This window comes from Anopheles coluzzii, chromosome 2 (genome assembly GCF_943734685.1).
Source record: "Anopheles coluzzii chromosome 2, AcolN3, whole genome shotgun sequence".
In the NCBI taxonomy this organism is placed as follows: Eukaryota; Metazoa; Arthropoda; class Insecta; order Diptera; family Culicidae; genus Anopheles; species Anopheles coluzzii.
The window spans coordinates 39,078,427-39,149,472 of NC_064670.1; the positions used below are offsets into that span (position 1 = coordinate 39,078,427).

Sequence of the window (71,046 nt, forward strand, 5' to 3'; positions counted from 1 at the left end):
GCTATGTTTCGGTGTTTCTTTTTTTTCTGTACCGCTATGCAATTCCTCCTGCAGTCCCTCGGTTTCACTGTAGCACGTATGTTGTAGCAAACCAACGACCTAAATCAACTAGACGACGGCAAACGCAAAAAGAGTATCAGAGAGGGAGCAACGGAAGGAATGCATGCGGGTAGATTGTTTGTTGTGATGACTGTTACATTTTTATGTGTTTCTTTCCCTAAATCAATTCCACCTTTTGCCATGAGTTCGATTATGTTTTTTTGGTTAGTGTTTGCTCCAGTAAAGGTTACTGGATCCTTTGCACTCTGTGAGCATTTCGCACGGAACAGAACGAGAGTTTTGTTCGATAAGGTCAGTCTTTAGAAAATTCTATTAAAATTAAATCGATCATGCTTTAACAAAGATAAAATCTGTTCGAACAACGTGAAAAACTTGCTGCTTCAGTACTACGTGTACTACGTTTTGCACGCAGTGTGTTTGCTTATCTATTTAAACAGAATTTCATGTCTCACACGCCAATCACGCCCCTTTATTCGTCAAAGTGTTGTCGTTATTTTTTTTTCGTTTTACGAAAGTTAAAAATAATGTTTGCTTTTGATAGGTGCCGTGCATGGGGCGCGCGACACGCAAACGGATCATTATCCGGTAACGATATCACACGATAACACGGTTCAACGGTAGTTTCCCATTCATGTGAAGTTCCCAAAAACCCTCCAAAGTTTCACAAATTTTCCTAAGCTTTTTTCCAAGGGGATTTCTTGCAGCAATTTTTTGCGTCACATTACTCAGTTATTCAACGTTTCAAACAAAGCTAAACAAAGCATGTGCTTATAACAAGCATCTTAAGCACCGTAATCATTCTATGTCAAATCATAAAGCATGGGGAAGTGCTTGGCTAGCAAAAAAGGCAATTTACCAAAATTACAATCCACTTTTAATGTGCCCGATGGACAACGTTAATAATAAAGGCCTGTTGCTCATTTTTGGTCATAATTAAAACTGGTTGTTTTTGTGTGACGGTCCGGGGCCTCACTTCATTAACCGTGTGTCCAGGGAAGGGGATGGCGTTAGCATCCGGGGGGGGGGGGGGGGGGGGGGTGGCAAACGAGGGGGAAAAAGCGACACAGGAAATTCCATTCACAGCGCACAAATCAGTCACTGAGTCACTGAAAATATGTTTTGCACATAATCCAGGGCCGGTGGCAGAACGAACAAACGCTTTCGGAGTGACTGGCTGAGCAGCACAAGGTCCATTCCAGCGTGCGCTACTAACAACAATGATACAAGCAAGCGAGCAATGAGAAGAAATCAACAACAACAACAGAAGAAGAAAAAAAACAACCATTCCCAAATAACATTCCAACCCCTTATCTCGCTCGTTATGGCGGCTTATCGAATACTTAATCAAAGATACAACTGTGGCCGGCAAAACTGTGTGCTTGCATATCGCCCGCACCGGCCGTGTTGCGTCTGTGCTGCCGTGGCCCACATTCACACCGAAACCGGATAACCGGTTGAGGCGCTTTTTGCTTCCCGGTGTACGCCCGCTTGGCCGTCCGCCTACCTACGCACCCCGCACCCCACGGAAAGGAGTTTATTATGTACAAAGAGATTTTTATTGTTATTGTTATTATTTCCTAGAATTTATGATGCCGCCTCTTTGGTCCTACATTCAAACAATAGGGCATTATTTCTGTCCCCATTTCTGCCGCGCCTCGCGCCGGAGCTTAACAGACGGCGAAGGTGTACCAGTATTGGGGGGCCAAGGGCAGGGGAAGCTCGAAGGATTTCGGATTAAGATGGTATCCGGCCGGCACTGGCGGGGTGGGTCAGGCAGCTGAAGGGATGAATGATTCAAGGTAATGAACCCCGGAGCCTGGTACCGGAAAAGAAACCCATCGCCCGGGTGCTCCACTGATATCGCTTCCTCCCCTCCCCACCCCTCCCCTTCTTCTACCCTTTGGTTAATGCTATCAATCATTTGCGGGAGAACAATGGTTGGTGAAGCAAATAAATTGCCTGTTCAAACAGTCAAAACACGCCATGCGGGATGAGGAAGAGGGGGGAGGGGAGGGGTCTAGGGAGAATTGGTACAGAAGAAACACAATCCAAGCCGACCGAACAACAGCACGACAAATAGTTGTTCGTTGGTTGTTGGAAGCATTTCATGAGGGAATGATAAAAATACCTCACAATTGAACGGTTGAAAAAAACTGCTTACAAACGCACAATTCCTAGAATCTACGCGGTGATGCGGCTCTTAGTTTGCTCGTTTGTCGTCGTTCTGTGCTGCTGTCACTGTTCAGCAGCACCGTACTGTCAAATAAATAGAACCTCAAGCAAGAAGGTACAATATTTTAACGACTTCGCCCTCCCGGAAACATGGCAACGGTGCTAGATTGCTTTCCCCCTTTTCAAGGCCTCCCTCTCCCAAAGCTACTATTTGCACACGAGGGCAAGTGGCGCGAACAGGGTCGGCAGTGTTAATCGAAAACTGTCAACGGTTGAGCGCGCTTGGCAAAAACAAGCCGCTTGGCAAAAATCAAAATATTTTCCAATTATCAGAGCGCTTCCATGCAACTGCCCCAACCCGCGGCAAACGGAAGCTTCAGCTCATCCCCATCCCCATGGTCCCGATGGTGCGGCAAAATGTTTTAATCATTAATTTGGCTACTCCGAGATGGGGCGTAAATGAGGCAAGGCGTGTTGTTGGGCGTTCTTTCAAGGATGGATGGCAAAATTAAGGCTCATCCCGTGCCATCTCTTCAGCTCAAGAGCAAAGGCAAAACAGCAGCAAAGGTGACCTTTGGCTGGCACTCGCTCATCCGAATCCGAAAGGGGAGGCACAGCGTGGAGGGAGTGTCCTGGGAAGGAGGATAATTTAGCTCAGGAAGTGTCACTGATAAATCATAAGCGAAAACCGTTCGTCTGACAGAAATGCAAAATTAATGTTTTAATTTTACCCGCCCCCGGTGGCGTTTTCCCGCTCGTGCCGGGCATTCGGGATCGTTGTGTGCGGGAGCGGCCGGAGGGAGGGTGGGGACACAAAACAGCCCGCCCTATTCTGGCACCGTTCGACATCATTATTGATTAATTACACACCTGCTTCTGGCAACGAATCAGCATTGGGGAGGCTGCTAACAACGGACAGCCGGAAGGATCCTTCCCGCGCGTTATCATCGCCGCTATCGTCAATCGCCCTTGGAAAACTTCACTTTCGCACACTTTGATGCAAACATACACACACACACTCACACACACACACATACACAAACACTGGTGGACATGGTCGGCTTGTTTTCGGCTAAAAATTGGCTTCGCTCCTGCACTGGCTCGGCCCGAACCGTCCCAGCGAGTGTGCTGGGGCCGAGCATCCCCTGGTTTGCACTAATTATTCATAACCTATTGAAATTCATCATTAGCATCCGCTCTCTTGGGCTTGCGCGCGGCAGTGACCGTACCCCGGGGGGTCCCCCTCCAACAGCCGGGTTTTTGCCACTGCAAAGAAGACCACGCGCCACCGGGCGCCTCCATCCAACGTTTGCACCCGCTACGGGGCGGCTACAGGGCGGTCATGGCGCCATCGAACGCCAGGCTCCTGCCGTCGCCCAGGCAGTTCATCAGTATGTTCCGACCGTGGTCGTGGTCATCGTCGCCCGGGGCAGCCACTACCGTTCGGTCCTCGAGAGCGAACGACACTTAACGTCACACGCGCAGCTCGTCCATCGTGACGGTCTGGGAGGGATGGCCCACGCTCACGCCACCGACCGTCGCCGCCGACAGGTTCGACTTGACGCAGCTCTTCTTCGTGAGCGTACCGCAGTTGCTGCCGATCAGCTGGAGCGCGTGTGCGGGCAGCATTCCACCGCCGTCGCCCGGCACCGACTTCAGGTGCTTCGGTGGTGGCGGTGCCCGCTGCGGCAGGTCGGCAAACTCGGGCGGCGGCATCTGGTGGTGCTGCAGCGCCGGATGATGGTGCCCGAGTATGGTGGAGGGGTCCGCCTTCGCGTGGATCGTCAGGCTTTCCAGCTCGCCGCAGATGTTGTTGGGCATTTGGCCGTTTTCGTTGCGCTTTTTCGTCTGCAGCGTGCCGTGCCCGCCGGGACCGCCCATGCCCGGGCCGCCGCCGCGCGGCTCATTCAGCCGCGTCTTGTCCCGCTGGTAGTACACGCCGGCAAAGATCAGCACGTTCAGTATGAGCAGACTGCACCCGATCGCGATCGTGACGCTCAGCGCGGTACTGTACGCGGCGAAGCCATCCTCCTGCGAGGAAGACATTCCACCGGCTCCGCCAGCCCCACCGCCTGCAGCGCCACCGTCATCGTCACCTCCCTCGGACGATTCGGCCGTCACAGGGTGGACGGGCCGGGTGCCCGGATAGTGGCGGCTACCGTTCGGCAGGATGCCGTACGAGGAGAAGTTCAGCAGCGAGAAGACCTGCGTGGTGAAGAGCGTATAGTTCGACCCGATCGTGGCCGGATCGCGCTGGGGCGGGTTGAGCGGTTTCACCGTTGGCAGCGCGGCCGGCTGCTCCTCGTCGTCCGACTCCAGCTCGTGGTGCCCGCTGGGGACGTCGTCGTTGCCCGGCTTATGCAAATCCGGCACGAGGTTCAGCCAGAAGGACAGCCGATGCGCCCGGTAGTGGTTTTTCAGCTTAGGCTTCGTGTCTGGTCACATGGAAAATCGTGGAAAAGAAAGAGCGGATTAGAACAGGCTGAAAGCGGCACAGACACAAAGAGGAAATTCCTGAAAATTCACATTCGAACAGCCGGAGCTTTGAGAGCAAAAAATCAAACGCACACGGTACGGCGCCTCGCTTAGGTCGGGAAGTCGGAGCGTTACCGTGCGCCCGAGGGGACTTTGACTGGTAAACGCGATGCCCGACGCAGCCTATCATCAAAGTGGCGCTATCGCTATCTAATCGCATTCGGCTGATTCCTGGTGGCCTCGGTGAAGGATATTTGACACTGATTGGTCTGCCCCCGGAGGCAAAAACGGGAAACAATCTCTGAATCAATATTGAAAGCAGCCGAAGCACATACGATTTCCGATCGTTCCACACATACACACGCAGTGGGAGACATGGAGGAAGAATCAGTTCGCTATAAATCCGCAGCGCACGCACACAAAAACAAGATGAAAAGGCATCCGAGTAATGCGAGTGGTGTTTTATTCACTGGCCATTTTTTCGAATGCATTTTTAAGAGTTCCGCATACTCGGTGCCTTTCTTCGCGATCGCTTTGTTCTTTTCGTTTGGATGACATTTGGTTGTGCACACTCGCACTGGCAAAGAATAAAGCTTCATTTTTGCGCTCACCAGGACAGGTTGAATAGCAAAGCTAGAAAAGCTCCGAATAAAGGAAAGGAGACCTCCTACCGAAATCTACGCAGCAGGGGATGGTTGGAGACTACTCACCAAGATTGAGATATTTTTTGTGCACACTCTCGTACGGCGTCCATTCGATGTTCTTGAAGCGCGTCCGGTCGCGTACGTGATCATTTTCGAGCTGTTCGTTCGGGTTGCTGTGCGGAAAAGAAGGAGCAGTGTTTTTTAAGTGCGAAAAGGGATGTTAGAAAACTCGACACTGAAAGGAATATAAAACCATTGGCGAAATTTTGAAGCGTACCGAAAGCACCACGAACACGGAACCGAACGCGGCACATAACAAGCGGGTAGTTCCGAGTTAGTGGCACAGCCAAGTACGAATCGTTCCCTTCCGGGTGATTGTTGATAGAGGCTGGGAACTGCGAAGAGGGCGTACAACACGGACGTGCCCACATTGACGGGGCCACGCTGGAGAATTGTGTGCCGGATTTGGCAGGTTTTTAGCTGCACGCGGTTAACAGCCCGTGAGACTAGGGACTGGGGAATGCTCCACGGGATGGAGCGAGAATCGAGTAGATGTGAACGCGTGACGACATTAGGATCGTGTCGACAAGTGAACAGAAGGAAGCTTTCAGGCGTGGAGGGAAAACGCACGGTGGAAGATTTGAAGGGATGGAACAGACAAAACCCCAAAAGCAGCGTCGCACGTCGCATGAACCGGTTCCGTACTTACCCGGTGCGGATAAAGTTTGACCAGTAGATCATAACCGCTTCCGAGAGGGCGATTTCGGACTTGGTGTAGTTTCGCGTGAAGTGATTGAATCCTCCGACCAGTGGTGCACCGAACAGATACGGCAAGTCCTCCCCATGGATACAGCCTTGTCGCTATTTGACGCCCGGCAGGGAGGAAAAGAGAATGAAAAAAAAAGAGAGAGAGTCAGTGTGGAATGGACACCGAGAAACAGAGTTGTGATTGAGAGCAATGTGATAACAAACATGAGTTCAGATTATGTTACGAGCGTGAAGCGCAAAGTTATGTGTCCGTGTGGCATGTTAGCTGGTTGTCGCTGGTTTTTGTTGTTGTTGTTGCTTGTGGTTGTTCGTCGTTTATCTTTTATTTCTTTCCTGCTTAGCCCGAGCGTCGGGCGGTGCTGTGTTTCAGGTTCAACTCGAGCAGGGAATATGATTTTTTTGTTGTTGTTTATGCTGCATCCCAGTGCTCCTGGTTCTCTTGGTTGATTTCGCATTCCCGCAGTTGGTGTTTCATGTTTTGTGGTTTTGTTGGCAACTTTGCGAACAAATCCATGCAACACCGTGGAGAGAAATTTGATAGGAGGACGGTACGAGCGTTAACCACACAACAGCAAAAAAGGCGAAAACCCTCAAACAATTGTTCTGGCGCTGGAAGTTGGGATCCTCGCATCCCGCTAACGCATACACAAAGTCTCACCGGGGCAAAAATGGTTCAGCCGGGGCACGAAAATCCAGGTCACGAATGTCAACTGTCGAGTCAACGGGCTCTGTTGGCAGATTTCGTAAGAAGTCAGCGTGCCCGTTTCCACGCAATATTTGCACAGCATTGGAAAAGGATTATGATTTGCTTTCTTTTTTCATTTGGACCGGATGTAACCGGCGCCAGATTATCGTTTTTACGCTTCGCATACGTCACCCCTACCCCGGTTCGGTGTACAGTTCCGGTTTAATCAGCCCGACCGAGTCTTGATGACGTTTCCGAAACCACAGAAACCACACAAACCGCGTGCACAAACATAACCCACCCATCCTGACCGTCTTGGGATGACTTTTAACTTGCGTGGCGTCGGAAAGCTCACCTTCCGAGACTCGAAGGCAAGCCTGTCCCGCCGCTCTCCGAAAAACCACCGGTTTGCGGACCGAAAAAAGGAAAGCAAAACACAAAGTGCCGGGCTAAAGTTGGGCAACAGTAAAACCGTTCACTGGTGTTTGTACCGGAGCAATACCGAGCAGTGGGTCAAATGGCGCACATCTTCCTTGAAGGATACGGCATTCGTGTTCGTGCGGGGACCGGGTAAGGTACAAAGCCCTCCTACCCGTTGGTTGGATAAGCTTTGGAGATTAGAGATGTGTGTGTGTGTGTGGTTTTACCTTCGTCAAGCGTTGAGCGTTGGCGGTGCGAGCGAACGGAACGACAGCATCGCAGCAACGTTCGGCATTGTTTATACGCTCATTAAATTGATTGTAAAACATTGCACAAATATTTCCCGCTCCCGGTGCAAATGCAACCCACACGTACACGAATATTCAGCATTTGTAGAACGGAAGCCAAAAAAAAAAAGCAGCACAATGAAAAGCAAATAATGTTCGTTCTGCGGTTTCGGGTTTCCACCGCAGGGTGGCGATTGTGGGCGAACATAGTTTTGCTGTCCTCGCAGAGGAACCAGGTCAGCAGTTTCACAGGCGCCTTGCTGTATCTGTAGTCTCGCGAAAGCTTTGTACAAAAGGGCTGCACATTCCTTCGCCTCGGTTCGACTGTGGTTCGGTATGGGTGAATTCGATCAATAGGGAAGAGCGGGACCGAGCTTCGCAACACCCTGCGGAAAGCGTTTAAATAACGGAACGGGTCGTGGAAGGGAGAGCCAGCGGACAGCGGCTGAGATTGACAGCGTAAAGTGTTGGCCACAACAGGATATTTAATCTTTGACCCGGTCTCCAAACAAGAAGGAGCGCCGGTACAGTGTTGGTTGTTTTGTGCAGCTACCATCGCCACCAATGGATAGCACATAACCGACCGTGATAAAACCGTCCCATTCAACGTTGATCGTTCGGAGCGGTTGTTTTGTCCTCTTTCTTCGTGCGTCCTTTCCACCTGTTTCGTTCCGTCCAGCCCACCGCCCGAAGGACATCAGCGATCGGACAGCGGACGAGAATACGTTGTAATAATTCATGGAACAACAGCAGCGTGGACGGACCACAGTTTAGCAAACCGTAGAACCAGGCGATGCGATACGGGATTGGAAAATCTAATCCACCGCGAAAGCATTATGGTGATCCCTTTCGCTCAGCAGGCGAAAGAATTTCAATTTCAGCAAATATCTTAGAAGCGCTGGAGGGTGTGGCGGGGAGGAGAGGAGCAAATTTGGATGCGTTTTGTTGTTGCCGTTGTTCGCCGTCCCAGGCGGCATTACGTTACATGTTCCCACCGGCAGTAGCAAACTTGAGCAATTTGCAACCTCAAACAAATTGGCATGGAAAGAATGTTTTTATTGAAAGTGGTAGAAAATGTTGTGAGGAGGGAAAAGTTTTGCTGCAAGCTGCTCAGCAGCGAACCGATATAAGAACCTTCCGAGCCTTACAATCTGCTGGAACACAACTGATAGAACCATCAATAAAGCACTTATGTTTGCAAAACTGCTCTGGCGTCTGTTTCAAAATCGAATAAACGGAATCGCTGAGCAATCATTCGCTGTCTTTTCAAAAGCTTTGTTTTATGTCGATTTTTGATAAACTTTCCGAGCGCTCTTTGATTGCCGATCATCGCTTAAAACTCGGCGTGCCGGTGGTACTGTCAGACATTCTTGCCGGGTGGTGAAAAAGTTGGAGATATTCGCTCAACTTTCTTTCAAACCGATTCAATTCGATAAGATTTAACGGTAGTGAAAAATTCTTTCCCAATGCCCAAGAAGAAAGGCAGAAAAAGCGATAAAAAAGTGCCAAAATGTGTGAGACTCACTGGATGTTTTTGACATTTTATCTGCTGTGGACAGAAAATTAATGGATTTTCCGCCCAACCATTCGATTCGAAAATGGATGTATCCCCGTGTAAACGCTGCCCAGTGGTGCTGCGCACTGTTGGCCATTTGAACTTCGGTGTGACGGCAAAACCCGTTTTGCGTTTTCCAGCTGAAAAGAGTAACGTTTGTGTGCGTGGTGTTGGGTACCGGGAGAGCGAAAAACACAATCTCTCTCGTGCAGAAAAAGGGGGGAACGAAACATAAAACGCTAATGGAGCTGATTACCGGAGCCTTTCTTACCTGCGGAAAGTCGCCAAATTTCGTCTGATAATCGAACACGTACAGAAACGAATTGCGGTGATCAGCGGAATGTAGGTCGGCCGTCTGTACGGCCGGCGCCACGATACGTGCATCGCTCAGCGCTTCTAGCGTCTCGTCTCTGCGCGGAGGGCGGGGTGTGTGTGTGCGTTTGTGGCATGAAATCAAACAGAATGGAAGATGGAAGAAAATAAATGGTCTGAATCGGCAGCGAACCAGGTCGGTGACGTGAGCCCCCCTGTACCTGATGTTGATGGGATGCTGCACCGGCCGCTCCCAGTCGGTGTACTCGTTCACGATCGTGGCCAGGATTTCGTTCAGATGGAAGCTGTACGTGCTTCGGACGTAGTTCTTCAGAATTTTCGCCCTCCGGTCCGCCTCGATACCGTATTGGACGTCTTCGGAGTTGAACGCAAAGTACGCTTCGGCCCGCGTCACACCGACCAGTAGATCGTACCTGGGCAGGGAAGAAACAAAGGCGCAAAGGTTTAATTACCGGTGAGCGATTACGCCGATTGGTGATCCGTGTGGGGTGTTTTTAACCCGGGACCGGAACAAACAGCCAGACCGTGCTCGGTACCTACTTGGACAATTTGTTAATAGCTAGTTTGCGCAACAGTATCGCGTTGATGGTGTTGAGCGTGTTGTGGATATGAGCGGATGGTTTCGTTGCAGCCGGATTGCCACTGTAGTCACTGTAGTGCGTCCCGTCCATCTGCTGTATCTCTCCCGTATCTGGACGTTGGGCATAAAGCGTGATTTAATTACTGGCTTTGTGGAAAGAAAATCCATTCGTTTTCCCAGCAAGCAATCCCACTTGGGCTGGGAAGCTGTGTGAAGCTCGAGCACTGGACACCTACCTATTACAACACCGTCCACGCTGGGTCCGAACGCGTTGCCAAAGTCCGGTGCGCGCACGCTGGTGGATAGAATGTCCTCGAGCGGTTTGTCGCGCAAACACTTCAGGAGCAGCTGGTGAGGTAGATCGGGCGAACAGTTCACGTGGTGCGATACGTAAGCGGCGAACTTGGCCGGCTCGCCCACCAGTGACCACGGTGCGAGCCCCGATCCGGACATCATGATCGCCCGATGGAAGAGCAGTCCTGGTGGGAGGTAGAGAGAAAGAGAAACTCGTGAACACGTGGGCACTGCTGACCTTTCGCTTCATAGCTTAGCGCCCAGTGACAGTTACGATGAGCATCTCTCGGTGCCTTCATTGATGTGGATAAAACGCAAATTGCTTTTCACGGGTAGGATTCTACGGCAAAACCGCCGTGTTACACCGGAAAAGCACCGGTGCCTTTTTGGCGTTGGAGCAATTGGAATCGATTTTCGGCACACGCTCTGCTAAGCATCACCATTGTAATGCACTCAAGAGCACGCCACCGTGCCATTGAATTGAGAAGAGTGAATTTAAATCCCGTGCGAAAATGACGTGGGGCTACGCCCGTGGACGAACGGTGAAAATGGTGAAATCGAAACGCCACTCAACAGGATCTAACACAGGGGGCGCATAATGGAGGGTCTTTAGCTGTCGGTCAAATATTTAGTGAAACGTTTTATTAGCAGTCGACGGTTAGCCGGCCTGGCAGGGGAATGGTTATTACCTAGAAGTTAATCATTCCGCTCTAGTTGGCTCGCGACACATCGCGTCGTGCGCTGTGCAATGAAGGCTTCACTGATTCGTACAGTTAAATTTGAAGCAAACATAAACAATTTTCCACAGCCAGTGCAGCCGAAAATGGAACATTAGCAAACATGCCATGCCAACATACTGCCATCGACATAAATCAGCAGCAGCAGCAGCAGCAACAGCAATCGTATGAATTTGGAAATGGCGTTATTAATGCTCGTGCAGTCCCGTGGAGTTGTTTTCATTTTATTCCTCTATGACCTCAGACCTCCGCGCTCCCCCCAAAAAAGCTCGTTTAACAATGACACGTACAGGGAAAATACTAACAACAAAAAAGGCATGGAATAAATCATAAAAATTGGTCACAATTTTTAATGTATCGCACACGTGACGGGTCTGTCGCAATGGCAGCAGCGGGAAAGCGTTCAGCGGTGACTTGGAGCGAAACAATTTAAAATGCAGCATCTTGGATTTGCGTGTTTATTGATTTGGACGTTCGTCTTGTTTTATTATTAAACGACACGCCGTACCACGAACGACATTCGTATAGGATGGCTGCCGTTTTGGATGGCTGTGTGATGGCGAGAGAAAAATCTCCCACACCTTTGTATTTATCGTACAGTTCTTCCAGACTTTAAGACGCCTTGCCTCGCGCAAAGCTTACGGATTGCGCCCACACGCCCCAAACATAAAAGCTTGGTGCTCTCGCTCCTTGGCACGATGGTGATGATGGATTTATTCATTCCATTAGCGATCGGGCGATGCGAGCGAACGAATGGAAATGTTGGTAAAGTAATTGATGATTATCAAACAAAAATTTATCTTGCCCATAATGGAAACGTGACAAGCGAATAGACGCGTCAGATACGCGTCACGGTGTCTTCCACGGCATCGGCGTCTTGTTTTCGCGCAAACCGTACGGCGCCGTCATCGTCGCTGCCGTCCATGACTGTTCCATTGGATGGTGAATGAGAGGTTAGCTGTTTTCTTATGCTAATTTGAAATGGTTTCATTCACGAGCGGGAACGGTGGGCAGCATTTTAAAGCTGCAGATAGTGGTTTTACGATAATGGTACGGATGGCGTACTTTAAAGTGATTCGTTTAGGGAAGGCGAAATTTAATGAATGTTATTAGTGCCGCACGCTTTTTTTTCGACGCTTTGAAGCAGAGGACGCTGTGACATTGTTTGGGGCCAAACTTTCTCTTTTATGCTAAGCTCACCTTCTGGGACAGCTGCGGAGGCGATCAGAAAGTGAACACAGGCGGCACCGGTTCCGTGGCCTGCGAGTGTTACACTTTTCGGGTCACCACCAAAGGCCTCGATGTTTTCCTGTATCCAGTGCAGGGCGGCAATGATATCCATTAGACCGTAGTTGGCCGGCGCTTTCGAGAACCGGTCTACGTTGGCATTTAAAAATCCTGCTCGATGAGAGAGAGAGAGAGAGAGAGAAAAAGTGCAATATTAGATTGTGTTGCTGTGTTTGCATGCACGCCCCTATTCCTCCCACGTTACTTGCCTAATATTCCTAAACGATAATTGATTGTAACTACTAAAATTTGTCCATAACTGGCTAGAACCGATCCATCGTACGGGTTCCCACTGTTCCATTCGTACGATTCACCGTGCACGAACACCACGACGGCGTATTTGGAGGTGCTGGAGCTTTCCCGCGAGCCAGCTGAAAGGATGAATTAAGCCAAAAACAAATAAGCACTCCATGGCAACTGTGGAAATTCGGTGGAAGAAATCGCACGGTGTAGAAAGGCCTTTCGAAGCGGGTTTCTTTCTTGTTTCTCTAATTGTTTTGCTGTGAGCAGGGTTGAGTAAGGAACAACAACAAAAATGGTGATGAGTGAAGTGAAACTGATTCCATGTTTTGATAATCGGGCCTGTCTGTTTTGACAGCCGAATGAGCGTAAATCGCACTTCAGTGAGGAGGAAAAACATTTTGCGCTAGATTGAATGCGCCCGAGGCGAAATGTTTTGTCGCCTCAAGAACGTCAGCAACAGCTCAAGCATCGTTACCGTTTTTTTTTGCCATTCGCTTGCACCCGTGCGTCTAGCGAAAGAGCATCCTTGTTGTTTTGTTGAAAAACACTTGTCGAAAATGAATTTGGTGTAATCCCCATTGGAGCGTTTTCCACTCTTGGGAACAGTCGTCCCAAAGCAAATTTGATGCTTCGTGAAGGATTGGAGTTTAAGCCGTGATTGAAGTCTTAAATGTTGGTTAGCAAAAAACTGGGAAAAATACCTCCTTTATGCTGCTGCCGTTTGCTGCCTGTCCTAAGTCCATTTTGTACTTTTACTTTTATTTTTCAGTGTAATATGAGATTTAAATGTTGACTGTACGTTTAGTTTATTTGTGAAATTTATCAAAAAAAGGTAATATTGAATGTTTTCAAAAATGTCTTCCCTCTTAAAATCCCGTGTCTGAATGCCTAGTAGCTCTCAGAAGCTACTAAAAGCCTCTCCAATAATCGCATTCTACGGTCTATCGCTATCGGGAGTTGACGGGCTGGATTGGAGAGGCACAAGCCGGAGCACATAAACTGTCCGGGCTATATGATTGCTTCGAACAACGGATCAGCGTCCGCGTGTAAGGCTTCGAAAAGGAGAATCAGTAGTTAAGCCGAAGCGCTTAAAAGTTGGTTGCCATCGATGCCGCGACGTATGTTGCTTGCGCCCACTTCACAAGCATCCGAAGCGCTTGCCGTGATTGTGTGTATGTGTGTTGTGAAATGAGCTTTTCCTTCGGTTTCTGCTCAGTCGCTTCCCTGCCCTATCGTCCGACGTCCGGGACAAAAAAAGGAGCCTTCCAGGCCGCCTTTGCGAACGGGGCTTGCCTAGAAAATAAAATCTATCTGTCAAATGAGCTCCAAAGGTATGTGAGCTGCGCTAAGCTTCTAATTGGATGCTTATGTCATATTGTAATCTTCTCTTTCCGTTTTGCTCCATTGGGAGCGGATTTGCTACACGTTTAATCCATTAGAATCTTCCTTTGTTGTTGACTGTCGGCGTTCACTTTCCGGCTGTTGGATGTTGGTGGGTGTTTTATTTATCTTGTTTTCTTCTTTTTTACTTCTCTGTCTCTCTCTCTCTCACACACAGTCTCGTTGCTCTCCAAAGTCTGTCGGTCTTTTTGGTCGGCCGTTTTTTACGTCCCCAGTCCCTGTTTCTCCCATTCCTATAAGCTACTTGCCTATCATCCGTGTAAGTATGGGAAGGCTCGTGCCTTGGGCGATTCGATACCGTGTCAGTGAAGTTCTCTTTGTTACGTTTCCTCTTTCAATACATCCGACAAATGGCGACTTGTTAAAGTGGGTGGTAATGGTTTGCGATACTGGAGCGCTGGGGATATAGTTTGTATGGTTTCGGTATTGTGTGCCACCGGTTGTGCGTGTTGGCATTGTACATCAGTAGCGGTATAATGGCACATCGACGTGCTGGCAACAAACGCTTACACTTGGCTATACTTAACATGGTTTATGAATTAAGCGGAAGGTGTCTTGTCAGCGGGGGTTTCTATTGAATGTTGCTAACTACAGCAGTACATAAAAAAATAATACATGCTCTTAACAGATATCGCTTAAAACTAAGGATCCAATTATCAGGCAATGAATTCGACCGAAATGGAGGCATTATATGATATAAACAACTATTTTTCTACGGCAATCAACATTGGGCTTTAGATGAAGTTATGTATTGCCTTAGATGTACAGACTTGTTTCGTTTAAACCAGAAAAAATAGCTCGTGTATATTGGTTAAATTAACTTTATTTTTGAAGCTAGTTTTATTGTTAAAAGCAACGTAGTGTTTAATGATGTAAAAACTCCATACAATGAGTTTCTGGATTGTGTGCGAAATGATTAGCTAGTGACAAATTAAAACAGTAAAACAATTTTTTTTTCGATACAGCATGTAGAAACTGCCAGCAATTCGAGATTGTATTGTATTTTATTTTAATTTTAAGCAAATAATTTATCGACTAAAAGAATTTAACAAGGTCAAAGTTCAGTATTAAGCCTTCAGGATTCAGCATTGAGCTTATAAATGACAGTCTCAACCTACGTAAAACATTGTTTTCAAATATGTGTGCCAATCGTGAACGTAAATATGATTGCACTGAGTTTCAATCCACGCTGAATTCCATTTTCTTCAAATACGCCAGGTAAAAATTATAGTGCATAAATCAAGCGTTCAGGGATTTGTTGAATATTTGCACAATAAATTTCAATATGCCTTACATTTTTCATACCTTTTTCAGCGTGACCCCAAGAAATAGAGAGAGAGAGCAAGAGCGATACGGGTGTACTCGCTCGTTTGTCGTTCAATTTTCTTCGTGCGACAAAATATGCTCCAGCGCTAACACAATAACCGCAGGCCGCCTTAGACATGTGAGGGGTACGGTATTCGGTGCTTGTGTTGCTTCGTGGGCCGCCTTATGCTATGCGATGGAGCCGTATCTTTTCTTCTTGCCCCACACTCGCCGAACGTGGTGGTAATGGATGGGAGGGAATTGGGAAGAATTTATGATCGCAACCGTGAAGGACGAAAACCGTTCGACGGATGGACAAATCGATTGGCCGGCAGGAGGTTGTGAGGGAAAAGCTGGGCAAGTGTAAGAGACCGCCAGGGCTAGGCGTAGAGTGTGTGTGTTTGTGTGTGTGTGTGTGCGCACACATACACACACTGTTCAGGGTACTCGTCCAAATTCAATTTATCTCAATTCAAGTACGAATTGCTATCCACTGACGGGTCCAAGCGCTACCACTTGAACACGTATCGAATTTTCTTCCATGGCGACCTTCGCTTCGTTCCATGCGAAGAGTAGCGTGGCGAGGTTGAAAGAGAGACAGCAAATACAAATGTTCCAGCACATGCAGGATCATTTTTAGGGTGTGGAGAAATTCTTACCGGGCTTACCGTACTACACAGCACACGGCCAGGCTTAGTGTTTTGTATTCTGGTCTGGCCGTAGGTGTAATCAGAATTCATCTTTATTAAATAGGTCCATTAATAAGATATCCCACTAGATCGAATTCAATTGGATGGCGGCCATACGGTTAGGTCTCGTGCGAACGGCCAGTTGAGACAATCGTGCAAACGGCATCAGCGTGGGGTTTTGTATTTAATTTCGCACAATTTTAGGGGTAGAAGAAACAGAGCCCAGTCGGGGGCCAAACTCAAGGTTGTTTTCCGTGAACCTAGCAAACTACTACTTGCCGGTACCAACTTTTCCATTTAAGAGGTAGGAAAGCGATTGGAAGTACAAAAAAAAAACACTACTAAAACAAAACAAAAAACATACAACACAATCGACCCACACTTGAATTGCTGCTTCAACTCGTTCGACCCAACCCGGATGCATGTTTCATGAGCCAAATGTGGAAGATCTAAAGCAACCGGGAGCGTTGGACAGGAACGCCCGCTGGCGCTAGTTGGTGCGAGTATTTAGTTCCGAGTTTTATCGATGCGCAACGACCTGCCGTAGTCGCAGGAAGCTATCGAAGGACGAGAAACGGCCGCAAGTGTAGCATGGACCCGGTCAGTACATTCATGGGTATGTAGCCACCTACCCAACATAGTTATACACGTATGTATTTTGCAGCAGAAGCTCTCTCCGGTGTTCAATAGAGCTTCACGGGACGCCTTCTCATAGGTCCACCGGGCTTATTGGTCAGGCCAGCAGTTGGTCAGCAGTTGTTTGATTCCGGTTCAAACGAACGGTGCTCATTTAATATTTATGAAATGCTGTTGTCCCTTTTCGCTTCATTTTTTTTCTTTCGTCCCACTCATGGGTCGGATGCTGGCTAGGGGACTTATTTAGGACACACGGGTGGCGGGTACTGGACCCGAGGACAGGGAAGGGATGCCCAGCAGACTGCTGCATTTGCAATGCGTACCGGATGTCTTTGGGAAATTGTGGGGCCGGACCGGACGTGAGCAGATGATACACCCACATGGCAGCTTGGAAAAAGGTTGATTAATTTTGAATAGTTCAGGAAGGATAATTGCTGGGCGAAAGCCCTCTGTTGTCTTGAGACAATGGTACACAATGACTTCATCAAGTAAAATGCTAAGCTGTGTGAGCTATTTTTGCCAAACAAACTACACGTATCATTTAAAGCAAGTCAGCTTTCATTTTGAGTCACTTTTACTTCTTCAGGGAACATTTTGATTTTATATGTTTACATCAAGTGTAGTTTTACGCTTTAATTGCGTGTTATTCTATTACATTGGCCTTTATCAAAATATGAGTTAAATATGTTTATGTTTAATACATTCCCCTTTATTTATGTTGCTGTTTTTACACTTTTTCATTGGTCCAATATCGAACCCAATACATTGGTTTATTATATTGATTGATACTAACCGAGATAAGATATCTGTGCCTTGTTTGGGCAATAAATATTTGTTTGTACGGTTTGTACCCGACCGTTACGACAGTAACCTCTACATTTAGATAATCCTTCGCACGCAAATGTTTGCCATAAAAACGATTTGTCTCTTCAGCCGGCCTCGGGTACGGGCTACCACGTATCGGAATGAATAATTTTACGCCCGTGTCGAAACTTTCGAACCCTGGAGCGGCTCAACCGTATCAACCGGATGAATCAATCAAAGTCAATCGTATGTGGCCACATTCACGTGAACCTTTCGCAGTTCGCAACCTTCGATTAGCATTTTCGTACGGCTGCGAGAGAAGAATTCCAACCACGTCGTACGGCTCGTGGCAGGAAAATATGTAAACTATGCTTATATTTCGAACATTCATCCACGCCCGAAGAGAGCCACTCTCGGGCACTCATCCATCATTGCAGTTTCCAAATCGAACCCCCTGACCCGAGGCGCTTTAAGCGTGCGTGCGACAAACGGCCGTGTCGGCGGAAATGTGAACCACACTCCCCTTCTCATGCCGTCCGTTGGGGACGTTCGTTGGCACACTGTTTGTGGCGATGTCGTCGTCGTCGTCGTCATCGCCGAGCATGGTACGTTCCGGCCATACCGAGCCGTCGAGCTCAAGTCGGAAGTGTCAAGTCACGCTGCAAACCGGCGACTGGCGCCTGGATGCTTCGGTACGGTACGCTTGTTTGTCTAGTGGTCCCGGGAGCCGTGGACTCGCTCGGTACATTGGCACTGCATAAAGCGTTGGCAAATGAGTTTGTGTTTTGGGTGCGGCACAACCCATCGTGAGGCGGTACCCAAAGGCTTCGCAAACGCACACAAACAACGTTTCGGACACACATGTGTGTACGGTCCCTGTTTCCACCATGCGTGGAAAGGATAAGACGCGTGAGTAAACAATGAAATCATTCCACTCCACGCCACCCGCGGGAGTCTTGCGCCCACGCTGAATTGAGTACTCTCGGCGAGTTCCGAGTACGGGGAAGATTTATTGATCAATCAAACAAATGATTAATTGTTGGTGGAAACTGTCAGTTACGGGCAAATGCGTTTCGGCGTCATGCTTGTCCTCGTCATCGACGAACGACGAGTAAAGTTTTTCGCCCTCCAGCTCTGGTGCAATCGAGTGACGGCCTGACGCTACACACAAACACTTACACACATGCACAACCCTGCTGGGAGCGGAAATTCTCCAACGTTGAGTGGTGGGAAATTTAATTTATGTGAGCTAATAAGATGAGACGTCACATTTTGACCCGTTCGTTTCATTGGGCTGGTGTGTAGCCCTTGCCGAAGGGTGTCGCAAACTCCGCTTCAACGCGTACAGCCAACCGTAGCCGTGGTTGGTACGTGAGGGTATTCCATGGTGCAAGATTTGCAGCACAAGTAGTAGGAATCTTAGGACATTTCAGGGTCGCGTCTGCAATTCCTTGCCCTGGTTTTAGGGCTCGTTCACGGGAATCTTCCCTACATCGAATCACTAAAATACACATATACACTCACGATTCATTCCAGCGGATTATGAAAGGGGGCAAGGGGTGGCACACATAAAAAAGCACCCGAAGTTAACTACACACCCACTGGAAATGGTGTGTATAATTAATGACGGGTTTTATGGGTGTTATGATAGAGCGAAACGCCACCATGCGGCGAGCAGTAATTGGAAAACTCGTGGTACATGAGGGATACCTCATTCGGCTGGGATACATAAAATATGTCGAACATGACCATTGTGTTTTTCTTCGGTTTGTTTATGGTGGAAGGTAATGATACGATTGGATTGAATAAACGAGGTGGAATGGTATGGACTAGCGTTGGTAGAGGGCAGCAAGAGCGTAAACTCTTGTACTGGGTAGAAAGTGGAACATGAAATCGATCATAAACATTCGTGTTTTTTGAATATTAATTAACTAATAGGATAACATAAAAGAAACCTCTCTGCAAATCAGTTAATGTTATTGAAGGTGTTGATTACATTACACGCTAGATTGTGTCATTTCAGCTTTTATGGTAATGTCGTTCGTAACTGATTTTATTTTTAACTTGGATGCAAAATCTATAAAGATAAATGTTTATAATTTGATGGTTACTGCAACATAGTGTACATTGCAACAAGCACATTGGATATGAAACATATAACATAAAAGTTACTGTACCTGAGGGCCGGCATTGACTAATTATTGGTTCAACACATTGCATTGAAAAACGTGTCTACAGATAAAAAAGCCCTTCCAAATTGTTCCTCACAAAGGATTACAGCTTACTATGTAATTTTTTTTGAATAATTGTGGAATTATCATAGCGATTGATTTTTTTTAAATTCAGAATGTTCAAATAACCTGTTTAACAGCTTTCAGGCACATTACTTTAATAAATTGATGATAGATTATTCAATAATGCACGATTATTCCTACAAACAGGTGCGCAATAAAAAAAAATCAAGATTTTGTTTAGATTATGATTCTGATTCGAATAGAAATCACCATAAACGAAGTTCTACTAAAAATGAAACAATATCGATCTTATTATTTCGTTAGACTATGAGTATTGGATTGATCGCAGCATTTGGCGGACGAAAAAAGGTGTAATTCCAAAATTTATATAGTAGAGATATCTCTTCCATATTACGACCGTGAATATGGTTCAAAATAACTTATAGTCTGATATTTGAGTTGGCAGGATAATGAAAAATGTCAAAAAATATTGCCTCTCAGGAAAAACTCCGTGCCAAACCAAGGTTAAAATGACACATAAGTGACAAAAGCTGTGTACTATTTGACGATAGATTATGAAAATCTTGCATGATTATCATTTCACTGGTGATAAAAATAATAGTGTACTAAATTCTTCAACAAATTAAGCAAACTTAAACAGTTACACAAATTCGATGTCACGATTGTGCTAAAACTTTTCTAGGAAAGTATGTTTTCTACACACACGACGAATGTAATATGACGTTTACAACATATCATTACAGACTCAAATATGATATGATGATTATGTGTGGCAGCACAACTGATGTGATAAACGAAAAAAGTTGGTTAACATCATTCGGTAAGTTGAGCCAGAGCTCTTACAGTACGTTCATAGCGATGCATTTATTATTTGGGAAACTTAGTCATTTTATGAATTTGCTATTTAGTGGACCTAAACGCATAAAGCATCAGAAAATGAACCAAAAAACTTGAAATTATCAGGATGAAGTTTAACACACAAATATGTTTAGAAACAGTTTTAAAGTATAAAAGTGTCGTCAGAAGCACGTAATGTAATTACTTAAGACTAGATTTTTGTCAAACATACTGCAGTGATCAAGTGATTAGTATGCTGTCCAGCTCAGACACTCCATGAAAAATCATTTAATTATCCCAGTTCATTGATGTTTTATTTTAATGAAAATAGTCTAAATCAAACAGCTTAAGCTTAGTTTAGTTATGTGTGAATAATTGGAACAGATCGAGTATTAATCGTTGTTATTGATACTTTTGCCCATGAAAAAGAGGTTCAGAGAACTAATTTGTATCAATGACGTGTATTTTCATTCATAGAATGTACATTATGTTCATGGCCTGATGCCAATGTGCGTATGTATGATATGTTACAATAAAAAACATCAAAGTTTCAACTGGTGCGGTTATAACAACTTTTTTTTATTTATAATATTACAACTTAAACGCGCTTGGAAAATTATGAATTATTTAAATCAGATGTAGAAAAATGGAGGAAAAGTTTAAATTAAATATATTTATGTTCATCAATTTACAATATTTTAATGAATTGTGAAGACCATTACGATTGTTGGACAACATGGTGTACAAAGAACATGATATATTCATTTCCATGCTGTAGGATATCGATGTAGGATACGATGAGTATTGCTTACGATTTGAGCTTTTTAATTGTTTTTGTGTTTCTTTTGAGTATTGATTGATTACAAAAAGAGTTTGGTGTGTTACATGTTTTTAGAGAAAAATTTTTGGGAAAAAACAAATTCAGTAACAAAACACTTACACAATTGTGCAAAAGAATGTTTAACATACTTAAGCATGTTCAAAATAGATGCATTTTGGGTGTAACATCGCCAGATATGTTAATATAGTATTTATTTTAATAAAAATAAAGTCTAAAATAAACATCGACACGGCCGTGAACTTGGTAGCTCCAACAATTAGCCAAGCAATAATTGTACGTAAACATTTCATTTCATGTTGGGGTTTACTTCAATCATGTCAGACGCCAAAACGAAGACACACTAGCTTATTTAGGTCAGGAAGGAATAAGGTGCATGTTCAATTAAAATATTCATTTACCATCGCTAGAGTAACAGCTGTTGGTCGTGAGGATTACTATTAAGCATCTTGAATCGGTTTTGTAGAATATATATGTGTTAAAATTAAAAAGAATCTTTTTTAAAGATCAACACTTATCTATATATAATTTATAGTCATTGTTCATTTGAAGCTTTAAATCGCAAAACCAAACAATTTTAGATCAAAACATCTAAGATCAAGCTGGCATTTTATTCCAACCTTTCATCTAAGCGCAATTGAAATATCACCCACTAATTATTCCGCTTTCAATTTATAGGAAAAAAATCACGGATGTTTAACATAACAAACGAAACGGTTGATTAATGCTGAAGGTTTTGTTTGATTTGGAGCACAATTTATTCGCAATCGCGCATAACGTCCTGTAACCGAGGTGCGGTGCAATGCGCTTACCCAAAATCAAACAAACTCAATTGAAACAGCTTTAATTTTCCTAGCGTGCTACCGGGTGAACCAGATCAAAGCATTGATCACGTCCGTGCAGTTCCCCCTGGGTAGAGGCAACCAAAGGTCACAGCACACACATACACTGACGCTCACAGAAACCTTCATTTTCGGACGCCCGGAAAATGTTGTTCATTAGATGAAAAGCAGGTTCACGGGTGGCCGGTTTAGATTTTTCGTGCCTGTCTTTCCTTTCCTTCGTGCTCGATGACGACCTTCTGCACCCTCAACGAAGGTGCTTTCGGGCAGGAATTCGTGAGTTGATTAAGAATCACCGGCATTTTAATGGCGATTGAAGAATGTGGCCAACAAAGACAGACTACCTTTTTTTAGGTTGCTCATGCCCTGAACCAGCCCTCGGTAAGCTGCGTCAGGCTTCGCTTGTTCGAAATAAAATATGGTGGATGTTTTGCTTTTTTTACACATTCTCTCCTACCTCCTCTTCTCAGCAGGGGGAGTGAGGTCTGAGGCGGTTGGCCAGCCGGATTCATACTAGATTATGATTTCATCGAACGACGCCGAAGGACGAGAAACCATAAAAATGGCACATGAAACAGCGTTCCTTGTACTAACCGTTCAACCGGTCCGTGCGGCAGATCGCGACGACCATCGGCAGGTCGGTCGGCTGGCTATCAAAAAGGGATTTTATTTTATTCGTTCTGAACTTTGTGCGAAAGGCTTTGTGGCAATATTTGCTTTCTATCTCGCTCAGAGCAAAGGCCTGTTCCTTTCTTTCTCGTCACTGTCACTACGATTCATTCACGTCTCACTCATCGCATTGCGTGGCACTTCCACGACATTCCAGCCATCCCGTGTGAGGCATGAAAACGGTCAAACAAGCCCCTGATCACGGGGCGATTTGCTGTGGGTGCCGATTTTCAGCGGCCCACTGCTCGCTGTTTGCTAATCCTTCACTTACAAAAGCTAGTAAAACCGGGCAGCCCGCAGTAAATGCGTGCCAGCTCAAGGGCTTCTCGCCCGTCCGTCGGACGAGACAATGAAGGATTTCGTAAAAATACCCTCGAAACCAAAATCCCACTTGGGACTTGGGAGCGGTCCAGTGTGCAGCATTCTTGCCCTTTCTTTGTCCGTTGTCTTATTGCTTTCCAGTTTCTTGGGGCGTGGTGCTGATAGGAAAACGCAACTTCAACAAATGACCAGCAGAGAGCGCGAGAGAGACACAATGGGAGCTTTAGAGTGAGAAACAGAAGAAGAAAAAAAAACATGCGTTACGAACCACCACACAGCCACAGTGGGTGGACAAAATGGACCCTTTTTTATGTCATTTTGATGTTGCAAAATCGATACTTAGCGGGTGGAATGATGCTACTGCTTTCTGTTGTTGCTCCTGGCATGTGCCGCCAGCGGTAGTGGTGACACTGTGTGCTGGATATTAAAATATAATCTCACATTCTTCGCCCAGCATTTGACGCCTTCGCGACAGTCGACAGCAGAGGCTTTTAGGTGAGGTGGTGGTGAAGGGGTTTCAGAGAATGTGGCCCACGAACAGGGGGGAGGGCCAATTTTATTTTCCTCATCCACAGCCACAAAAGTTGCTAGCGTAATCTTCACTTTCCTTCGGGCAAAAAATAGGGACAGAAACGGAAGATGGAGGCAACCCATCCACCCAGCTTCATCGCGTATGTCCTTCGGAAAGGATATTCTAAATCTCATAAAATCTCTTGCGCTTTACGCTCCCGGTTGTTTTGCGGCTCGACGACTTTTTTTGCTCTGTTCGTTTGCGTAACGTTACTCGCGTTTTTTCTTGCAGTTGTTGTTTTCTTCTGTTTGTTTGTTACGGGTCTCGGGTGTGTTTTCTGGGCGATGGTGTCTAGATGTGTGTCGGTTCGTGTGTCTTTGTTTGTTTTCGCGCTTTGTTTCTAGCTGGAACCGCTCTAATGATACTTGCAATGACGGTGGAAAAACAAGCACACATTTGGCAGAGCAGCAAACACAGGACGCGGGACACTGAGCGATGTTTTATGCTTATGAGGGTAGCTAGAGGATTGTTTGTGTGGATGTGTGTGTGTGTGTTGTTTTTCGCTTTCGTTCGAGCCTTTCTACACCATTGTTATCTTCGCACGGGCTCCCCAGCCAGATGAGAATGTATACCTTGCGTTGGTACGTAGATGTTGAGATACAGACAGTCCTCTGATTGATTGCGCAGGTAGGGCAGGAGGCGCCTCAGGTACTCCAGCCTGCCGCGCGGCATGCGCTCCAGGGCAGCCGTTTCGTTATAGATGTCAGGCAGCCGCTGGGGACAGACGGGACTGAACCTAAAGGAAAATACGTTTAAAAAACGAGTCCAAAAATCGACCATTGCCGTGAGAAAAAAAAATTGGGAAAAGGTGTTAACATAAATAAAGGAACCGTCCCATCAAGCGCGGTAACAAAATCCCCACAGCAACCACGCACAGCTCATCTTTTTGCGACAGCTTCAGCGTAAGCCGGTCGCGGAAAGGAACTGCGTGTGACTGTGCTCCCCCCTAGGGGCAGGATGGGCGGGATGGGTTTATTTTTATCGCTGAAAGGGTGCTCGTGCTAACCTGTCTGCCTTTTTTACACCGGACCAGAGCGCCCCGGTCACCGGTGGCATGAACCGCAGATTGCCCACCGGGGGCGAAGCGTACGGCACGCCGCGGAACGCCTCGACCGGATCCAGATGGCGCCCGTCCAGGTGCTCGATCGTGCCGGAAACGGCACCGTACTTGGTGTGCACGATCCGCGAGCTGGTCGACTTCTTGAGCGTTTCGTTCTCGTCCATGCTGTTGCTGCCGGGACCACCGTTACTGGGGCTGTTGCCGCTTCCGCTACTGCTGCTGCTGCTGCTGCTGCTGCCGGATCCGGCAGAATTTATGGGAGCCACCAGCGAAACGGTGAAAACAACCACCGCAATAATCACCGTTGCTGGCAGCATGGTTACTTTATTCGTGTCGTTTCGACTGCTGCTGCTGCTGCTGCTCGTGCTGCTTCAGCTGCCACATTGCTGTGCAAGCTCATACATCACATATTTTGCACTGTGCTCGCTTTTTTGTTATTCCTTTCCTTTTCTGGTTGCGAAACTACACTTTCGTAATCGTATTACACGCCACTATGCACTCACGGTCGCACCGCTTTCTGCCCCTTTTCACAGTGCAACGAATCAGATGGAAGATTTCGGGTACAGCACGGAAAATGATCCTCTTTTTTCCATTTTCAAACACAAACACAAGCACTCTTTTTGTGCTGCTTTTATGGCAGCTTTCTGTATCGATTTTCGTAGAATAGCAGCACTGCAGCTGACTACGGGCACGGCAATTCACTCGGTTTCACAATTTATTTGGTTAAGCTCACCACACAACATTTTCATTTAAAGCCTCAACACCTCATTCTCTGCACTTCATCTTTCTGAATAAAGCTTTTAAAGCGTGGTTTTCCTTCTGTGTGGTTTTCTTCGACAAAACTTTTTATTCACTGCTTTGCTTCTCTCTGCACAATTGCAATTTTCACAAAGCTTCAGCCCGATTTCACCCGAAACATCTCTTTTGTTTCACTCGTTTCATCGGCTCCAGGCACACCGCACACTTGTCGCCCACTTTGTCACAAAGCATCGGGTAAGGACACACCAGCGCAGCGCACCGTCTTTCATCGGAAGAATCGGTGCAGCGAGAAAATGCAATCATTTATCACACACACACATACACACACATATACAGATTGCACACACTTGGCCCGTCGCTCTTCTCGATATCACTTGGCGATGAAGCGGTGCTTTTTATCTTCCCCCGCAGTGTTCTTTGAAGCGCCGTTTCGTCAGGCAGGTTGAATAACTGGCGTAATCCCACCGGCGAGGCGAACGAACCGCCGGGGAGGGATAACTCGACGACAAACGCTCACTCATCCGCAGCCTTGGGCTTGTTGTCGGGATGGAGTAATCCACTTCGCACATACATCCATCGGGCACTCGAGCGGTCGAACGTCGGCCTAACGAACCAGCTAAACAACCGCAAGGGCGTGGGTACACTCGCCTGCTGCCACATACACTGCACCGAGCCCGAACCGAACCGAGGACAGGGATGAAGTGTAGGTTCAATGCCAAACGGGCGCTACAGAACGGAGTGTCCTTGCTGGCACCGTACGGTACACGCGTGTCGAGTGTCGAAGCATTCCTACCCTTCCCATTGGCATCCACAATTCACACGGCGCCCGGGGGTGGGAGATACGCGATGCGAAAAACGACAATAATTTGACATAATTCCAACCGACAAAACGTGGCCCGCGGGAACTGACAGACTGGCGCGGGGGGCAGGCACTATTTCAAATCAATGCCAGTCACCGAACAGTGACAGGGCCGTGCCCGTGCAAACACGTATCCATTCATTGGTGAACGTAATCGATGCAGCATGCACAGGAGCTTCTGGGTTTGGTGCTGAGTGCCGGTGGAGGCGCCCAGCCTTGCACTGCTCGCAACGGCGGACGCGCTTGTTTACCACGCAAATCAGACCGACGATATACGACCGATTAATTCCATTGATGCCGTTTCACCGTGCGCGAAATCGTGGCACATTGTTTGCGAATGATTAGCGCGCTGCTAGCTCGCTTGCCGTTCGATGTTGTCCCGTGCTTGCTCGATTGCCTAACGAGGCTCGCGGCGAAAACGATAGGTTCACACGCGCCCACGTAGGAAGGGGAGAAGAAGGAGGAGGAGGAGAGAAAGAGAGCGAGGGCGTTGGTAGGGGGAACACGGGGCGCACTAGATGGAACTGCTGACGTATGTGACACTAAACGTACGCGAAATGCTATAGCCCCACGAGCAGCACTGGTTGGCGGAATGGGCGAGAGAAATAGACCACACGCGAGCGGCACACATCGAACGCACTTCACTCAGCTCTATCGCGTGTCCTAACTCCGACTGAATGGGGCAAATGTGTTACGTTTGGTCGGTGGGCCGTAGGTTGGCAGGAACTTCAAGGGTTGACGTTTGTGACACACACTACTAGCCAGGGAGCCTGCACTGCTGGCCCCCGTGTGCTTGTGTGGGTGCGCATGAGCGTCCGATATTGGGCGAGCAGGGCGAAAAGGTTTGGCAGTCGCAGCAGCCCGCAGCAGCCCTAAGCAACCTCTGGAGGTGGGTTACCGAACGACGGTACACTCACCCGTTGGCTGCTTGCTGCGCATGACTAACAAACCTTTTTTTGTTTTGCCGTCTAGGTGAGCGCCGTTCAGCTGATTCCCGTGAGTGTCCCTCGTGCAGTGCATTTTGTGCCATAAACGTCAGGGCTGCTGTGAAAGGTAGGAAAATTAACGAATAATTTAAATTTGTAACAATTTGGAATTTAATCACCCGAGTTTCGCAGACTTTTAATTATGTCCCTTGTTATTTATTTTTATTATGTTTTGAGTGATGGCCTGGTCAGGCTTTGGCGACTTATGAAGTATTGCACAACCGAATAGTCAATCCTTACTAATGAGGACGATCAATATGAGGATTGGCTATACGACAAGCATGTTGTTATGTTTTATTAGTTGAATAACGACTGTACCACCGCCTGTAGGTGAATTTGGTTTTTGTTTTTGTTTTTTTTTCTTAATTTCAAAATTCTATAATAATCAATTAGGTGACTTTGGAGGATGGAGATAAGGTATAAGGATAAATTGAAGATCACATTAAGTGCCAATGTTTAATGTTAACCTAACAAGCAAGGCATTGGAATTGTTTATTAGGATATATACATTAATTTGATGAGATTTTTTGATGTTTTTTGCTCATTACAGAAATGTACTTTTTGATAAATGTAGAGAAAAAGCAACAAAAAAAATTAAGGCACACTTTTAAAAATTTTAAATTTTCTGTCGTGGTTGTCACACTGCCCAGATGTCAAACTGGTTTTCTTATGTTTTCAAAACCGGTATTTTACGGTATATCAGCAAAATACATGGCGATACGTATTTAAAAGTATTTGACAGGAATCCTTCAAACAATACTACAGTACATTAGTGTGACGAAGTTATCAAGGAGTACGACTCATGCAGATAGCCTTGTACTAATGATTTTTCGATTTTTTCCTCAATGGTTCAAACATAAATAATACTATCAATAACAATTTCTAAGTGCCTACGCTTAAAAATTTGTTACGCGATACTAAGTTGAGGTACACATGAAGGTTGGTATTACTAAGTTACCAGTACTTATAAATTAAAACTTAATGTACTGTTATATGAAGGACTTTCATATGAAAGACTGATCGAGCTTTTTTGGGTAAACTAGTAACGCAAAAAGAGCTATCTAATCGAATGCGTTTATTCGGTCAAGTATGAAAAACAATAAACAAATTTACAGAATATTATGTACTTAAACTAAAAATATATTTTTTTATGTTAGCTGTATAGTGATTTTTGTTGTGTCAGTAACGTATTTGTGTATTTTTAACTTAATTTAAAATCATGGAATGAATACATTACTTGCTGAGATTGTTCAATGCATGTCGAAAGAAAATGATCACGGAAATTCGTCACAGACTGTCGTACCGCCGTCACGAAACAGTGAGTGCGATCTTCTCTTACGCCGCCTCGCGAGAGTGTTTGTTATGCAGCATTGCCAGCGTCCTCAGTCTTCGATCGATCGCGGCGTTGTTAGCACACGCAGCACAAGATCGCGGATCTCCGTACGTTCGTGCCTTTTGCCTTTGCACGGGGGTCACCAACAGCGAGTGGCGTTTGCCTTCGGGGGGAGTTTCTTCTTCTTTTCAACTAACGAAAACAAAACTAAAATAACGAAAAAAAAAAAACAATCCGTATCTTGTGTGCGACAGAAAAGACCGTGTTCGAAGATCGAGTGATCGAGAAAAGAAAAGTATCAACGAAACAGCGGTAAGAAGTCGCTCAGCAGTCGTTGTGTGTGTGCGTGTGTGTGTGCAAATCGGAAGCGACGCCTTAACGATATTCAAAACAATTTAAACAAGAAAAGCAAAACACAATCCGAATGCATTGGCCCTGGTTGGTATGTGAAGTTGCAACGCGATGATGAATTCATAGGCCCTTGAGTGTGTTTGAGTGCCGTGGTGTGTGCGTCGTTAGATGTTGAAGAAGAGTTGTGCAGCTCCCTTTCTATGGCATTCAGTGATGTTTTGGTGTGTACGGAATGTTACTTTTGTTGCCATTGTGGTTGATGGTGGCTCAACAAAGCACGTGTTCAATATTCAAATATTCAAATTCGAAGTGATTCAAAGCCAACCACTGTCCTCTACTTTACGGCAACGCAAAGTAGCACACGGCAAACAGATCGTAAGAATACGTATCGCAGTGTGTCCCGAAAGGTGAGAGTGACTGTGGTTCAGTCACCTGGCCGTGCGAAGATGATCGCGCCCCTACGTTACTGTGCAGTGCTGTGTAGCTAGGATCGTTTCTTTGGGGGCATTTCTCTATGCGTTCAATCGTTGTACGTTTCACTGGTGAGAGCCGAAGGGGAAAGGAAATGTCGCGCAAAGCAACGCATAAACCGGCGCACGGGCGGGCACAAAACCGGAGCGCAAGAAAAGCAAGATCGCATCTCGTTGGCTTCTTCCTCTCGAGCGGTTTTATAAATAACGCCCCACGTACGAGCGGGTGTCGCTTCCTAGCCCAGCTCTTCACCGTGCGCTGCTTCGGAGGCAAAAGAGTGCTTCGTGCACAAGCGTGCGTACATTAAACGCTGGCAGCATTGGGTACGCAGCTGGCAGCGGCAGAGCCTGTCGCTGGGTGTATTAGATCCGCCCTTCTTCCGCTTCTGCCCGCCGAAAACGCACACGTGACACTGTGCGCTGGTGTGAGTGTGTGCGGTGTTTTATTTGCTGTATTTTTGTTTTCCTCATTCGCTCCTTTCACTTCCAACCCATCACCACGCGGCACCACGCGGTACGCGCGGCTCTGTTTCGGTTGCGCTAAATTTATAAAGTGTCACGATGTGGTTCGTTCCATACACGGTACGTTCGTGAAACTTGAGGCACCCTGTTCGGTGCCGGGGTGCGCTTGGGTGCGTGAGTGAAAAAAAGGGTGCAGCTGAACCGGGTGGCCGAGGTGGATAAGATTAAATTAAGCGAAGGAAGCGGGAAACCGGGACGGCGGGACGTGGAACGTTGAGTGGAAAGTCATGCAATTTACGTTCGAGAAGAAACACACCCTTGCGCGGTTGGCTTGGACGATGACGGCGATGACACTAGGAAGTGGATTTACGCAAGGAATCCCGGTCGAAAGCGTTTGAAATTCCTCACGAAACCATACCAAAACCGGGTAGCGCGCTAGGAGTATTGTTTTGTCCGCTCGATGGTGTTAATGGTGTGCGCATTGTATTTAAAATGTTGTTGTGTCGCTAGCGTATAAAGTGTTGGGTTTTTTCTTATACGATCTGTATGTGATCATCGAGCGTAAGAGGTGCTGTCAAAGGTCACCCGAACTGTTGGGGCTTGTGTTGGTCATCTCTGTTGTGAGTTTTCTTCGACCAGCATCAGTTTCGTCACGCTTAAGAATGCAATCACGCGGTGCCGTGGCTAGAATGTTGTTTGTGATACGGTGTAAATGTGTATGTGTATGTGTTTGTTTGCTTTTTCGACTCTAGCTGTTACCTTGTTTCGAGGCATTCTTCTTGCGTTAGCCGTGGTAATTATTTTTAGTTATTTGGCTGAACATTTCTCTTGCTCTAGAGAGTGAAAGTATTGTTTTTTGGCCACCGATAGCAATGTCATTTTGCAAAAAAAGATTGTACAATTTTTTTTACTATAGTTCGTATAGTTTAATGAAATGTGAATACGTATGTAAAAATATAATTATTCAAAAACATGTACTTGATGTAAATCATGACTGTTGCAAGCGATTATTTCAAATGAAAGAGTGTTTGATTTCAAGTTTGATCGATATAAATGTTTATTCAAATTTGAAATGTAACAGTAACTAGAATGATTGTTGTGGCTTGAATAATCTTGAGCTTATTTTATTTTAATTTATAGACTCATTGGTGGTTTGAAGTGCATTGAATTGAGTTGCGCACCTTTTCCACATTGTGAGTTTAAGTTAAAAATGTCAAAGCTTTTTGGAATAGTGGTATGCAATAAAAATGGAAAACAAAACTCGCAATAGGTTAGCAAAGAAGATATGTCTTCGATAACATGAATTTTCATTGTGTAGGTGCTCGATGTGTTTACATTTATTATATTTGATGTATGTAAGGTATCCAAAATCGGTTAAAGAAGATGGCATTGAACAAATTTCATATTTAATAAAATGTGCGCTTTCCTGATTAAATTGGTAGCAATGGCCTTTTTTCGATTTATTGAATTTATGTGGTACATTATTTGATTCTTGTACAATATTTTACACTACTACTGTTTGCTTTTGTTAATTATCTAAAAAAATACTTTAAGTATTTCCAATTGATTGAATAATTTAACAATAATCTTAGCAGTTAATACCATCATACGCCAACGCACATTTTATTAAAAATGAAATTTATTCAATGGAATCTTAAAACATTTAGACGGTCAAATTTGTGAAAACGCCCGAGCCCGAGAAGCAAACTAGCGACAAAAGCAGCATTTGCATGAAATTGTAGTTGTTATACTGAAATGATTGAAGCAATGAAATTGATGCAGTGACGCATAATATGAGCATTTTAGAGTTTACTTCTCTGTTAGCACCACCAATAGCAAGTTTCGAAAAAATCTTCTGAATCATACAGACTGTCCCCCATCGAAATGGCTGCGAAATGGTGGTTTCAGTTCAATTTCAAGCATGCCTTAACCCATAGACAAACAAAAAAAGACACATTAACAGTTTGGCGAACACTTAGCCATTAGCTTTCTCGCATTACAATGATGAAAATGCGTTCAACTCGTAAGCGTTTTACTTAGCGTATGTGTGTGAGTGCCGCGTGATGGAAAACGGATCGCTCGCAGAGGTTTCATCCATTATTTTTACATTTCTCGAGCATTTCCGGACAAATGGATAGTGGTGAACAGATGTTGGCATTCGCACAACGATCAGCAATCAGCATGCATCACTCCTCGCTTACCCTTTCCTTACCCATTTGCCTTTTTTCTACCGGTACCCACACTGCCTGTATGGAAAAAGCCAAACCTCATTCGGGTTCGAGTTCGATTCGCTTTCCCCCAGCCTATGCAGGTTCGTTGCGGAAGCACCAAACATTCCAACATACCTTCCTGTCTGCACGCCATCCATCGCACCCGGTTCGATCGGTACCGTCTGGGTAGGTCGCTCGGGAAAAGGTTACCAGAAAATTAATGACCACCTAATGACGGAAGAAAGGGGAAAGGGTGCACTTTTGGGACAGCAGCAGCAGCAGCATGGTAAGGTAAAACTTCTGCAGCGCGTTGCATTGACTAGTTGCGCAAAGACGTAGAACACCGCTCCCGAAGATGGTGATGATGATAGTACACGAATTAATTAGCAGCTGTGGACTGTGATGTTCGGGAAGCACTTGGTTGACCAAACGGGGGTCGGAGGCGATGAAACAATACTTCATAAAAAAGGCAGGTTGATCAAGGCTTCTCCGTTCAGACCATTCAGGTACACCGACGAAGGTTGTCGTTTTTAATTTGCAGCCATGCACACGGTTCCGGAGCGTTTGCTGCAAACTTCGAACACATCTGGCACGTTTTAGCCACGAGACAGAAACACATTTCGGGTCCCATTGGCCGCACAAGTAAATCAATCTTCTTCACTCGTTACCCGTGCGCGTTGCATGCCACTCCTGTTTTTGGTTGCCCGAGACGATGGACGGAGTAATTTTCATGTATCTCTTGTACGTTACGGGTTTTTTGCTTCCATTTACTGCACCCATTTCGCACAACCGCATTGACACTGGGTGCTGGGTGCAGAGATGATGAACTGCTGCACGTGCCCACAGCTGCACGGCTGCATTCCGAAAATGTAGCCACCCTCCTTGCAAACGGAACATATGGTACCGCGAGCTGCCGGTTGCGTTCGGTTCCGTTCGGTTACGGTTTTGCATCTGCAAATGGGTTGAGGCTCTGCCCTGTGGAGCCTGGGCAATGGTATCGCTGGAGGACGGAGTGTATCTGCGCGTGTGTGTGTGTGTGGTTTCAAGAAAAGATTGCATTTGCAGAAGACCGTTTACTCGTTTGGATAATTTTTCCTACTTGAGCTCGTGCCTGGCGGCACCCGCCGTTGGCAGTTGGAGCAGCTTGTGGCCCAGGGGCAATTAAAGTAACAACCGTGCAGTGCACTTCATCCGAGCCATGGAGCGAAACAGCGATCGGTTGGGTATGGGGGTTTGACGTATAATGAAGCAACGTTTCCACACAGCGAAGGTGAATTTCTGACTGGCTGGAGCTGATAAAGAGCAACGGGGAGCCCGCAACGGGGAACTGCTGCTTGATATGATCATGTTGCCTGCGTGGCTGGCCCTCCCTTGCTATGCCCTTTTCAAATGAGGAAAAGGCAATAACGACATCACACAAGGCATCGTGTTCCACCATTGCGGCAATGTCTGGGCAAAGTTGTAGGTTACAGTTCGCTTCGTTCGCCTGCCCGGGGCGTTTATTGCTGCCCAGGGAAACGACGGACCCGGCCACCACAGTACCGCAGAGCAGGTACTGCACGGCGAAGGTAAAAGGGGGAGAACGCTTCGAGACTTCCCGAAAGTAGCCGGGATGGCACAGGGACCACAGACAGGAACAGATGTTCGATGGGAAGAGTTTGCTCTGCGTGTTTTGTGTGTGTGTGTTTGCTGCCTCTGTTGCCGCAGTTACACGGTGCCTGGGTGTTGCGTACGCTCCCCACATGGAAGATGATGGAGTTTGACGCAAAAACGGGAAAACGCATTTGCTTCACAAGAAATGGAAACGTCCGTCCAGCTTCTCGTAGCCCGGGTCGAAAAGATGCGTTCCCGAATGGCACAGCGTACAGTGCCGGTGGATGGGGTTTAATTTTAGCTCTTCCTTCTCGTAGCGTCAGCGTTCGCTGGTGCTGCCTGCCCTCTGTGGCGCTGTCGGGTGCGAGCGCGGCGGTGTACGCAACCGTATTCTTCTGGACCAGCCGATCCCCGGATATTGACCGGATCAATGCAAAAGTTGGTACGGGAACGGGACAAGTGAAACTTTAATTAATTGCATTCGACGAATCGCGAATAATTTCTGAATCGCGCACACTACACCGGGGAGTGTTTGGAAAGGTTGGTGGAAACGTGTGCAGTTACGGCGACGACGACGACGACGCTGTTTTGATCACCGATGAAATATTACCATCGACGGTTCGTGTTCCTCTCCTTTTAGTTTGCCAAGAGTTTTCCCTCCCCTTAGCTTGGAAGGTGTAGCAAGTGAGCACCTTTTACGATGGGCGTTGGTCACTCGATTCTGTGCACAGCCGAAAAAGGCGGAAGTCTGCAGCTGGTGCTGGTCTGCGTTCGCTCCCGTGTCCCGTTCAGTGTGTGTGCTTCCTTAATTAATAAAGTTTGCTCCGTGCGTACGGCGGCAAGGAAGCACTAGCAGGACGAGCAGGAAAAAACGCATAAAACCATCCGGTCACTTGTGTTTTTCCACCCAAACTGCTGCTAACTTCGCTCGTATCTGGCGAATTTCCTGTGTCGCTCGCGTTTGGCGGAAAGGAACGGTTTATCTGATGCAATTTTTGTTGGTTCGTAGAATCGGGTCTCTGGTGGCCGGAGCGCAGCAGCCTCTCCTCGGCCTCTCCCCAGCGGCAATAAAACTCCAAGATTCATCAAGAAGTTATGAGGCGCGTTTGCGCTTCTTTTACGCCCCGCAACCACGCAAAACGGTACCGCGGGCGAACGTGTTCTACCGTGCAAACATACTTTCTTAGCGTATCGGGTTGACGACGGGGGGATGCTGGTGGGTGGGTCGAGATGTCAGGAAGTGAAGGTGTTTCTATTTATACGCGTTTGCTTTGGGCAAGCGGCAGCGTAAACGAGGTGCCCAAAGAATCCATGGGACGCGCACTTCGTAATGCCACACGTCAGATGCACGAAGAGCGATAATTATTGTTCGGCAAACAGAGTAGGCGGCCAGTGCGATGCGGACGAATGGTGATCACGCAACGGCAATATAGTTGCGATTTGCTCTGTGGGTTTCCGGTAGTAGCGTTAGGTATTGGATTCGACTAGCTTCTCATTGATGGCGATGAAAGCGAATGGTTAATGATTGTTGAAAGGCTATTGGATGGACGCATGTGAGTGAGCCTGTATGAAGTGGTTCGGGAGGAAAGATTAGCTCGAGCAGTAGTCGTAATATAAAGCTAACAGTTCAAAAATCGAATAAATGGAGTCGAACCATTTTGTTACAGTGTTTATCAGCAGAACTTTATTTCGAAGCTATGTTGACGAAATGGAATCGTTTTAATTTATACAGGGTTTTACGAGTCATAATCGAATGTCAGCAAAACAATTTCAGTTGCTCAAGATTCAGTTTAGCTGTGATTTTATTTTGTTTGATTGGTGCGATGCTATTTTTCACAAGCGCAATATGTTCTTTCAGAGGCTTTTTGCATAGTTTTTGAAATTCAAACACGGATCTTGAGATCATATTATTGTGTTAAATGCTTTTTAGTTCAATGCGTTTAAGCATTATATTTATCAAATATTACATATTTATTGCAAAAGAGGCGATTTTCTAGGCAAATGGTTCATACACATAGTACATGTTTACATGGGCTAGTGCATTAAATAATTGATTTTATTCAAAAGATATCAAAATGCGTGATTGAATTTGCAAATCGATGAGAAGGGCCTCTAAAAAAACAGTTTGAGGGATTTAAAATTCATATCGTGCTTGTGAAAATAGCATCGGTGCGATAAAACAACAACTTTGCACAGCTAAACTGAATCTTTAGCATCTGAAATTGTTTTGCTGACATTCGATTCTGACTTGTAAAATTCTGTAAAACAAATGTAGATGCTTTTGTAATATTACTATTTTGGCAGGTTTAAAGAAAAGAAAAATTAAGCAATTTAGATGCATAAGAATGCATAAGGATGCAATTTTAGTGATCTAAATCCTTTCGATGATTTTTGTGCTTTTTTATCCAGTTAGATAAATTTAGTTTGAAACGAGATGCAAAATAAAATTTCATTAAAAAGTTGTTTTTATTTTTATACTAAATTGTTTAAAAAACTGAAATTCAAATGGGATTCAAATAGCTTGTTTTTTAATTGTTGCAAACCCTAAATGTATCCCAATAATATCTTAAAAAGAACCTACCATGAATCCAATCCCCTGCAGCAATCAACACACACTTAATCTTCGCAATTAGTATCATCTGCAATATGTGTCGAGATAAAAATACATTGCCCGTTATGGGTACACATGTGAAACGCTAAAAAAAAAAGTTTGCCTTAATCGCATACCAACCATTACCAATACGGGCATTCTAAAAGAATTAAAAAAGCAACATATTTAACGTGCCTTCCAACGGCACCATGAATGTGAGAGGCTGCAAACGAAAGATAAATAAAAACGCGTTGAATCACTGGTTCGGCAGAAAAATGTCACACTCACCGGGTTCTCTCTCTCTCGCGTGACATTGAAATGCATCAACGCAAAGGAATGTACAGATTGTTTGCATGAACCATTCTTTGGTTGGTACATTTTGACGCTTTCGCCTTTCCAGCCGCCGAACATGTCGGCACACATTGTGAAGGGCAAAATCATCCCCGCTTTGCCACCCCGAACGGTGTAAATGAGTGGGTGCTTGTGCCAGGTAGTTTACACATCCTCAAAACTCATGTTTTCACCAAGGGAACCGTGTAGGAGGGCGCTCAAATTCATCAAAGCTTCACCGCGCTTTGTAGGTAAATCATAAACCGACGGGCGCACGTTTGAAATTTGCCCACCATCAAACACCCGAACGACACTAATAGAGTGTTGGTGTTGATGTAAATGAGTTGTTTTCGAACCAGCTTAATTGATACACTTCCCCCTTTTTTTTGTTGGTGTGACGTGATCGTTAGCGCAGCGATCACTGGAAGGTGGATTGGCGAATCGGACCGAATGTTGCTTCATTGAGATGCTTCGTTTTTCTTCTTTCCGCGTGACGTAGCACTCAAATTCTTTGAATTGCTTAGCTGCTTCATTCCCGAGAAAAAAGAAGAAGAAAAACCCGAAAACATTATTTTTGAACACACTCTACAATACGACCATTTTGGCGCAATTCAAGAGCACCGCGCATCATAACATCCGCGCTTCTCTTTGAAGGCGTAAACCAACCAAACCGAACTCTTCGGGTAGGGAAGAGACGCAGGCAGCGCGAATGTTTTTAGTGCGGAAAGCGATGAGGGAAGCGTAGCGGGGAACATCGTCAACATAAAAATAGCCCGCACTAGATGGGCAGATGCTTGAGTTGTCGTCGTTTTGTACTGTGTGTGTGTGTGTTTTTTTTTTAATTTTATTTTATCTCCTCTCTCTAGAATTTGTTTTATTTTTTGCTCGTTGAGGTTCATTTTTAGTTCAACCGCCTTTTCCGCCGCCACCTCAAACACCCGACCCGACGATGACAACCAGCAGCTCTAGTGCGGTGTCGTCCCTAATGCATCGTCGTTTTTTCTTGCTTGGTTTCCAATCTTTGCTTGACAAAAAAGAAGAAAAAGAGGAAGAAGAAGCACAAGAAGAAAACAACTCCCCAATCCAAACAGCAGCAGGCCCCCATTAGCTGGTAGAACTCACTTAAAACCGTTTCGCGTTTCACCCGTAGTGTAAACATCTGATTAGCTGCTTACTACAGCAAAGGCGCACACGGGATGGGTGGAAAGTGCGCGTAGAAGCATTTTCTTTTTTATTTTCCACCTGTTTCTCTCACCCTCACACTGATACATATATATACAGAAACACACAAACAGACGAGAAAGCAGTGCGCGGCGCATTATCATGTTGTGTCATCTGGGCCGGTAATCCTTCGCCTTGCCCCCAACCCTCCCAATCGTACGCCGATCTTCCTCTCAGCTCTGGCGTGCGTTTATAAGGCTCTTTGTATGTGTGTGAGTGTTTGTGGGTATGATGGTGTGCCGTTGGCATTTTAGATCAACATTTAGCTTCCACCGCACGCTTCTATGCTGTCCCCGCCGGGACATGCTATTGTTTTTCTCAAACGGTTTTGGTGGTTGAGGCTGCCCTTTTGATTTGTAGGTCGGTGAGCAACATTGCATACGCTCGCGTGCTGCATACATCCTTCCCTTTTCAGCGCAGCACAGCTTAGTTTAATGTTATCGTTTTATCTCTTTCTCTAGATTGTTGGTTTGAAATACATCACAGACAGGTGCAAAATGGTTTAACGGCCAAAAAGTCCCGATTGGATCTGGTTAGTGTGGCCGTTCAGTGAATAAACCTACACCGACAAGCGTAGCGAGTGGTAATTGTGATGATGTTTGATTTGATGCATGGTGTTGAACGTGTTTGAGAAGCGTCAAGTAAGCTGTATGAGACTAAGTGAACATAGAAGTGAACTAATCCACTCCGTTCCGGTAGGGATCCGTACAGTGATGGTGTTTGAGTGTTGTGTTTTTACTTTGTCAGAGTTACGAAACAGCGATAACCTTTTAAAAACTTTTTGTCTTGTGAAGTGGCTAGTGTTTCAATGTTTGACAAGCTAGTGTGCGGCGTGAAAGTGTGTGTAAGCTCCCCAAACAACAGCAACCCAATTGATGATCGCTCTGCAAAGCTGTAAAACAACACAATGACGATATTGTTACTCCTGCTTCTGCTCACCCTATCGGTGCAGCCCGGGCAAGCACAAGTGGAAACGATCCTGGACAGCAGCGAGTACGACGATCTGGGATTGCCCACCGTGACAGAGCGTAAGGGTCAGATGGCCGGGTTCCTTGCGAGTGACGGCAGTGATCTCTACCCTTCGATATCCATGTCCAACGATGGACCGTCGGTTCCGTACCAGCAGCGCCCATCGAACTATGCAACCAATCCATTTATAGCGCGGGCGGAGCAGTACCGCAAAGCGCACGCTAGTCTCCGACCACAGCCTCAGGGATCCTCAGCCCAGCAGACTCAGCAACAGCAGCAGCAGCAGCAACAGGGCTACGATCCACGTGACGGTACACCGTACACACGCGATATCGCCGTGAAGCAGGGCATTTTGCGTGGCTCGGTGCGTGTAATGCATCCCCAGTCGGGGTTGAAAAATGTGGACCAATTCCTTGGTATACCGTACGCGGAGGCTCCGGTCGGTTCGCGGCGCTTCATGCCACCGAGTGCGCCGATCCCGTGGAATGGGCTCAAGATGGCCACCAAGCTGTCGCCGGTGTGTCCCCAGAATCTGCCCAGCCTGAACAACGCCAACAACAACTACTCGAAGGGCCGGTACGATCAGATCAAGCGGCTACTTCCGTACCTGAAGGTGGAAAGCGAAGACTGTCTCTATCTCAACCTTTACGTTCCAAGTTATGGTGAGTTAAGCTCATGGGTGTGTTAATTATTACCTCTTTTTAGTTCTGAATCCCGTTCAAACATACGCTGACGCACAACGTCGGTGGTCCTTTGACGTCAGCACGAGTCCAGGGCTGGTCGGCACAACCAAAGGCGACCCAAACCTGTCCGGAACAAAATCGAAATCTTACTAATAATATCGACGCACGACACTACAAACCACTCCATCATAAAGCAAACGACTGAACGGGACGTGTGTGTGTGTGTGTGTTTTTCTTGTTCCTTGGCTTGCTTCAGCTATTTACCTCCCAGAAGTAAATCGCCAGCGTCCTTGAATGTGGAGCGCCAAACGGTAAGGTGGCGCCAAAACCGAATTTCGTTCTGGCGATCTGGCGCGTAAGCCGGCGCTGATTTGAGTTGCCTGTTAGTATAGCAACGGTGTGTCGGTGTGTTTGTGTTTTTATTCTTCTTCTTCTTCTGCTTCTCATTTGTTGGACGCGTTTGCTTTTGGCGCTTACCTCCCACGGTGACACCTTCCCACGTGTTTGATGGGTGGGAAAGCGAGCGCGTTGGAAATGTGGGTCGCCAGAAGGCCAAACCCCAAAAGCCGATCGCACTTGGAACGGGTCCACATTTTATTCTCGGCACTTGGTGAATTTAATTGGCTCGCGGGTTAGCACAGAGGAGCCAAACCGTCGCTTTTCGCTTCATTGTGGTTGTGCATTGTACATGTTTGCGAACGTGCGGGGTTTCGGGTGTTTTGATCGGTGGAGCAAATGTTGTTCAATTAAGTCGCATTTTTTCTGGATGGCAAACCTGCATTCGGGGCATTGGCACAAGCATTTGCAACGGGTGTACATTATAGATCGAACTTTAGTTTTGTGTCGTAGTATAATTTAGTTTGCCGGACTGTGTGCCCGGCAAAAAATGGCTATGGTTGAGTGAGTTTTATAGTCAGAAAGGCAATTATTTTAATATGAACTGTTATTAAAATAACAGAAGAAGAACTGCTGCTGTTATCTAGAAGAAGAAGAAGCTGTTATCTTTAAGTTAAGTGTGCAGCATTTTTTTGTTAACAATTAAAACCTTTCGGCATGTGTTGAATTTTCTTATTATGACCAGTGAATAATAAATAATGAATAGAATAAATTTACATAAGTTAACAAAATATAGGATGGAAATAAGAGGTTCTCACGCTTTAAAAAAGCCCAATCCAAATGTTAACGCGCTTTAAATGTACAAAAAGCATTCACTTTCATGCATTAATTGAGAGTCTGTAAAAAGTCCTACACGATGGTAAAATAAAACTTTTTACAATTAAATGTATTTCACATTATCAACGCCATTTTTGATTCTAAATGAATTAAATTTGATGAAAAAAAGTAAAAAAAGTCCCAAAACCAGTATTTGGATGTACCACACCTAGGAAAATTCCAACAAATACCAACTAGCCTTGGGCAATTCGGTTAATTTTGATGAACGTGGACATACTAGTTCTTTCATTACGATGAACTGAACGTGAATCGCGATTGATTCGTTCATTTCAGTTGAAAAAAATATTGTGAATTGTTTCATTGTGCAAGAAAAACATAATTAGTGTAATACATTTTGAAAATTATCAGGCAGATCAGGATGATCTTTACTACGATTGGAAGGACTTTCTTTTCTTGATCGTCCTGGTATTACGGTTCACGTTCATATTTGTATGGGAGGAAATGAAAGACCTGGTGTACTAAGACTTTCCTTATTTAGACCGGTTAGACGTTATTTTCATGACCAACTCATTACATTTTGATATATAAAGAACCGACGATCGTTGATAAGATGGTCGTTCGTTCCTTAGGATGAACTGTATGAATCGTACAGTTCTGGTTCTTGGGGCACACTTCTAATACCAACTCTAATTACTCTAATGTACAGCTGCCATTCTAGATGTAAATTTGAAATGAAATTGATTACATTTCCGAGATAGAAAATGTATTCCAAAGCTTCAAATTCCAAATCAAACTAAACATCACAAAAAAACCATTAACTGCAACATGTTGATCTTTATTGCGACTGAGCCCTTCTAAATCCTATACCTATAATTTTCTTTGTAATTAAATATGAATCAATGAATAGTCCGTGGCTTAGTGTTGCTAGTAGGAATGATCGAGGACATTATAGTATGTGTGTATATTTAATTTGCATCATAATTTTTGGTTCCATTGCATTCCGATCACCGTTTGCAATAACGCACCAGTTCCTAGTAAGCGTGGCTTCTATTTTCATTACACGAATGAAAATTGCACATTACATTTGCACGGTTGAGAATGGAATTACGGCTCCTACCCTAGGTGTGGGTTATTTGCCGTTTGTATGCTATTTTATTTCTGGCGGAAGAAACGATACCCTCCTGTCACCTGGCTGGCAAGGTGTGCTGAGTACGTCGCTTAAAACCGAATTCCGAACACAAAAAAGCAAACCCACCAACCAGCTGAAAAATTTGCCCAGCCCTTGTGTAAATGTGCTTGTGGTAGTACGTATGTACGAACGTGCACGACCCGCAGGAGCAGAAAAGCGGACAAGCGAAATTGGATTTAATAAATGCAAAAACAACTCACCATTCCTCGCTATGTTGTCGGGACAGCCGAAAGTGGCGCGATGCCATCAATGCGGGGGGCGTTCGGTAAAGAGCGTAAATTTTATTACGTTCAGCAGAATTCAATTACTGACCCACTTCACAAACGCGAAAATGATCGGTCCGGTCTTCCGTGCGCCGGCCATCATGCTGTAGTTAAAAATTTCGCCCCCACCGTTTCGCCCGGAAAGTAGAAGAGAGTAAACGAAGTTCGACAGGAGTCACTGCGGTTGCTTGCAGTTCGGCCCCGTTCCTGTTGCATCCGCTTTTTGTTTTTCTTCTTTTTTTGGTGAAGCAAACTTCGGGTTCGGGTGAAGTGTGATCTTGGAACAATGCCAGTCCCAGGCTGGTTGGTATGAGGGTATGAGTGAACTATGCTGAGGTCAGGAATTTCGAGGGTGATGTTTTTGCAATGCTTTTTTCGCCGACAGCATCGTTTGATCGGTGCAGAAGGTTTGATTTTTTTTGTTGTGAACAGTTTAATGCTGAAAACAGTGCTGCAAGCAAGCGAAGCATAAATGCTGATTTAATTGTCATTTGCATGAAAGGCATGCTGTTGATTTAGTGTTTACTTTTTCTGCACGAAACATACACACACACACACAGACTTGGCTCGTGTTCGAGGTTCAATATTACATTTCAAGTAATTAAATTATGCGTTGGACGTATTTGCCTTTTCAACGAAAGGTCAGCACGCTTCGCTTCCAAAAATCTCGCGAAAGCATAATTATGCTCGTACAAAACATGCAATCTAATCAACCCACTATACAAAACGCACTTGTCCCAGTTAGTCACAAGCAGTAGCTCATGAGTAGATTTCAATTTTCGTGGCCACACCCTCGGCCTCTGACCACGACCGTTTACGCCTGTAATTTGATATTGAATTTCAATTACCGTGCATTGTTCAGCGGAGCGTTAGTTTGAACCTTCCTCACCTACCCTGTGCTGCGGAGCACATCTCTATCCGTTCACAACACATCTCTATCCCACCATTTCTCGCTCGTGTGTTTGCAGATGGTATCGGACCGCAGACTAAGTATCCCGTCATCGTGTACATCCATGGCGAATCGTACGAGTGGAACAGTGGCAACCCGTACGACGGGTCCATCCTGGCCAGCTACGGTCAGGTGATAGTGGTAACGCTCAACTTCCGCCTGGGCATTCTCGGTAAGCCATCCGAGCACCGCGCTAATTGGACTTCTACTGCTACTACTACTACTATCTCGTTTCATTCCATTTCACCTGTACGTAGGTTTCATGAAACCGGGCATTAGCGATCATACGACCAGCAACTTCGGTCTGCTGGACCAGATAGCGGCGCTGCAGTGGATCAAGGAAAACATCGGCGCGTTCGGTGGCGATGCCAAGCTGGTGACGGTGATGGGCCAGGGCACGGGAGCGGCCTGCGTCAACTTTCTCATGGTGTCGCCGGTCGCGAAGGGACTGTTTCACCGGGCGATCCTGATGTCCGGCTCGGCGCTGTCCGATTGGGCCCTCACGCAGCACCCGCTGCAGTCGACGATGCAGGTCCTGCAGGGGCTGAACTGTCCGCTGAACGGGGAGAACGACGAGGTGACGGCTTGCCTGCGCCGCAAACGGTACAGCGAAATATTGGGCGTAAAAACGGCGTCCCCCCAGTTCTCGACCCGGTTCGGCCCGATCGTGGACGGGCTGGTCATACCGAACATGCCGCACAAAGTCATGGGCCAGTACAGTGACATTTTTAGTGGGTAACCGTCGTGTGATTTATCCCATCGTTTGCGTACTCCGCGCGTGGTGTTCAAAAATTAATTTTGATTTATCCTTTTTTATTTCCCCTTTCTGCAAACGCTCACGCATCCACGTTTCCACCGCTTCGTCCGTACCTGCTGCTCGGACGGCACGTAGATACGATCTGCTGTACGGCATGACCGAGCTGGAATCCTATCACATCCTGAATGCGGTCGCGCTCACGTACGGCCTGCTGGAAAACGAACGAGACAATTTATTGCGATTTTACATGCAAAATCGCTTCGAAATACGTCCCGACCTGGCGCTCGCTGCAACGCTGCGAGAGTAAGTAGATTGCACCGGCTACCCGTTCGCGTTGCATTATTGCTCCAAACCAAACCCCACGGAGCGTGTGACGCTGGGAAGTTGGCGGTGGAGGGCGAAAAATTTAAATTGCAACGATAGAGAAAACGGAAATAGACAGAGGCAGCGTGTTTCGACAGCGACTCATTCTGTGTGGCCTGCTTTCCCCCTTTCCTCTCTCCCCCCTCCAGGTACACCGACATCTACATGGACCCGAACAAGGCACTGGCGGACGAGCATCGGGACAATCTGCTGGAAATACTGTCCGATGCGCGCGTCGCCGCCCCGATGGTCCAGACCGGGCTGTATCTGTCGAAGGTCAACCCAAAGTGCTACATGTACGTGTTTGGCCACAACAGCGAGGCGGGCGAGTACGGTCGGGTAAGTGGTTGAGTGGTGGTACTGCGCCGCAAAATCATTTGAATGATGTCTAATTACGCTGTAACCGGGTTGCACGCTGCACGGTTTATCTATTTTTCGGTGGCTGCTTCTGGTTTTTCCCTTTCTCCCCGTTGGCTGGCCGAATGCAACAGCTATCGCAAAGCGTGGTCGGCGAGGATCTGGCGTACGTGTTCGGTGCTCCGCTCGGGCAGGTGGGCCCCTTCCAGCATCACTACAATGCGCGCGAGCGGCTGTTTTCCGAGGCTGTTATGAAGTATTTCTCCAACTTTGCCAAGACTGGGTAAGATACCAAGGTTGTTTTTCAATGGGATTTTAAATAACTGTTGCATGGTGTAAAAACTGTATATTGCATATAGTACTGAAATTCCAAACATAGATGTTATACTAAATAATAACAGAGAATACAGATTAAGTTAATAGCAACCCTAACTAAAACGCTTTACAAATTAAGCTTTTGAACTGTAAAAAAAAAGGCTTTACTCTAGGGCGCGTGAGTTAAATTTTTAAATTTATAAAACTGGCTACTTAATACAGGATTTTCCAAGTCGGCATCAAATGTAAACATTGTTATTCACCGCATCCAACATGTTTTTCAACAGCTGTCAAATGGTTTATTTGCTTCAAAATGAAATTTCAGTTTAAACACTTGATTTTCGACACACAACAAAGAACTGTCAAACTCAATCCAGCTTGAGGAGTGTTGAAAATCATGCCTTGGAAATTAAAAATTATTATGATGGAAGTGAAATGTCAGATCGATATGAAACAACATTTTGCATGCGGTGAATAACAATGTTTACATTCGAAACTGACTTAAAAAACCCTGTAATGTGAAAACAAAATGTAACGTTTTGATTAGAATGATTAGGAATTTATTAGGAAAAACTACTTATATAACTAGAAAACAATCAATCACGAAAGTAATACAGTCGTTGTGTTTGATTTTGGGATTAAATTAAGAGCGGTCCCGTTATACAGTCGTTAACTCGCACGACTTAACTACATGTCCGTTTTGGGGTCAAGTCTAGGCCTGCATATCCACGTTACATAGAAGAATTAGAATCAAAGGCTACATATAATGTACATGTTGATTTACTTTACTTGACTAAAAAGTTTCACTCTTTATAGAAGGAAACTATTCGGCAACGGTTGAAGAACATGTTTGTTGTTAAATTAAACCTGTAATACATCACCCTCACGACAATCACTATGATATCAATAGACTAAAGATAGCGATAGGGTGTATAATCTGATAAATTTGTCAGTTCCGGAGTATTGCTGATGTTTTTAACCTGGGAACGTGTGGTATTTAAAGTTAATTGTTTTGTAACTAGTCAAACATTTTTAAATTAGCACAATAATCCTCATTTATTTATTTTCATTAAATCGTCCAAACGCTTGTCTAGTTTTCAGTTTTTCTATATTGCAAAGGGTTTAAACGTTTGCACTAAATAAAACATGTTTTCGGTAGGATGTAGAAAGACATAAAGAAAGATAATTTCTATCCATGAATATCTTGGAACTTTTTGTCGTTTAGGGCGGTCGGTCATTTGGAACTGGGCTTTCCTTTGATGCTCTGATTGTTGTCTAATAGTGCCAAGAGGTTATAAATGCCGGAATAGGCTTACACGAATTTTACAAAATGCCTCATGAAGTTCGTTTTAGACGCTACGGAGTGCCGTTTTTCGATTGCGCACGCTTCTAAACGAAGTAGCTTCTCTTTTTTGGCATTCACGATTAGAGTTCGACTGCTAGGGGTGTCACATTTTGTCTGCTGACTCATTGGATAATATTATTGAAAGTGCAATTAACATTTTGTTAGTGTGGAGATGATAAACCTATGAAAAATCGACAATATTTGTCCTATATTTAATGCAAATGTTAAAGCGGCAGATGTCTGCAATATATGAAACTAATGAAATCTTATGATGATCAATCAACATGTGACTACTAAACCAACCACATTATCGCCAAACCATTTTAGTAAAACATTGCTAAAAGCTTTCCCCTTTGCAAGCAGATAGCCTAACAGCACACAGCACGACATACCGCAGCGGAGTTTTTAATTAAATTGTCAGATCGATGATGCTTTAAAAGCATGTTCCACATTACCGTCTGCCGGTGCATGCAAAACTAACCGACAAACTAATCTGCTTGAGAGGAAATTCCTTCAGCCCGGTCCGCTCCCACCGGGGAACATGGTTCAAATTTCCCTGCCCCGAAATGTGCTGCGAGCTTGCGGATTGATGCAAACGCTGTGGCTGCATGCGTGTACAACATGGGCGAAAGTTTGGGCCGGGATTTACATGCTACCCCTAGAGCGTCCTCCGCCATCCGCCGTGGCAGACCATGATTACAGCAAACAAATAATTGGTTTTCTCTCGCTCCTCCCTCTCGCTATCCACCCCGCACAGCAACCCGAAAGCGCCCTGGAAGGATCTGTTCCTGAATCTCAACCCGGAAGACTGGTCGTACTACGATGTGGACTGGCCGGAGTACAACAGCATCAACCAGAGCTATTTGCACATGGGCATTACGCCGGTCGTGGGCCACCGGTACCGCCAGAAGTACATGAAGTTCTGGAACGAGGAGCTGCCGGAAGAGCTGAAGAAGATTACCAGCTCGAAGGCGTACGCGCCGTACTCGGACTTCTTCAGCCCGCCCGGCGCAGGCGGGAAGCAGGGTGGCGGTGTGAGTGCGGTGGTTGGCCGGATGCGGGGTGGCACTACGCCCCATCCCGACTATCCCACCGGGCACATTAACCTGTACCCGATTCACGTCGACATCGAGCGACCGACGGAGGACCCGTTCCGGGAGCTGCTGTACCAGATGAAGGATCCGCTGGCCGGGCCGGGGATGTACAATGCCCCGGCGACTTCCTCCGCTGCCGCCATCCCGGAGAAGGGTGCCAGCCCGGCCCAGCTGGCCGCCGGTGTCCTGGAGCATCCGAAGCACCCGAAGCAACTGCAGCAGTCCGGCAAGGATGGGCCGTTCGGAGTGACGGACGAGCAGGAGCTGGACGGGGGTGCGACAGAAATCATGAAAAGTGAATCGACGCTCACCATCCTGATAGCGGTGGCTATCGTGTTTCTGCTGTTCAACATCGTCGTCATAGTGGGCTACCTGGTCCGGCGCCATCTCGGTCGGCCGGGAGTGGGCGGGGTCGGTGTTGGTGGTGTGGCGGGCGGTCGCAAGGTAAAGCGGAAGTACGACGACACGATGCTGGAGAGTGCGGCCGCCGTCGTGGTGGCGGGCGTGGGGCTCGGCGAGAAGGAGGACGGTTGCAATCAGCTGCACGGGCACCATCATCTGCCGCACGGGGCGTATCTGCTGGACGAGGCGGCCACAATGATGCTGCGGAAGTCGAACTCGTACGAGCCGGTGGCGAAGCAACCGTTTGGCGGCGAGCTGCACGGCCCGGTATCGATCGGCGTCGATGCAGTCGATGCACACACGAAGGTGTGCGACTGGATGGTGGCTTCGGCTGGATGTCGCATGGCACCGGCCGTGCCACCGCACAAGATCAGTGTGGCGATCGATGCGACTCCGCAGGCCCGAGGCAACAGCGTGCTGCGACAGGAACCGATCGAGATAACGAAGGCCAAGTCGTTCGAGTACGGGGCGACGGATGAGGTGGACTGTGCGGTAAGCGGCTGTCCCGGGGAGGGCCGGATGGGGGAAGGCGATGGCAGCGGGACGGGCAGCAGCTCATCCGGCACCTCTTCCTCGTGCTCCAGCTCGGCGACGACCGATGAGCTGAAGCAAACGATGCCCGGTGCCGGAGCAGGACTGTATTACAACTGTCCCGACTATCCGGTGCGAAGGTTCGGTGCGACCGGTGAAGGGGGCGAAGAGGAGGTGACGAGCTTCATCGAGCAGGACACTCCCGCGGGTGACATCAATGTGACGTCGCGCGACAAAAGCACCGAAAAGGATCCACTCTCGCCAGAGGAAGCGCTGCGCGTCATACAGAGGCGAAACTTCCCGAAGGTGCTGCCCGACCACCCGCGAACCGGTGGGACGGGCGGGCCGACGACGGTGGGCACCTCGATGAAGCGCCGCTCCCTGCCACCCCAGTCGCTGTACGGGGCCCTGCCCCACGGAAACTGCCACAGTTTGCGCCGGGAAGCGGCAGGCGCAGGGCGATTGATTCCGGCTCCGCCACCACGCATCTGCTCCACCCTGGGACGACCGGCAGCCGTGCGGCAGGCGCGAGTCAGCAACAACTTCATCAGCTCCCCTCCGATTGTGGCCGAGGAGCCACCGGTTGAGGAGGAGCCACCGATCGCGCTGAACACCCTGCACGTCGGGCCCCTGTTGCCGACGCACCAGGAAAGCACCTACATGACGATGTCCCGCCAGAACTCGCTGGGCTCGGAGTGCGAGCCCGGCTCGAGCGAGGCGGACGACGACCGGCCGAGCGAGGAGCAGCCACCAGTCGACATCATTTGCATCGAGCATAAGCCCGAGAACCACTACAGCTACGTGCGGCCGGTTGGGTTGATGCGAACGCCCTCGTCCTTCAAGTGTCCGGAAGCGGTGTCCCGAACGGAGGGCGGAGAAGCGCGCAGTGCGGGCGACGGGGAAACGGGACAGCCGGCGTCGATCGATGCAGCCACCCAGCCGCTGCAGCCCGTGCGGGATAAGTTCAGTTCCGACTCCTCCGCCACCGACACAACGTCCGGGAGTACGGGCACGATAAAGAAGCTGTAAATAGCGCACACACACTAGACAGAGGACACGGACATGGCACCTTCAGTGCAGCGCCCGGCAACGCCGAGTTTGACTAACGAGCCATCGGACGGATATTGATTTGTTTTCGGGCTGCAGCCGAAGCTCCGAGGCGGGCCGCATCTTCGCGCAGCTGCCATAACGCAAAGGAGGAGGACGTTTTATCATGCACTTGAAGCATGGAGTATTTATTCTTAGGATCACGTTCCCGTTTCGCCATATCTTACGGTACGGTTGGTGTGGTACCCAGTGCGGCCGTTTCCGGTTTCTCACCCGAGAAACAAACAGACGGACGGTTTTACACATGTATTGGAATGGTTTTGTGCGCTTAGAAGCCGGTACTTCTGGGGGCAAATGTTGCCCGGACGGTGTCGGACCTACCAAGAGACACAAGCTGATACACACAGACACACACACTTGCACAAACAAACAAACATAGACACCTACATGCAGATGAAGATTCCATTTATTGATTACATTAATCCGGAAAGCTAACGTAGCAATACGACTGTGCGAATCGAACGACCCGTTGATCGATTTGTTTTGCCCGAGCGCGCCACGGCTGGCGCTTCACGACTATTTATTTACGCTATTTGTACAAATAAAGTAACACGCTAATCAAACACACGGTTTTAGCTTGTAAGCAACAGTAAACTGGTGGCACCATTGCGTTGATGCAATGACAATAAAGTAATTTTCTTAAAAAAATATGGTTGCTCGAATTTCGATTGATACATTTAAGTATGTTTAGTTTGGAATAGAGTGTGCATTTATTGGTGAAACCTCTATTTGAGGTTAATTAGTGGATTTTTGCTTTTTAGTGGCGACACAAGTAACGTGCTGACGTCAAAAGAACTGGTTTATATTTCAAAATGCAATGAGATTTTTCTCATTTCTGATGATTGTCTGAGTATCTGATTATTGTCTTCACACTTGTTGGCTTTATTAAACCCTGATTTGTGTATCAAATATCTAACTAGAAAGCTTGTTTAGCATTTGTATTTGTAGCCATTTGTAGACGAAAAACTGGAACTGAAAAGGGGCTGGTAGCGAATTTATCTGCTGCCAGTTTTGAGAAAAATCCTCGTTCTTGGAATTTGTAGCGAAATTGTAAGTAAAAACTATAAAGCTTTGTATTCTCTTCAAAGCTCAGTTCCATGTGTGCTTTGAGCATTGAAGCTTCCGTATTGCACGTAAGTAGATTGTATTCAATCGTGGCTTCCTCCATTTGCGTGCAACTTGTGTGAAACATTTCAAAAGTACAGTGTGTGCGATATGAGCATTACTGTATATTATTTGTATTGTTAGAAACTGTGAAAATATACGAAATGATATACACTCCAGAAAATGACATCGGTGGTGTTTACTCTTTTACGCGTTTAACGTTGGTAAAGAAACGCTTCAGGCTCAGCTTTATGCTTTTCAGTTGTAAACAATGTTTTGATAAATCATTACATTTGAATTGATTTTTTCACAAAAAAAAACACAATAAATCTACATATACGGTTTTTGTAGAGTTTAAGTGATAGAAAATTACAATTGTCAATGTCATACAAATGGTCACATTTTTTTAAAATTATCATGATGCCTACAAGAGTGAACAAAATTTTACTTATAGACAATAATAGGTCCCTAAGGGTCAAAAATTGATGCCTTAGAGGCAAAATTTGGCGGTACCGACTGCAAATAATTTCTTTTTATTGTAAGTATCGAGTCATTGATATTGCAAAAGCATCTTATTATAAGTTTATTGAATGAAAATGTTTTCTACTTGTTACTTACGTATCGTAGTACCTGATAGTTTTTTGCCTCCGCTTTTTTAATTCTAAAAAACATAAAATATGAAGCCCGCAATAATTCAGAAAGATTAAAAAAATTAATTTGTTAAAAAATTTAGAAGATGTACATACGACGTATGAGAAGTAAAGTTACTTTGTCCTAAAATAATTAAAAAAAAGTATTAATATTGAAAATATTTCAGAAGCAGTGTCAAACAGAATCAAATTACATAATAGAAAATTATTGTAAGAGCTATTTTTCCTGCCTTTAGAAGCTCTGTTAAACGGACCATGCTGACATCTTATCTCATCTCAGTATCGATTCCTTTAGCAGACTCGTCAACCTCAAATGTAATATTTCTCATTTTAGCAGACGTAGTGAGGGCTTTAAGGTAAAGGCAATGATCCTAGACTTTATTTTGACTCCATCTACAATTCATGCATCAATGTATATCTGGTTTTGCTCTAGTTCAATTGCTTACAAAAAGTTGTGCTAGAAGCAAACGTAAGGACCAAATAAAATTATACTAAACTTGACCACAAAAAGTCTGAGAAATCGATTCTATCCATTACCAGAAATTCAAAATAGATTTGAATTATTTTCAACCGAAGTTTGTTCGAAATGGGGTTCATTTCGCCGAAGCTGAACTTATGAGGTGTATGAAGGAGTTGACCATTTTAAAACGAAATGATTGTGCATTCATCAATGCTTACCTGTTCTATGTTATTCGAAGCAATTAGATATCAACTATTTGTAAGATTAGCCTACTCGCTGATGTTACAACGCTACCTATCTATTGCAATTATTTCAACGCAACCGGACGCCTATTTGAACCGCTGTGTTGGAGCCTCATCTAATTCAATGAAACCAGGATTAAATTGCTTGTTCAGAGATGTTCACAAAAAAACGCACACAAAAGCACACCATTCGCCGATTAAATGGTACGCAGAGGAAAGCAAAGGGATTCAGCAGGGAAATCAAGAGGAGCGCTTCCGTTCGCGAAAGAAAAATCACAACGAACAAGGCGTGCGGAAGGAAAAGCAGCAACGTGCAAAGAAGAACCGGGCAACGGACAAAACAGTATAAGAAAAAAAAACACGCACACTCAAACTAAAGCCGACATGAAACTATTCGCCAATATCGAGTGCATCGGAAAGAAAACTTGATTACCAGTGGGTATTTTCGGTCCGGTAGGGAAAAACTCTTGTCCATTTGTTCTTCGGCTTGCTGCTATCGATACCCGGGCTGGCCCACTCAGCGCCACCAGCTCGTGTGCCTGTATGTGCTTCACTGACGTCTCCTCCCCCCTGTCCAGGAACCACCTTTGTCAGGAAGCTACAACCCCTTGGAAGAGTGCCCGTTCTCTGCCCTCTTCCCCGCCGGGAATCGCCCTGAAATGAATTAATTTTTAATTGAGTTTTTCTCGCTTCCGTTTAAGCTTTTCTCTTCGGCTTCGCTGCACACCGAACAAGTTTGGGCCGGCAGGAGCAGCAGCAGCATTCAACCATGCAGCTCGCCTGCCGTGTTCATTATGGTTACTGACTGCCGCCTCGTGCCACTCTCACCCCGCCAGCTCGTGGGAAGTTCATTTAACATTTTTCTCCACCCGACATCCTTTTGTGCGTCCTTTTGTTCTTTGCAAAGGGGGAGCAGTCGATATTGCTTATAAAAAAATAAAATAAAATAAAAACGTAAGACGAACGTACCGTCGCCAGCTGTCGGAGTGGGAGCGAACAAGGTGACTGTTGTCAGGGAAGATTGTTTCGCCCACCAATTCGCTAGGGTGGGAGATTTTACTTCTTGAGCGGCTCCGGTAAGCTGGCGCGAGCTTGCAGGAACCATGTCGAACGCGGCGGGGCTTGAATTTCACCGCCCAAGAAGGCATGCCACAGCGCCAATCGGATCGAACGGAATTACGATAACTGCCCCACTTTCTTGAAGATGGTAGAATGGAAGCAATGAAGGTGCAAAAAAAACCCGCCCTTCGTAAATCCGTCCTAATGCCACCGGAGATGAAGGGCCGGCCGTGGGCGGTAGCAAGTGGGTGGCAGAATGTATGGCAAATTGAATTGTTTGCAGATGCTCGTGTTAATGGGCACGGTAAAAGCTTGTTGGTTGAGGAAATAAATGAAAAAGGTGCTTCCCGTGTTTCGCTCCGAATCTCGGAACTCGGTAAAGTTCAACCGTTTCGTGTGCGTTTGGGGGTGCTTGAAGCCGTAGCCGCTTATTTACATCATGATATTTTTCGCCACACATTCAAATCGTGCGGTGAGCGTCTCGATAGGCTTCTCGTGTGTGGGAAGCATGTTTTAGGAGGTATTTTAGACAGGTGTGGTTGCTTCCCTTCCTTTTGAAGCAATGCCATTCAATTTTATGAAAGGTATGATTTAATTTTCTCCCTGTTTTCGTTGGAAATTTGTCAAAAAACAGGACTTTTGTTGAGCTTCTAATTCACATTTCTTCAAATTGAAACACATATTTATCCAACAAAAACAGGTAGTTCAACTGAAGAAAATATAACCATATTTTGCGTTTTCTAATTAAATTTCCAAGAATATTAAAAATGTTTCAAATTTTATAGGATATCATTCAAAGTGCAAATTTAAAATTTTGTATTTTGTCACGATTTTTCAAGACTTATAAACGACTAAAATGTCGAATAATAAATTAAATTGTCATTATATGTAGGCAATATGGATGATTTTAAACACTCAAACTGGTTAATTTAAAAATTTCAACTGATCTTATTCTATCCTGATCCTATTTTTCCAGCATTCTGTATTCAGATGAAGCTGTTTCTACAATTTATCGGCCGCAGTTCATTCAACATTAATTTGAATTCAATAAATTATTTTATACCTCGTTCATGACAAGATTATTACTACCCTGTACTATCATAACATGTATTAAACTCAATTGATCATATATAAAATGAAAAGCTCCTTGTTCCCTTATAGCTACGATGTGTTGTAACACATTATTCCTGCAAGCGCTTCAGTATGCAGCACATTATCGGTTCCGTCAACTATGGCACGAGTTATGTACCGGGCGTCCAAATGCACGCCTTACAATGCAAAAATGGAAGTTTATGCGGTGAAAGAACGCAAACACGCAAACACACCCTGAGAGAATGCACCAGCCTCCCCCTCCAAAGGGAAGTAAAAACATGGCACTGGGCCGAATAGATTCTTACCCGATCGTCGTTGTCATCGCTCGCATAAGTCACATGTGCAGCGTGCATCACCACCCAGCGTGTCCTCCGCGGTCTGGCCCCGAGGTGAACCGGCTCGATGTTTGTCAAAGGATCGAATGGATTGCTTTAGCCCAGTCGCCGAAAATGATGCCTGTACGGCTCTCTCAACACCCCTTTTTTCATCCCTGCTCACAACCTCGGTTTGGAATTGTTTTCCCGCATTCCCAGCGGGCGTTACCCCGGACATTCTTGCTCCAAAACGTTAAAAGCATCGGCAAAGTTCCGTGACCGTGTGTGTGTGGCAACTTCGCTACGAAAGCATGGGACTTTTATGCTGCGAACGTGCCACCCGGAAGAGTTGGTATGGGTAGGTATACGCTCACATGCCCGTGCATGTGCGAGCGAGTGAGTGAGTTTGCTAGCAAAACCATACCATGTTACCCTGCCGAAAGGAGCGCGGGAAGAGTGCATCGAGGGCAGAGCTATGATGTCCAAAGCACGCTAGGGAAATGCACCGAATTGAGTTAGCAAACATACTCGAATATCGAATGTCTTCGGTTGTCGAAGGTCAGCCGTGGCTAGAGGTGGAGAGGGTGGGAACGAGCAGCACTAGTCCGTAGTTTCGATGCTAGTAGCAGTAAATTTAACATGTTGAGCATGAAGGAAGGGCCGTGCTGTTGGGTAGGTATTTTCTTACCCTCCAAAGCCACCGGCGCAAAGTGCATCCAGCATCCTCGCACAAGTGCACTAAGCTCGAGGAGAGCTTTTAGCATCAACGTATCAGCGCGGCGACCGGCCAAACGTTGTTAGCGGTTTGGTTGTTTAAGTTGTGAAAAGTTTTCCATTGGAATTAGACAGTCATCGGACACGTTTGTGAGCGCAAGTGTTTCGTTCAGGAGTTGAAATTCAGTTCTACTACCGCTGGTTCGTGTTGGATTGAAACTTTTTCCCTGATTAGTTTCCCGTTTTCCCGCTTACTGTGGGCGTACCTGTAGTCGTTGTAACGCCATTCTGCCATTCCCTTTCAAACCGTTCGTTTCCCTCGCTCAGGCGAATCCAATTTTCACCACAATTCGTGGAAAGAAGCATGTTCTTTTATTTGCCATTGTACCAACCCGTCCGGAGGTCGGATCACGTTGCTGGGATGCCGCACTGCTCGATAAGCGATAAGGTCAAATGACAGTCAAAACCATTCAATAACTGGTTCGGAAAGAAATATGATTAAACCTACCGCCCGACTGTGCGAGGCTGGTAAGCCGCCGGTTATGGATAGCTCCGGCCACTCAGCCGGCAAGCGCCCAGAGTTCTCCGGAGGAAGGGCTCTCGAATGAACTGGACCCGCTCATGCATGGCAAGCACTCTCGCTCCCGTCCGTTCGTTCAGGCAGTCGGGCGAGGTATTCGGCGTTCAAATGGCAGAAAAAAGCTGCAGAGAAAAACTGCGTTCGAAAGCAAAAAGGAAAAAAAAAGTGTAAAAAAACGTGAGAAAAACGGGAAATGGCCTTAAGGGGTGGTGAAAAGGCAAATAAAAAAAAAAAAAAAAAAAAAACAAAAAATGAAATCCACCCTGATCCACAAGTAAGATGGTTGCATGGCCTGCCGACCGAGCACAGCAGGACGCGCGTGTATGGTCCAACAAAGAGCCTAATAACATCATCATATCGTATCGGATGTGTTGCGAGACAGACGTGAAGATGATTGTGTTAGCATAAAAACATGGAGCGTAATGAAATGTATAGCCGCGAGACATCCACCGCGTGCCAGAGCCGTCGAGTGTGGTAGATGTTTACGCAAAAAAATGTTGGGGTAAACGTGGACGTGGAAGAGCTTTGCACACCTTGGCTTAATTCTAAAGTAATTGAAGTGCTTTCGAAACAATGAATAGACTCGTACTACTACTTATGTATTTAAATGAAAACTGTAACACTGCATATTGCGTATTACGCTCTGTTACTGTCTCCATAAAGCTTCGTGCTTAGTGCAATTTCCTGAAAAATGAAATGTATTACACCTACAATACGTTTTGAAGCCACTCTCTGCACTTCTCGGAAGTATCACCTATCTTTCCAGCACATTGAAGCCAATTCCATACAAAAAATCCCATCGCTCACGATTGAAACGATTGGTAATTGAGCAATTTAAGATCCAATTCCATTCTCGCTTTCCATCAATCGTTTTCATCCAGAATGATTTTCACCTTTTCGGTAGCTGAAATGCTGATGTAATGGCACAAATCGAAAGCTACCATCACGCAGCGCATGATAGCAAACGGTTTTTACTCTATCGAGATCTTTCATACGGTTACGGTGCACGAGCGAAACTGAAGCAGAGCTCGCAGGTTCATCATTTCTTTTCCATTTTCCTTCACTTCTCTCGCTATTCAGCGGAAGCAATTGGTCGACAAGATTGTTTGCACATTAAATGATGCCTTTTCAACCGACGGTGCCGGCCGTTGTCGTTATTGTCACAAATTTTTAATCCAGCGCTGCGGCCGGTCTTATCACAAATATAAATGGAAAATCGCTCGTACAAACCACCGCGCAGCCACCGTGCTTTATCTCGAACTAGAAAGAAAAGAAACACCAACTGCAGAGCTGGGCGTGGTATGGTGCAGTAGATGACGAAGAAGAAGAAGAAAAACAACACGTTTTATTGATTTGTTCAGGGAATGAAATAGAAATCGTAATTTCAAAGACAGCTCTGACCAGGCACAATTGAAGGCCAGCGGTATTGTTTGGTAAAATTGTGATGGAGGCTCACAAAACACAAACGGAAGCAATTTGACTGATTTGAAATGTTGCGTTCAGTATTCTCTGACAGATGGATTTGGTTGACAGATTGTTAATTAAGTTTTTAATGTACACAACACTGTACTGTGGAAAACACAAAATGAATGTTACAGAAATAAGTAGCGGCTGAGTTTATTGGTGAACCTCGTTAATTTTCAATCATTGACCTATTGGTAAAAGTATAAAAATAAAATAGCTGTTTCAGCATACCACTAATGAAGGTAAATCAGTTATGAATCGTAAATCGGATATAAATTACCTTCGCTATGACAAATTAAAAGTAATGACGCCGTTTATGCTCATGCTGTTAACTGTTTTCTTATCTATTCCGATCGATTGTTTGAATGTGAAATGATTGCAACAATTCCCTTAATTTACGGCCTCCTAGAGTGCTTCATAGGCTAGACTATCGGTGGTAAATTGTTTCGTGCTTATCAGGATAATTTGTGTGTCGTAGAGGAAGCACGATGTGTTTTAAAATTCAATAAATTAAAAAAACAATGCAATTTAACTCAAACAAACATATTTGATGCATTTAAAAGAATGATTAAAAAATCCTTTTTTAACTCAGGTCAAACTTGTTTTTTTTTTAATATCGGACGATGTTTTTGTTTTGATATTCTAAAGTCTATTGTGTAAGTACAATGTAAATGCAACTTTTGTTTTTCACAATGAAAATGGTACTACCTTTGTCATTTCCATAACATGTATACATGTTTATCGAGCACAGCAATTGAAAGGCTCTATTCGGTTGCTTTTGCTTGTTAAACATTCAAAGTGCTCATGTGCAATGATGTATTGATATGATCGCCCCGTTGTTTTATAATGACCTCTCATTAACCTTGTGTGATGATTAGAATCACTGTTTTATGAAAGCATTTCCAGCGGCCATCGATGTCGTTGGTCCACTCAGCGGGCCTTCTGCGCTGCACAGCGGTCGCAGGAAAGAAGCGACCTTATTCGATCATGTTTGAAATGGTTGTTTGTTGTGCGATTGTTATCGCTTCACAAAATATTCTCTCTCAACGCGCGTAAGAGGCAGGCCCCGTTGCGCCATCTCACCTCCAATTCCATACCCACAACAACTTGCTAGCGCATCGCAGCCTGCATACCGCTTGCTACAGCATTAATGATGAGGCTGAGCAAATATTTTGCCTTCAATTATCATTGATTAAAGCTTCACTGTTGATTCTGGTATGAAATGATTGGCCGAAGAAGGGAGCTCGTTCGATTATTATAGATGTGTTATGAGGTTTTTGTTGCTGTTGTGGTGGTGGTTGTTGTTATTTTGTACGTGTGCTTCTCCCGTTTGCCCGTAAGCGAACGCATGAACCGTGATGCAGGAAGCAAACATGATCAATCCGCACACTGCCAACGCACATGGTGTTTACGTAGAGCATTTTTTTGTTGTGCTCGTTCCCTAGATGCTAGCACGAAACCGTTGGCAAAATGTGCAGAACTGCAACAATGGCCCGCACCTGTCGTACCGGGCAGTTGCCAAATTTTCTTTCCAGAAAGTATATGTGTACGTATGTGTGCCGGAGTGTGGTTGCGGCACTACCCACTTATGACAGTGGTTATGCTGTTATATCACTGTGTGCGTTTGTGTGCGTATGTTTGTGACAAAAATTATGAAAAAGCCTTTTAGGCACGATCGGTTGGCACTGCCGGTTGCCGTTTTCGGTTGGAGCGAACGCACTCTCAGCAAGATACGACCCGTCGCATCCTTCGTCCACGGAAGGCATGCAGAACGACCGAAGCATTATGAGGGTGAAAAACTAATCTGCTCGTTTTTTTTTCTTTCTTTTACGCAAAGCACCCATCATACGGCGAGCTAGAACGTAACAGGAATCGTTTTGATTTCTAGCCGCTAGGATCGGTCGTTCAAGCTGTGCAGAGAGAGAGAGAGAAAGAGCGTGAACCGTGGAGAAACGGAAACGGTAAAATAGCATCAAAGATAGTGCCTCCGACGCAAACTGCTGGTCAGTGAAGTGTAGTGAGGCCGGCAGACCGGCGGGCGTAGGTGATATGCTGGTGATGATAGTCGAGCACACCAACGGCAAGAGTGGCGCATCAGAGTGCTCGTGACCTCGCAGCGGTGATGTTGCTTCCTTGGCTTGGGAATGGGAAAAAAGAGATGCGAGTCTTCTACCGAACAAGAACAAGCTCCAATGTCAGCTACCGGAGATCGCATCCTCAGACAGTGCAGAGGCCAGAGACAATGCACGAAAGCTAACGTCGCAGCCAGCTCGACGGTCCCTTCCGTTGGCCTTCACTGGTGGAAATTTTAGGCATCCCGTTGCCCGTAGTGCAAACTTCTCCTGCAAACCTTGGATCGATACCCAAAGCGGGACACTTTCTTCTACACTTTTCTACACGGTACGTCCCACTGTCCGCTCTTCTTCCCGCGTAGGATCTTTTGTGTGTGGACTTCGTAGCGAAGAATATCAATAGAGGTATCGCCTGTAGGACGTGTAGCTGGCGTGCCGGCGTATCGCTGTACGATACGATGCTTGCCGTCTCGGTAGACATGCCTTCCGGGGAGTTTTGTTTGCTGTGAACCGACACAGCTGCGCGATTAAAAACGATGATAAAATGCACAATTATTAGATGAAATTATCCGATTCGCCTTGGCCTTGGCCCCTTGGCGTGCGGGGTACGATCGACGCCCGTGGACGGCAAAATTAGCCCATATTGAACGCGTAAGAACAAAAAAGCAACTGTGGTAGGAGCAGCAAAAGAAAAAAAAATCAAGCACAAATATTAGCACAAACTAACACCGGTGGACATTTTGTGACGATGGTTTGCTATCTGGACGATGGAAGATTTATCTAACCCCGAGGGGAGTTGATTTGGTGCCACCAAAATCAGACAGACACGACGAATCTGGAGGGAATAAGAGTATAGGTTTATTGTGTAGTTTTGTTCCCGGCTTTTGTTGCAATACAATTCATTATGGTTGAGCAATGCGAAGCAATTCCAGCATGCCCGACAGCGACAGCAGCCCTCATGTTATACTCTCCGGAGGTACTACAATGTATTTAATCTTCGGTTTAGCGGTGAGCACGATCGGTTTCATCACACGGGGGCAACACTTCTGGAAGGTCGACGTATCGATCTGAGTCGGTTCTGCAGTTATCTCATTTGTTTTTACGGAGGACTTTACGATAAAGAGACAGACATTAATGCGTTTTGTTAGTAAAAAACAGCAACTGTATCACGAGCAATTAAAACTTACAGCCTCATCGCCCATCGAGAGGGAGATAAACAACAACAACACAAGCACGAACGAGGTTAATCCTTTGCCACTCATGCTGATACGCTGAGTTGGACCAGAAAACTATACTTTCTGTTCGGATCTCGAAGGGCTTTTTATAGAAATCGCCAACATCTCGTGCATAGAGCGGGTCGATCACTTACAGCCCGATGCGTCGGTTGATTAGGTGAGGTTTGCAGCTACGATGCATCCACCACACAGTCGCTTATCGCGGGACGCGTGCGTATGTTTACTATCGCAAAACTTCAACAACACTTCCAACGGAAGCTTCATACTCACGCCGAAGAAATGTTGCTGGCAGCAGTTTATGAAAACTTCACAACAGACAGACAGCAAACGCCACATCGGACGGACTTCATTGCATCGCTCAGTCTGCTCAGATAAGGCTGTCGTAAGATGTGTAACTTTGAGTGAGCTGAAGCGAAAAGCGGAGCAAAGAATAAGCAGCTGCCCGTTATTTACCAGCAGCGAATGAATAATGCTTGTGATGTTTGTTTACTTCTTCGCCTTGATGCCGGTGGAGGGAGAAAGCGCGGGATGGAAATAAATTTGAAAACGGCAAAAAGCATAAAACGCACCGAACGCGTCCACAACCGTTTTGCTTTTCAGACACACACTCCGCGGGCAGAAGACGGGACGAGATTTGAATGCGAAGCGATGCGACTATTTATTTTGCGCCGGTTCAGAGTTCAGTGCAAGCAAGTAGCAGCAGCATATTTTATGGCTGTTCTTTCTTTAGCTCCTTTGCTCCCCATCGCATCGCGAGATTGTTGACGCAAACTACCTTCCGTTTGCCGTCTGCTTTATTGCGTTAGCAGCGTCAGTGCAGCGTGTGAGCGCGAGGCAGCAGTATTTCGCCCAGTTTGCCGGGTGGAATAAAACAAAAGGAATAACATTACATTCATGAGCTTAAGTAAAACATAGATCAGCTGCTGCGTTTCGTTTGAAGAGGAATGCATAATTTAGCCCCACTTCTCGGTGGCTCACACTCACAGTGGCTTAAGTTGGAACGCCCCCTGCCCCATCCACTCAGCGTTCGGTTGGTAACTGGCTTAATTTTGAGGCTAATCCATACTTAGTTGAAATGCGCGGAAAGACGCTAAGACGCCTTCAAGACACATACGAAAAAGAGAGAACAAATGTGTGTGTGTGTAGATCGTTGCCAACAGACAGCGGAATTGGTGATGTTAGATAAAAAATTCACACCTAAATGCAAAGTGGCTGTTAGCGGCGAGCGGCAAACTGAGCGGCTGCTGCGAAATGGTTAGTTGGTCGTAAAAGAAAACGATGGTAAATAATGAAAAGCAATACTGAAGCTGGCACTGTTAGTGAGATTATTGTGGTGGAAGTTTGTGTTTATCTTTTTCTCGCTCTCTTTTTCTGTACGAAATTGATGATCAATTGAGGAAATTGTTTACGAGACGTAAGTAACAACTCTGCTTCCTGCTTGTACCGTTCAACGGTTCTGGTGATTTTGGGAACTCAGGATTGCTTCGGTGTAGTCCCTTGCTCCACTCAAAACAAAAGTAAAAGCTCGCTTACGATAAGCACTAAAATGTGAGTGATGATGAGTAATAGGCGGAAGCATCACTGGGCCACCGATCGATCACCCGCTGCATCACCTTCACGGGCCGTTAGACCGGTAGACCGTGGCGATAAGCGCTCGAACATCGCAAACCTTTGCCCGCAGCTTCCCGATAGTGAAGCTGTCCCGCAATCAAAGTTCACCGTAACCGGTCGGTGTGGCGAGAAAGGCAACAGTAAACGAGCGATAACCGAGAATTGGGCTAGACACGCTACTGCAGCTGGAACCAGATGCACCCAGCACGTTGGGGGCCGCCCATTATCGCACTTTCTTTTGTGCCGTGTTTGGGCGAGCGAGAGGGCGAGAAAAAATGTATTGAATTTTGACGCCCTTTAAGCCTCGACTGTCCATCACGGGACCATGAATCGACGGGCTCAGTTGTGATGGGAATGTGCTAGTGGGCAGCGGTAGTGTCGATAGCGTTGAACAGGCGGGCAAGGTAACGGGTTCGCTACGGTTAACGACGCGTCTTGGGAGCACAAATAAACACAAACAAAATGTGACGCTAGTAGCAGTGTTCGAAATGAAGCTTGCGATCGCCTCAATTGTGAATGATGTGTCAACTTTTTGGAACTTTTAGTCACGCGATGCTAGACTTGGCACCCAACAGCCACCGAACGAGCCGGGGATAGCAACGAAAACGGCGCAAAAGGGTAGCTTATTTTGGCGCTCTTTTCGCATAGGAATGATAATCGAAGTGTGTGGTTCGATGTAGTTTGCGGCGGCGAGGGAAGAATAATTGGATCGCTTCCCCGCCCGCCCGAGTGGGTTACGTCAATGAGTGATGCTATCGACGAGTGGTGCGCGCGGATGATGCTGACGAGTGGTGTAACGCATTTGCCAGATTCGGGCTATAAAACCCGCCCGGTACGTGGGCGAAGCGAACGAATTGTGTGCGAGTCCTTGCTTGAAGAGGGTGGTGTGTGCCAATTTCGTCGTCGAGAAGACCGACAACAACCAAAAAGGGTGCGTTCGAAGTGTTGTTTGGAGAGCGATTTTCAAGAGTGATGATTGGAGAGCCCTACAGCTAAAGCTCTCGTGCAGCGGAATTTGCGTGGATTTGAAGGTTCAACAACAACAAAATGTATACATTCCCTTAAAAAGAGCAACGAAAAAAACAGAAAGTTATGTTGCAATTGTACTTGATACGTAGTGCAGTTTTGGTTTTTTTTCATAGACTTTTTTGTACTCCAGCAGTTTAATACTTATTCTGCGCTGCAGTTTCCATCGATTGCTCAAACCGTTCGGCGGTCGATAAATGTTGCACAAGTCTGCACACAAGTCTCCGGTGCCGGCGTTAGTTGTGTGCCGTTCAATAAACTACCGAATACCGAATTGATCGAGAAATCAGCGGCTAATAGAGTGGCGTGGAATGGAGCGCCATTGCCAAGTCTTTGGATGTACGGCGATATACCCACCAGGAAGCCGTGTGGACGTGTATTGAAATTCGTGTTTGCATTTCCCAAATATTTGCACGTGATTTTGCATCGCATATCCTCTCGCAGTGATTCTCCCCCCTGTGCAAGCGTGTGTATATGTGTGTGTGTATATGTGTGCTTGAATATGTGTTTGTGTTGCGGATTGAAGTGGAAATTTAGACGAATAAACTCGGCTAGTTTGTGCGCGGTGTTAAATATTCGGGCCAAAAGCAATAGTTTTGTATCAAATTGCAAATTAATAATGAGGTTGGGTAGTAAAGCGCAACGTGAGACAAAGTGAATGATATTTATCTATGCAAAAGCATAACGCAGGATGGTTGTTTGGCATCCTTTAAAGGGGCTTCCATTATTTGTTACCCTGCAGTGTGTTAAATTCTGCAAATGATGATGTTAACACTATCACAGGAATTGATTCGAGTGGGTCGAAACGCGATTGAGTTATAATGGCGCAGTTGGGATAACAAAGAAGCCCAACGATTCTCATTACGGCCATGACTGGAAGTACCAAACTCATCAACATATTCCCGGCGAGCTTTCGGGAACTCATAGGGGACCTATTTTATACTTTTCACCTCCACAAATCAACCTGTCTCTCTCTCTCTCTCTCTTGCTCTGTCTTTCTCACTGAACAAACACACATTCCTGGCTCGGATGGCGCACGGGATTGGGAACGGTTACAAAGTGTGCTTTATGGAAATTTGGAATATTAATATTTCACCTGCTGGGACACGATGAGCGGTTACACAACGCTACGGAAACAACCATTCTGTTGTCCGTTTCGTCCGGGTAGTGTATGCTTTTTTTATCTTGCTCCACGTAACATCCTCCACCGGGAGCTACGGTGTACGTCACTTCACTTTGCAGCCGTGCACTTGCTGGGCAAACGTTTACGTCTCGATTAATTTTTTATGACACCAACCGTCATCGCTGGTCCCGTTTTTCCCACGAGCCACCACCATTAAGGGATGCTGGTTGCGCAAACAGTCGTCGTTCTTTGGTTCGAGGGAGAGAACTGTTTTTTTGTTGTAGTTGTTTAATTGTTGTTACCTTGATTTAAATGTCACCGTAGATTAATCTCCCACGATGCAAGTGTCATCCGTAACGACGCAAATGGCTTCCGCGAAGCTGACAGCTCGCCCGTCGGCGGCAGAGCGGCCGACAGCAGCAGGCCAAAATGGGCACGAGGCCGGAGTGAACGGTGCACCCGCCGGCGCGCCAACAGCCGCAACGACCGAGCCGGAAATCGTCGATCCGTTTTGCAATGCGGACAATCCGCAGATAATCACCTTCCAGGACGTAACGTCCGCGGCGTTCAAAATCAGAAAAGGTGTCGAGCTGACGCCGTGCGTGGTACGTACACTCCGAGGATGGGTTTGGTCGCGCGATGTGGGCACTTTTTTCTGTAGATTTTTCACGCCTTGTTTCCTTTCCCCCTGTGCTGCTTGACTCTTGATGTTTGCAGAAATCACACTTCTCCGACCTGATCGACATGGACATCTACCTGAAGAAGGAATTTCTGCAGTTTACTGGCAGCTTCAAGGAGCGGGGAGCGCGCTACGCGTTGCTAATGCTGTCGGACGAGCAGAAAAAAACGGGCGTCATCTCGGCCTCCCTCGGGAATCATGCGCAGGTGAGTTTGCTGGTGGGTCCGGGTTGTCCCTACATGGCGTGGTGATGGGCCCGTTTCGTCAGTATTTGAATGCGAGCAGAAAAAAATTGAAAACCATTTCCAAAAGCACCACCACAGTAAGAGTGCTCACGAGCTAATGTCCCCTGGGTTGGGCAAACAAGCCATCGCTGGCCTTGGTTGGCTGATTCTGGCAGCGATTTAGCTTAGCGCACCCGGTTCCGTTTGAAAGTTATTCACCGCTGTATCGCGTGTGTCGTGTTTTTGGTTTCATTTTTTTCCCGTGTTCCCGCATCCCGCGTTGTGCTCATCCGGAAATTGAAAACAAAAAATCACAACCCACGGCATATGACGACTGGCAGGGTCTGTCCTATCACGGCTGGAAGCTGGGCATCCCGGTGACGGTCGTGATGCCGCTGAAGGCTTCGCTGATGAAAATCCAGAAATGCCGTAACTATCACGCTAATGTCGTCGTACAGGTATGTCCCTTGCATCCCCGACGGCGGGTTAACATTGTTTTGACTGCTGACTATGCCGGCTGCCTGCCTGCTGGCGTATGCTTTCTAACCCGGTACTTTCATATCATTTTCACGCATCAAAACACGCTGGCTGGCCGGCTGGACAGGGAGCGGACATGGGCGAGGCTAAAAGGATTGCACTGAAAATGGCACACGACCGGGGACTCACGTACATTAACGGGTACGACCATCCGCACATCATGTCCGGTCAGGGTACGATCGGGCTGGAGATCGTGGAGCAGGTCAGCGACATCGACGCCGTCGTGGTGCCGGTCGGTGGCGGCGGACTGATTGCCGGTGTTGCAACTGCCATCAAAAATCTCAGCCCAAATACCAAAATCATCGTAAGTTCCGATCGCTTTCGCACGATAGTTGGAATGCGCGTAAATACCGTACCCGGCCATGGGTTTGAAGCAATTCCAGCTATTGCCTAATGAAACACGGTGTGCAGAATAATTCACCCCGTTTCCGGTTGTGTTGCCATGTGTGTGCACGCGCGCGTACGCTTTCTCACAGGGTGTCGAGTCGGAGAAGTGTCCCAGCTTCACGCGAGCGCTCGAGAACAAGAGTCCAGTGTTTGTCGCGAACCAGGAAACACTAGCGGACGGGTTGGCAGTGCCGCAGGTAGGGTACAACGCGTACGCCACGACCGTGCCGCTGCTGGACAAAATGATCGTCGTGAAGGAGGAGTGGATTGCGCTGGCGATTCTGCGACTGGTCGAGCTGGAAAAGTGTGTGGTGGAGGGAGCGGGTGCCGCCGGCCTGGCAGCCATTTTGGCCGGCCATCTGGATGAATTCATTGGAAAACGGTAAGCCCGAAACTACCGATGGGATGATCCGAAGTGGGTTGTGGGGCAAAAAAAAACACACACACACACACACTAAAGCTCCGTTCTGAAACCTCCGGCCATTCACGACCCGTTTTCTCGATCTCGCTTCTCGTTTCCGGTAGAGTGGTGCTGCTAATTTGCGGAGGCAATATCGATACGACCATGTTCGGCAAATGTCTCGAGCGTGGCATGGCTGCCGAGGGCCGTTTGCAGAGGTAACGTTAACTTCTGGAGTCCCTGGGACTTTGTCGGGGTACTGCTGCTGCTTGTGCCAGTGACATAACATCCGCCTGATGCCTGATGGCAATTACCTGTGCTTTCTCTCTCTCACACACATTCTCTCTTGTTTTCTCGCTTCCGTATCTCGTTGTTTGCATTGTAATGACCTACGCCGGTTCTCGGAACGGTGGGATCCGGACTCGTACTCGCGGTCGTTTCGGGGGTGGCACAACACAACGCAGATTCACCGTCACCGTCAGCGATGGACCGGGCGGTGTAGCTAAGCTGTGCAATCTGCTCGCCAGCCTGGGCGTTTCCATCAAGGACATAATGCACGAACGTGCCTTCATTCGTGATATTCACCATGTAGAGGTAAGTGAAAGCAGCTTGTGTTTGCCGTTTTGTGTGCTGTGTGTTGTTGTTCTGGGTTTTTGGGTGTGGTCCATAGCATAAAGAACCGTTGTTTCATAGGATACGCTAGTATTGCGGTCTTTCTAGGTATTTTTAAACACCAACATTTGCGCGGGATACGCTGTACCACGAAAACAAACGACCGATATTGCAGAAATCTCTCCCGCGCTCTGCCTACCCGTTTGGCAAACTTGGGCCCCCCCAAAACAACGCACCACGATGGGCAGAGTTTGAGTTGATAGACCTGCCAAAAACAAAAGAAAGGAGGAAAAAAACACATCCGACGATGGTGGTAATGACCCGGAACATGGGGACGCTCGTTATGATTTAATTTACGGTCAATGGCCATACGTGGTCAGGCGTGGCGACGGTCCGACCCGCAGACGGCTCAGGCTGGTGGGCACGGGGTTTTGGTAGCGGCCGGAACCGTTTGTGCTGGTTTTCGCGGTCAACCAAGGCTGGCAGTACTTCGGGTGCGTCTAATATTTACCTTTCGACACAGGGTACGCTTCATTAGCGTGGAAAAGGTTTGGCGAGAACGGTCCGGATGATTGGATTTCGTGTTTTCTCTGATGTCGCTGTGGTCGGTTTTTGATTGCGTTGATTAGCGCACACTTCGGTTGCGATGAGTTTGCTTTTACCGTCTGGTGGCAGCTACTGTTTGTTGTATTGGGTGGGTGGGTGTATTTCTGGCTGTCCGTAGTGGAGTGTGTGGCAGTGTAGTAAACGTTGATTGAATGTGTATCATTTGTGAGGTATGTTTTTCTTATTAAGCTGCAATGAAACTCACCATCTTTCGAGCTAGTGAGTCGAGTGGACATATAGAATTCTGATAATTAATATTGCAATGAGTACACCGTGAGCTTGTAGCATAGGTTGTGGTGTATTGATTTGTAATGTGTAAATGTTATTATAGCCATGATGGAATTGTTGTATACATGTAAAGCACACAGTAACAAGATGTTTATTACATACTTATAAGCATTACTCAGAAAAGTGTTATCTATACCGAGGAAGATGTTGCATTAATGCATTAATTCGTAAGGTTTATTTAAGCTTTCAATTGAAATAATATCAAAACTGTTCTAAATAATTTAGAAACAATAATTATACAGGCGTCCCCGAGATACGACCTCCTCGAGTTAAGACGGTTTGATTTTGACGATCTAAAGATGGCATTGAGATTCCTCAACTATCCGATCTTGAAAATCTATATCGTGTAAACAGCTTTTAGAGTAAAATTGATACATTATCGAACATTGTTTTAAATAAAATACACGATATCATAGATTTTGACTCTCCAGCTTCGGTTATTAACTTTATATTCACAGATGTTTGACATACGACTATTTCGACTTACGCCTTGCTTTATGACATTTTTCCGGTTCCAAATACAGTCGTATCTCGGGGATCACCTGTAATGATAAATTATATTTTTTTGACAAAATCTCATATAGTTTTATTGGTTCTTAAAAGCAGATGTTTAAAAACATTGAAAAAAGTGTCATTAAGTAAAGGATGATACAGATACTTAATATTATATTGGTTCATTTTATCTTTCAAGTTTTCAGGCTTAATGATCAAAGTACATTGAGCTATTATTATTACAGTTAATAATTCAGATATTACTAAAAGCATAATTGTGTGATTGTCAGAACAAGTCAAGATACCTGCCACATTTCCTTTCAAACAAACTTTGTTGATAATTGAAACTGTGTTAAACAAATAAGTTTTATTTTGCTCAAAAATACAATGTCAGTCATGTCAGCAATTCTGCTCAGCAGATCAACTTGTTTTCTATTTCAGTGTTGGACGTGATTTAATTACATTTCTGTGGAAATGTATTATATTGAGCAGATTATATCTCCACATAAATAGCGAGATTATGTGGCTTTGTGTATTAATAAGCTATAAGAAGCTTGCATAGAAAGTTTGTTTTCTAGCTATGCTATGCGTGGATTTTACAGATCAACTTTTTATTTAAATTTTTTTGATGTTATCTTGAAAATAAATTGCCGATTTTTAATGCCTTTTGGTTATTATTTCCAGGTGAAAGTGATTTGTGAAACACGTGACTGGGAACATTCAAAGGAAATGCGCAGGGTGCTACAGGAAACGTATAGCAAAGTTCACTTCTATGACATGCCAATGGCGATCACCGAATAGAAATGAAGCGGTCCACCGTTGTCATCGTCCCGCATTCCATTCCAGACGATAAGCTGCAAATTTTCCCTCTCAACGAACGCGACTTCCGGTAGTATCCTGGTATCCTTCATCACTTCCATCGCGCTGCATGTGAACCTTACACTTGTGTGTTTTTGCACACTGTTTCCGATAGTTTCAATAAATTGACCCTGCCTTATACCGGCAAAATTGACAGCGTGTGGCACCGGTCACAATGGTAGCGTGCGTTTTATTTCTTTTCGCTATTGCCCGCATGCACTTGCCACATGCGCCACCTACACGTGTATTATTGAACTTTTTGCCGAACGTCGAATCGATGCAGTGGAGCAGGTCGCGAAGCGGTTTTATTTATGGTAATGAAAACGCAGTACGTGCATCGGCCCAGCCCATGTGCAGCATAGCGCACAGCAAGTGTTCGCAGCGACGATGGGCGTGAGTATGGTATGCACGAATGGTTGTACCTCGAAAGTGGGAGCCTGCGAACCGTGCCCTGGTATGGTTGCCATCCCACCGCACCCGCTACATGCGACCGAGAACTCAACCAGGGATTTGATTGCGAATCAACGAGCTCATACACGGTGCAACCATAAATTTTAAAATGCTTCCCTTTTCGCGTACCCGACCGCGGGCTCTAACCGGTTTAGAAGGCATTACCCATCGCGCTCATTTTCTGCTGCTCCCTTTTTCTACCTGAGTGTAACGGTCGCGCATTGCAATCAACACGAGCATCGAACGATTTGAAATAGTTGCTTCCTCGGTGCGGTACGACTGCTAACACTAGCTTCGCGAATATGAGTGTGTGTATGCGTGTGTGTATGAGTAAAACTAGCGCCGTTTGTGAGCAACAATTTTGCATTCTACAAGCCCTAGCGAACGAGCGCGCGGGTCAGAGGGATAATTTATAACGATAGCACCACTAAAACCGATCCACCTTAAACTTGTTACGGATGGTTACATGGGGCGAACGCGTACATGTAAGCTACACGATCACCGTGGTACATGAGCGCTGTTCGATGAGAGCTTAATTTTTGTACGGTTTGTGTTGGTGGGTAAGGGTGTTGTCTACATTCTACGCTGAAAAAAAGATTGCTTTTCCACAGTTTTAATACAACTGGACGTTAATGCGAATTGTATTAAACAAGAGCAACGAATTAGTTATTGTTGTAGGTAGGGATTGCTGCATTGAACAGCTATTGGGTTTCTGGGTACAACGGACCGGGCGCCTCCATCGGATAAGTAAAACATGGGACTAAAAATGTTCATTTCCTAACAATAATCCAGAAGGGTAATTTCAAACATTGACTTTTGAAGATGAACTAAATGATTCCAATTATACTTTTTTATAGGATTGTAATTATCTAACGTTTCATACTACTTTGATTTAAATATCTAAAACATATCTGGCGTCTCCTTGTTGAAAATGAAACTGTGAAAAACTACGCTATTTAAGTTTTTCGAGCATGAATTACCGAGAAATCGAGCAAAGTGCTTTAAACTGGAGCCTTAAACTTCCCTTAAACTGCACCAGTTTATAATTTAGAATTTTGAAAAAGTCCTTTAAAATCACCTGTGATGCAGCTTTCTCGTTGCTTTCTTCTAGATTCGCTCGGAAATGACGTTGCCCATCGTTATAGTTAGTCATGTACTCATGTTATTCTTAAATAATACAACTTTTTTATAAACTAATATCACACAAAATCAACCTTTATTTTTCATCAAAAACCAAAGCTATGAATGTAAAATGAGCTAGAGGGCATCGTCCATCGATAGAAGAAAGTCCAATTTATGAAGACACCAAATATTGGCGCTTTCAACACACTTGATCAC

At 46.0% G+C, this 71,046-nt stretch overlaps 3 protein-coding genes across 6 annotated transcripts; 2 read left to right on the forward strand and 1 right to left on the reverse strand.

Annotated features, from left to right (window-relative positions):
- Positions 1–1,093: 1,093 nt before the first annotated feature.
- On the reverse strand, positions 1,094–27,391 carry LOC120950380 (neuroligin 4-like). The gene is made up of 11 exons (XM_040368365.2): positions 24,715–27,391; positions 24,281–24,444; positions 12,507–12,668; positions 12,211–12,408; positions 10,216–10,458; positions 9,940–10,090; positions 9,600–9,812; positions 9,338–9,476; positions 6,061–6,212; positions 5,418–5,524; positions 1,094–4,667 (listed from the first exon to the last, which is right to left on the reverse strand). Exons 1-11 carry the CDS (start codon positions 25,083–25,085, stop codon positions 3,706–3,708), a joined length of 2,862 nt encoding a protein of 953 aa, XP_040224299.2. The 5' UTR covers positions 25,086–27,391; the 3' UTR covers positions 1,094–3,705.
- Positions 27,392–28,743: 1,352 nt separating this feature from the next.
- On the forward strand, positions 28,744–50,066 carry LOC120951067 (uncharacterized). 3 transcript variants are annotated; one of them, XM_040369576.2, is made up of 8 exons: positions 28,744–29,017; positions 38,394–39,563; positions 43,178–43,330; positions 43,416–43,893; positions 44,051–44,218; positions 44,428–44,617; positions 44,770–44,918; positions 47,053–50,066. In XM_040369576.2, the coding sequence occupies exons 2-8, from the start codon at positions 38,840–38,842 to the stop codon at positions 49,349–49,351; spliced, it is 4,161 nt and encodes a 1,386-aa protein (XP_040225510.2). In that variant the 5' UTR covers positions 28,744–29,017; positions 38,394–38,839; the 3' UTR covers positions 49,352–50,066. The 3 variants fall into 3 exon arrangements, with proteins under 3 accessions (XP_040225510.2, XP_040225514.2, XP_040225511.2); XM_040369580.2 differs by having other exon boundaries at positions 28,767–28,812; XM_040369577.2 differs by lacking the exon at positions 28,744–29,017 and adding an exon at positions 29,024–29,147.
- A 12,269-nt stretch (positions 50,067–62,335) lies between these two features.
- On the forward strand, positions 62,336–69,412 carry LOC120951278 (L-threonine ammonia-lyase). 2 transcript variants are annotated; one of them, XM_040369880.2, is made up of 9 exons: positions 62,336–62,430; positions 64,500–64,780; positions 64,893–65,060; positions 65,420–65,536; positions 65,683–65,919; positions 66,092–66,384; positions 66,528–66,620; positions 66,867–66,996; positions 69,085–69,412. In XM_040369880.2, exons 2-9 carry the CDS (start codon positions 64,514–64,516, stop codon positions 69,199–69,201), a joined length of 1,422 nt encoding a protein of 473 aa, XP_040225814.2. In that variant the 5' UTR covers positions 62,336–62,430; positions 64,500–64,513; the 3' UTR covers positions 69,202–69,412. The 2 variants fall into 2 exon arrangements, with proteins under 2 accessions (XP_040225814.2, XP_040225813.2); XM_040369879.2 differs by lacking the exon at positions 62,336–62,430 and adding an exon at positions 62,487–62,957.
- Positions 69,413–71,046: the final 1,634 nt, after the last annotated feature.

What these genes read in the sequence shown, in the direction of transcription:
- LOC120950380 (XM_040368365.2), bottom strand. Translation starts at nt 25,085, where the DNA reads ATGCTGCCAGCAACGGTGATTATTGCGGTGGTTGTTTTCACCGTTTCG. An exon ending in CTCCGCAGCTGTCCCAGAAG is followed by an intron (nt 10,459 to 12,210) that starts GTGAGCTTAGCA and finishes ACCTCCCACCAG; the next exon opens with GACTGCTCTTCCATCGGGCG. An exon ending in CAAAAAATATCTCAATCTTG is followed by an intron (nt 4,668 to 5,417) that starts GTGAGTAGTCTC and finishes CCATGTGACCAG; the next exon opens with ACACGAAGCCTAAGCTGAAA.
- LOC120951067 (XM_040369576.2), top strand. Translation starts at nt 38,840, where the DNA reads ATGACGATATTGTTACTCCTGCTTCTGCTCACCCTATCGGTGCAGCCC. An exon ending in TACAGTGACATTTTTAGTGG is followed by an intron (nt 43,894 to 44,050) that starts GTAACCGTCGTG and finishes GACGGCACGTAG; the next exon opens with ATACGATCTGCTGTACGGCA. An exon ending in AGGCGGGCGAGTACGGTCGG is followed by an intron (nt 44,618 to 44,769) that starts GTAAGTGGTTGA and finishes CGAATGCAACAG; the next exon opens with CTATCGCAAAGCGTGGTCGG.
- LOC120951278 (XM_040369880.2), top strand. Translation starts at nt 64,514, where the DNA reads ATGCAAGTGTCATCCGTAACGACGCAAATGGCTTCCGCGAAGCTGACA. An exon ending in CCCTCGGGAATCATGCGCAG is followed by an intron (nt 65,061 to 65,419) that starts GTGAGTTTGCTG and finishes GACGACTGGCAG; the next exon opens with GGTCTGTCCTATCACGGCTG. An exon ending in GCCGAGGGCCGTTTGCAGAG is followed by an intron (nt 66,621 to 66,866) that starts GTAACGTTAACT and finishes AACACAACGCAG; the next exon opens with ATTCACCGTCACCGTCAGCG.